This window comes from Neovison vison, chromosome 12 (assembly GCF_020171115.1).
Source record: "Neovison vison isolate M4711 chromosome 12, ASM_NN_V1, whole genome shotgun sequence".
In the NCBI taxonomy this organism is placed as follows: domain Eukaryota; kingdom Metazoa; phylum Chordata; class Mammalia; order Carnivora; family Mustelidae; genus Neogale; species Neogale vison.
The window spans coordinates 42,329,231-42,401,319 of record NC_058102.1 but is presented as its reverse complement, the minus strand read 5'-3'; the positions used below and the strand labels follow the sequence as shown (position 1 = coordinate 42,401,319).

The window sequence follows — 72,089 nt, the reverse complement described above, 5'->3', positions numbered from 1 at the left end:
CTTCTCTCTCTGACCTTCTCCTCCCCCATGTTCTCTCTCACTATCTCTCTCTCAAATAAATAAATAAAATCTTAAAAAAATAAAATAAAATAAAATAAAATACAGTATTGGAAGGGAATTTACAGTTATGTAGACCAATTTCCTAGGCTTAGAAAAGGGTCCTTGTGAGCCATTGATCTATAGCGGAAGAGCGTTATGCACCAGGCAGACCCCCTTGGCCCCTCTTCCACCAGAGCACTCTGCTTTTTCTTATTTGTTTTGTACACTGGGATTTGCAAAATATTTCTTTTGATAACAGGTTGTTGATGCTGAGACTTCATTTTGTGGGTGAGGAACTGGAAGCCCAGGGACGTGGGGTGACTTGCTCAAGGTCACAGCAGTTGTTAGGTACAGAGCTCAGGACAGAAATCAAGTCCGAATTTCCGGTCCACAGTTCTTTGTTCTATCACCTGGCCACGTTCCACTTCTCCTTATCCAAGCTGCGAGACTTCCTTTGGATAGATGCTCACTCACGAGCCTCTATAAATACTGTCCAAATGTTTGACGTCGATTGAGAGATGAAAACTGTGGTTTCTCATTTGAACAACTGCTACAATAGGACCGGGGTTCTGGCTCTGAGTTCTTACCCTGTCTTTCATGAGCTGGTGGACTTAATCTTTCTCTCCTGCAGCTTCCTCACTGTGAAATAGAGACAAGGACGCTCAACAACTGAGCTACTTGTTCAGCTTTTTGTAAGCAGGCAGTTAATTAACATAGGACGTTGTTGATTTTTGGTTTATTGCTTTGATTGAACAAAAACCATTTAAAATTCATGAATTGTAAAGGTCTCCATTAAAACGTGTCGTCTCTTCGCACTTGAAGGAAAAACTGGAGATAATAATCAAAACAATCACCATTTATATGGTACATAGCTTGAGTTCATTAAAGTATGATCAAAGGATCCGTGTTCTGTCTGAAAACCATGCAGGCAGAAGCACAACGAGAACTGCTAGGAATGAGCCTCAAGAAATCACTGAACCGTTCAGAATCTAACAAAGCCTGGAGTACGAAAGGAGGGCTGGAGAAGGATCACCGGGGCTGTCTTAAATGGTAAACAACACAAGCACCAAGAATTTCAGTTGGTCTTGAAATTCTCTGCTTCCCATTTAGGAGCTGCTTCTAAATGTGGCAGCTCTCCCACTGCCTAATTAAAATGCCTTCGCGGAATGGCTTCAAATCTGAAAAGGATGAATAGTTGCCAAATGGGCCCCTTTCTTTGCTGGGCCTGTAGATAATTTGTCTCCAGCTAACAAGAACTGGCACTAAAAGCCAAAAGTGGGGCATCAAAAGGCTTTAGACACTGGGTGAGGACTGCTCTGTGTTACTCAAATGCGGAACGATCACTATGGTGTGAGATCAGATTATTCTAACCATAAATTGGGCAGAGCTACATTACAAAGTAGACAGAATGGTATCCAGATGAACACTACTCTAGTGTGTGCAATGGGTCCTAGTTTCTTTCACTATTATGTAAAATATCCAGATTATGTCAGCTTATGTCTCCATTTGTAGATCAAGAGTGAGAAACGACCATGGGGTAATGGATTGGTACTGGGAGATCTGTGTTTGGGTTCTGGCCTATTATTGAGAATCTTTGCTGGATTAAATGTTGGGCCTCTGCTTCCTCATCTGTGAAATGAATGGTGAAGTATGACGTGAGTTTGGGATTTCTAAACTTTTCCAGGTCTAACAGATTCTTTATGTTATGGGTATAGATAAGGACCAACAACTTTCTTTCTTTCTTTAGGTTATTTAAATTGTCCTATATATCAAATCCCAATGGATTTTAAAATTATATGGATTCTGGGGCACCTGGCTAGCTCAATCAGTACAGCATGCAACTCTTGATCTTGGGGTTGTAAATTTAAGCCCTGCGTTGGGTGTAGAGATTACTTGAAAATAAAACCTTAAAAAAAAATTATATTGATTCTGTGGTCTTTTACCCTTCAATTAACATTCAATCACTTCCTGGGCTAGTGATTTAGTACAGACAAAACTGTTGCAAGAAAAAAGAGATCTGACTACCGTGGTTTAAAAACACAAAGGTTGGGGCGCCTGGCTGGCTCAGTGGGTTAAGCCTCTGCCTTCGGCTCAGGTCATGATCCCGGGGTCCTGGGATCGAGCCCCACATCAGAGAGCCTGCTTCCCTTCCTCTCTCTCTGCCTGCCTCTCTGCCTGCTTGTCATCTCTCTCTGTCAAATAAATAAAAAAAATCTTAAACAACAACAACAACAACAACAAACTCCGCAGAGGTTACTTCTATGACATAAAAGAACTTGGGAGGCAGGAAATCTATAGCAGGTACTGTGACTTTATGAAGAAACTTTATGAAGTTCTGTTGTGTGGGACTGTTAACCTCAAGGTTACCTCCTAATTCATTATGACTGCTAGGATGCCAACCATTACATCTATGTTCTGGGAGTAAGAGGAAATAGACAAATCACGGCTCATCTTCTGAACTAGGAAATGTTGTCCTTTGGCTGGGCACTTTGGCACCCCAAATGAAACTGGGGTCCTGTTACTAAGAAGTGAGAGGACCAACCAGCAGTTTCTGTCATAGGCAGTTATCTCAGCTGGATTCCTTGGGTAAAGATCATTTTCTCAGGCCAGCACTACTTTCTCCCAAATACTGGGTCTGGTGGGTGAGGGCTAGTGGAGAAACAAACCTCTCTGTATTCCAACACCTTAAAATTAGGAGGAAAACCTGGGCAGGAAGGCATGATCCTGACCAAGGACGTGGGGAACCATTTTCACAGGTGAAAGTCAGCAAAATTATTCTATTGCAGATGCTACCTGGGGAAATGGGTATTTTTGAATGATTATAATAAAAGTATTTTCCAGTTTTGTCTAGGAAATAACCAATTAACATCTACTCAAAAAAAACAACTGTTTAACTCTGTTCTTGCTGTAAGTAAGTTCCACAGTGACAGCGACTAGAAGGGAAACATACAAATCTTTTCCTTTATTTTTAAAATAATGGCTCATCCTCAAGCTTGGATTAGGTAAAATAGTCACTCAGGCAAAAGGACCTCACTTCCTGAAGCTGTATTTTTTATCTTTGGGGCTTAGAACCCACAGCCTACATTTTTCACTATGATTTTATTTATTTTATTTTGTATTAATAATCTTAGTTTATCGCACTAGCCAAAATGCTGAAAAGGTGTGTGGGTTTAAAAAATTATGAACAGGGCGCCTGGGTGGATCAGTGGGTTAAAGCCTCTGCCTTTGGCTCAGGTGGGATCAAGCCCTGCATCAGGCTCTCTGCTTGGCAGGGAGCCCTTCCCCGCTCTCTCTGCCTGCCTCTGCCTACTTGTGATTTCTGTCTGTCAAATAAATAAATAAAATATTTTCAAAAAAATTATGAACAAAACCCAGTCAAAACCTAGGCAGTGTGATAGCTGCAGTCAGTTAAAGATAGTACTTCAGCTCAAACATTTAGGCTCTGAGGTTCGTATTTGCCATGGATCACTGCTCCCCACCTGTGATGGTTAATTTTATGTGCCAACAGGGCTAGGCCAAAGTACTCAAATATTTAGTTAAAGAGATTTCAACATGATGCATGTCTTTTGGGGGATGAAATTAATAGTAAAACCAGTAAACTTCCAATAAAGCAGATAACTCTTCATAATGTGGATGGGCCTCAGCCAATCAGTTGAAGGCCTTAAGAGAAAAAGATCAAGGTGGCCCAGGAAAGAGAGAATTTTGCCTCCAGATTCAAAGCTGCAACATCAACTCTGCCCCAGTCTTCAGCCTGCAACCCTACCAGCATTCTTTGCAGATTTCAGACCTGTCAACCTCCTCAAGTGGGTGAGCCAATTTCGTAAAATTCCTCTATCTCAACAGATATAGATATATATAGATTTCTGTCTCTCTCAATGTGTGTGTGTGCGTGTGTACACACACATCCTATTGTTTCTTTCTCCCTGGAGAACACGAACACACCATACCACCTTTTGGCTCATGGATATTTGCAAACGAGCCCATTTTCGCTGCTTCTCATTTCTGTGATGCATTTATTCAAAGCTAACTGATAAAGGCAGTGTGATCCAGAGGGGTAAGAAGTATGAATTCTGATATGACATTGGACTGGAATCATAGTAGCAAAGTTATATTCCCCAAGTAAACCTTTTACCTCTCTTAGCCTTAGTGTTCTTATCTGTAAAGTGGGTCATGATGCTGGTTTGAGGATTAAATGATGATAGTAAAGACAAGGACTGAAAATACCTACTTTGTCAGAGCACATACTGTGTGCCACGCGAACATGGATTCTCATTTCCTTTCCACACAGCCTTAGGAGAGGGACATGAGGAAACTGAGGTCCACAGAGGTTAAGGAGCCCATCCAAGTTCACACGGCCAGCAAGTGGTAATCCCAGAATCATAACCAGCCCCGTGCTGCCCCCGTAGCACATCTGAGCACTCCGAGTCTACACCTGGCACAGAGCAACTGAGCAAGATTAATTCCCTTCCATTTTCTTTTCCAAGGCCTTTTGTCTGATCACTCAGCCACTTCTGCTCCTGCCGGAACCAGTGAAAGCAACAGAGTGTTGTGCCTTTCAATTTGTAGCACTCTGTGCAGTAAGGAATGTGCCCCAGGGTGTTTCATTCTGTGGCTTCCTCTCCAAGAACAAAATCTGAAGGCAGAGACTGCCTGTTGCACCACAGTACCTTGAGGTCACCTTTGTATTCACAGCCGCCAGTGGTCAGTTAGGGGAAGCAGTCACCAGCTGGACATGGCCACTGCCTATACTGCTAAATTCATACCCTCCCCCCAGCCAATCACAAGCTATGCATTTGAATGCACACCTCCTTGCCTCTGCTTTTCTGGTGTAATTTAAAAGTGAGAAGAAAGAGTGGATATCCTCTGAATCTTCCCTCCTGGCTTGGTGTTGCCCAGAGAGCAAACTGCCTTCAACAAACTGCCTTTACTTACTTCGTTATGTTGCTGTGGGACCATGGGAAGTGGCAGAAGAAACTCTCTCTCTCTGTCCCTTCTCTTTGGAAATCGATAAAAAATGTCTGTTCCATTAGCATGAAGAGCATTTATGCATTTTTAAGTGTTTCTTTGGCAAACTGGGGAGCTGCTCTGCAACAGGCCACAGACGTTGTGTCTGCAGCTATTCATAATAATAATAATAATAGGCATCCTATAATATCAATATACCCAAATGTAATATCATCTCCTTGAAAACTCATTTCATGTGAGGATGCTGATGTTGGTACCAAGTTATTCTATAATTCTAGGGAAAGAGATTTTGAGAATCCTCTGTACTTGGCATAACACCTGTTATATTCATGCTTGGATTTTCATCAACTTAAATAATTTAAAGTTCAAGAATATTCTATAAAGACTGGTTTCATTTCAGCTGATTACTTCAGGGCTTCCAGTATAAATGCTAAGGCAGAAACACTTATTTTTGTTAGTGAGCTATAAATATGCTATTAAAAAAAATTTTTTTTAGAAAACAATTTTAAAAATTTAGGACTTCTATTATATATTTCCATAGGTCTGATGCAAGGAACCATGCTTGGCATCTGTTACAACTATATCTACAAACACAATATATGGAATGACTACAAAGTCACAAGTGTTGGGGGGCTTCAATTCGTTTCCAGTTTCCTGTCCCTTCATTCTTCCCCAATGATGCCAAACTCGTTCTGGTCCATAAACATGTCTTTGTTTTCCATGCCTTACCCGTGTTAACTCCTTCGTCTACCATGACCCTCCTGTCCTTTATCCCCCTTCTCCCACTATGCTTCACAAACTCCTTCTCCTTCCTGACCCCCAGATCAAACGTCATCAGGAAGCCTTTCCTGATTTTCCCATACTCCTTCCTTGGAGGTTAATATCTATTTATTTCTTGTAACTCTCCAACTTCCAAATACAGTTATATTTATAGTTATATCTATATTTCCAAATATAGTTAACTCTAAACTGTCTTACCCAACAGTCCTGGAAGGCACACAGAGGGTTTGAATGAAATCCACACTTCTTGCAATAAGGAAGAAGAGATGACTTATTTCTTGCAACAAGGAAGAGCTCACTATCAGCAGTTTGATCCAATGCTTTAAGGGTCTTCTCGGTTCTGTTTCTCCTTCAGTGGCAAAACGAATACAGACTCCTTAAAAAGGATCTGGAAAGGGCTGGAAGACAGGGGTGAAAAAAATTACCCTTGATCCAAATATCCAGTGATAACCTTTACTGATGTTTAGTGTACATCTTATTTTGTTTTGAGTGTGTATGTCTGTATACGTTTTGTTTTTCTCCATTCCTGAGCTCAAAGGACAACCACTTATCCCCATCAAAGTCATTGGCCCTTGCCTTTTCTTAGTAAAGTTTTATTGTAGTGTAGCATATATACAGGAAAGTTCATACATGAATCAAGTGTACAGCTTGATGAGTTGGAGGTTTGGTGGGGGGCGTTGTTTGTTTCTTTGTTTTGTTTTTGTTCGTTTGTTTTGCCCCAGCATGGGGCTCAAACTCACAACCCAAGATCAAGCATTGCTCCCTCTTCCAACTGAGCCAGCTAGGTACCCAAGCTTGTTGAGTTTTTACAAAATAAACACATCCATGCAACCAGCACCTGAGACAAAAAACAGTATCTTATCAATGCCCTAGAAGCTGCTTCTAGTTAATACTCTTCCCCCAAAGGCAACCATTATGTATATTTCTCACACTAGATTATGTCTTGCCTGTTTTGGAAGTTTATGTAAATGTAATCATCCAGTATGTGCTTTTTTGTGTACTGGGCTTCTTTCAGTCAGTAGTAAACTTATGAGATTCACCCATGTTGCTCCAGGTAGTTGTAAAGAGCTCATTCTCAGGTACCATTAAATTTTATGAATAAGCCATAATTTGTTAATCCATTGTACTATTGATAAGCATTTGGGTTATTTCCAGCTTTTGGCTATTACAGATGGTGTTGCTGTGAATATTATTGAGCATGTTTTTGGTGCATATATGTATGCATTTTTGTTGGGTTTTTACCTACGAGCAGAATTGCTAAGTTATAGGGTATGTGTATGTTCAACCTTTGGTACATTCTGCCAAATTACTCTTCCAGGTTTAATCACAGGTGCCAGTTTATTGATGATCACCAAACTTGGAATTAGTATGTTGAACAGACTCTACAGAAATAGTCATGGCCTAGCTTAGACTCATGAAGAATTTAAAGACTTTCATTATTTTTACTGTATATACAAGTATAGCATTTTCACATATTCTGACATCTTACTTTAAACAAAACAAATTGAACTTTCCAAGAGAAGAAATCAGCCAGTATCATTACAATCTTAAAAAGATAGGTGGTATATAACCCAAGAGCTTTTTATTATACTCTCATACCATTTGATTCTTGTATGTTGATGTTATCTCTTCTTTCTATATCTACAGGTGAAGTCTAAAGGGGTAAAATGTTAGGTAGCAATACTGGGGGCCTTGAAACCCCATGCCCTACTCAGAAGAGTGTGAAAAACATCCTTAATGAGCTTAGGATCTCTGTTCTTTGGCTCATCTTAGAACACCGACCTACTTTGAAATTATGTCAAATGATATACCAATGAAAATAAAGTTTACTGTAAAGAATAGAAAATAATAATAATTACAATTCTAAAGCCATCTCAGTCTTCTAGAAATGAACTTTTGTTCCAGGCCTACTCTGCTCAAATTGACTTAGACTGGTTATAGACTTACAGCAATTTTAAGTGGTTATGGGCTTCCCTATGATTTGTTCTCTAAAACAAATAGGGTATTCAACTAATCTATACCCTAAAACACTAAATGTCTCCTTCCCTGTTAAAATAAAATTCTGACAAATTAAAATTGTAGATTTTTGTAATGATCAATCTGATTTTAGGTTGAGGAAGAAATGGAGAATATCTAATGGAGTAGATCATGTTGGTGGGTTAATTTTTCATGTATAAATGGGCCCAGTATACACAGATTAACTCACTTCTCTCATGGAAAGTGCTCTAGGGCCTTTGCTTTTAGAACCCAAGTCCTACAATAACATTTGGACTGTCTCAGTCAATGGATATACCATACCAGCATAGACTCAACCATGGGAAGTAAGAGTAATTCTTATTTGCTTAAACTGGGATTAAAACTCAATTCTTTAATAAATAAAATGTCGGATAGGGGCCCCTGGGTGGCTCAGTGTAAAAGCCTCTGCTTTCGGCTCAGGTCATGATCCCAGGCTCCTGGGATTGAGCCCCGCATCGGACTCTCTGCTTAGCAGGGAGCCTGCTTCCCCGTCTCTCCCTGCCAGCCTCTCTGCCTACTTGTGATCTCTGTCTGTCAAATAAATAAAATCTTTTAAAAATAAATAAATAAATAAAATATAGGACTAACCCAACCAATTATTTTCAGTATGAGACAGGGCTCGGCCTCCTGGAAAGATTTCTAGATTGTATTGAATACATTTTTCTGTGCCAGAAACTATAGATCTATGGATCTGATGAATCAGATCTATTTCTAAAAGGCAAGGAGATAAATCCAATAGTAAAAATAGCTAACTTTTATTACCCACCTCTCATATATGCCAGACACTGGTATATATACACATCAGCTGCTTTGTATAAATATATTGTACAGTCCTTAGAAGAACCCTTAAGGGGTAGACCTTATCCCCATTTTAAAGTTGAGGAAATTCAATTGGTTCTGCAGTTCCAGATCACTGGTGTTGGAATGGGGCTAGGTGATGAGCTGGTCAAAGGAGGATTTTCAAAGGAATGTTCTTAAAAATCACCAGACAGTGAGAACCTGAGGGTCTACATCATGAGTGCTTCTCTTCTTGAACCTGAGGGGGAAGGGATTTAGACTCTCCGTCATGGAGTGGAGCAGATCACACTGAGAAAAAGAGAATAGAAGCCTACAAAGGAATCCAATGTTAGATTTGAGGAGAGAGGATGGGGTGTGATTGTATGGTCAGCATGTCCTTCAGGGATCCTGCTCCCTCAGAGTGCCAGCTAACTCTCCCCTGGAGTGATGGACAAAAGATCCTGCTAACTCAGCCTAAATCCCTGGTGCAAGGACTTTTCTTAGAATGCTGAAGAGACCCATGTCCTAGGAACAGATAGTGAGGGGGGTTTTCTATTACCTCCTAGAAATCCATTCCTCTCAATGGATCCACTCAGTGACCAGGTACAGGATTTAAAATTTAAACTAATTCTGAAGAAATGAGTTTTCTTCCCATAGTTAAAACTCTGTTTGTGAGACTGCCCTCAGCTCAGACTCTCTAGCTTCTACTAGCCCTCAGGACAAGGAAGAAAGTTGAGACTAGTCAGAACCGAGGAAGATACTCCTCTCATTCTGGCAAGAAGGAAAGGGAAACATCCCTGGTAGAATGATGAATGCAAGATTGTTTAAGGTGATACCAAAGCACTGGCTGTGGATTCTCCACTTTGGAACATCCTACCAGCATTTTCTGTGAACACCTTACCAGGATCAGACCTGGAGAGCGTCCACCTCTAGAATCCCCTCCAGGGTTGAAACTTCTTCTGGGGGTGGAGCTGGCATAGCTCCCCCTAAATTCCACACCTAAGGACTAGATAGCTGGTGAGGGATTAATAAACAACACTGTTTCTCTATATCCAACATTCCAGCTACCAAATGAGGCTTATTCCCCTAATAGAATTAACTGAATTCTCCAAATCTTCTGTAATAGGGTTCTGGGGAGAACCATCCGTAACAAAGCTGAGGCTAATACAGGGAAAACTGGTAGGGAAGAGACAGCTCTCCTCCCATGTTCATAAAGCAAACTCTCTCTGCTGTTTCTATTCTTCTGACTTCCACTTTTTTAGCTGCTGTAAATACAAGTGGGAAAGTGGAAATGGGATAAAGGGCACTGAGGGAAGCAGTGGGTTGAAGGAGAGAGGAAGGAAAGAAGAAGGAAGTGAGAACAAATGGAGTAAAGTTCCAAAAAGAAAGATAGATTCCATGGTCAAATGATGCTTTAATCTATTAAAAATAAGCAAATTAACAAATTAAAAATAGATTATGAGAGAAATAACACCTATTTAAAAATTATATTTGAAATGGGATATAGAAAAAACTGAAAGCAGTGAGACAAACAGGAGTTAAGACTAGAGCCAAATATCCCAAATTAAGATTAACTAATAAAAATACAATAAAATAAATATTTATAATTTTCGAAAAGACTGAGGGCGAGTGAAATAGAGATGAAAGCTTTGGAATGGAAAGCTATAAAATTAAGACGGGGCTAAAGCCCAAATCATAAAAAGAAAGAAAAGTAAGGTAAATGTAATTTAAGAAGTAGAAGAAAGTAAAAAGAAAATGGGAGGGAGGATACTCATAAAAGCAAAAACTCAAAACAACAATAACCTGACAGACCAGGCCAGTCAAGGGAGAGTAGAAATGAGGAAGTTCCTTGGACAGCCAAGCTTTCCTCATAGAAAAATTCTTTTAAAGCCCATCCCTGGTGGAAGTATTTTTAGTTTGATCACATACTCATCTTCACCTATGCCTATCTCCATTCATTCATTCCACAAGCATCTTTTGTGCTACGACCTGGGAATTCAATGGTGCAAGTCAGAGAAGAACTTTTGCCCCCATGAAGTTTACAGTCTAGTGGCAGCAGATTATGGTGGGAGAGAACATGGATGTTAACCAAATGATTACACAGACAAATCAATAATTAGGATTATGAAGAAAAAGCCCAGGGTGCTATGGGGAATATATGAGCTGGTGACTGATTGTTGGGGTGGGGGATATGGAGTGGATATATAGGTAGGTAGACATCAGGGAAGTTTTTCCAAATATGTCCGCCAACATATTTGTCCTGAGATCCAAGGTTGTATTAGGAACTAACTGAGGCAGATTAGGGTGTAGGCGGACAATACAAGTCAAGGTCCTGAAACAGGAAGGCTTTGGTGCTTTTGAGGAACTAAAAGGAGGCTGTGGTTGGAGGAGACAGGGAGAAGTGGTAAATGCTCTTGGAGAGAATGCTGGGGACCATATTAAGAATTTCTTTCTTTATCCTAGGAGCAATAGGGGACCATTTATTTGTTTCCTTCCTGGAACTGAAAAGAACAAATAAGTGCTTCATCCATTTGTGTGTTGACTCCCCTACACACACACAGCCTGCCTCGGGTGGGGAGCACTCTTTCTTTGGGATAAGACCATATCTGTCTTATACATCATTGCATTCCCAGCACTTCCCCAGTGGAGAATCAGTAAACATTTTGGATAAATTTAATAGCAAATTATTTTGGTAGGGGCACGACCAAAGTCCAGGTGTTCTCCAAAGTCTGTGCTGCTTCTAGGATGCCAGATTACTACCCTAATAATAGGTTGCTTTGAGGTCTGTCTGCTCATGAATATGGTAGATGTTAGATGTTTCCCTCAGTGCTTTTGCTATCCTTAAATAACTCAGCTTCTAAAGCAGTGCTTATTTTTGAAAGTCTGGAAATTGCTCAGGAGTACTGCTATCTTCCATGATGGTAGGTGGATGTCATGTGAGCTATTAAGGACAAACTGCGCAAGAGGAAGGAATTTATGATTACATATCCATGTGCCCTGGACTTCTTTTCTGAAAAAGCTAACACACACACAGTGGCCAGTTGCTTTCCCACCAACAATCTTCACAGGTCTCAGAGAAATCTTAGTAACACTTGGTTTCTTAGTAGGTTTTTCCCCCAAGCCATGACACATCTAGGCTATTTGACACTTGAAGCAGATGAGTTTTTAAGACCCTCTTGTATAAGACAAAGTTATTTTTAGTAATAGGCATGTAATAATCAGGAATGTTAATTCTTTTCTTGATTTTTTCTTAGGTTTAAAACAATAATTGAAAAAGAAGAGTAAGTTTCAGGTGTTGTTGTTGTTGTTTTTAAACCCACTCTAAATTCAGTAAAGTATTTCATGCTTGAAGTAAAATTTGCACTTACTAAACAAAAATATCACACTTTGCATTTTATGCCCATTATCACTTTTTAAAATTTAGATACAAATAACAAACTCAGAGTGGTCACAGAGAACGTCAGAATTAAAGTGAGACAACTTCTGTTTGTTTGTTTTTGAAGTCACCGTGCTGATTATTTCTTTTAAGTCTACTCGCTTAAATGATGAAATACGTAGTACCAAAGGGGATAGAGACATAAAAATGCACCTGAAGTGAGTTCAAATGATTCTGAACAATTCAAAATGTATTCTCACAAGAGTCTGTGGCTGAATCACAGAAAAGAGTCTGTGAATGAATCCATGGGGATAGAGGGGACAGGTGGGGCACGGGGATAGAAAGGCAGCCACTGAGTAAGCTATATAGTTCTCCAAATTAACTATATAGATAGTTCTCCAAATTAACCCCCATTTAATATACAAGGCTTATTTTTTTTTAAAGATTTTATTTATTTATTTGACAGAGAGAGAGATCGCAAGTAGGCAGAGAGTCAGGCAGAGAGAGAAGCAGGCTCCCTGCTGAGCAAAGAGCCGGATGCGGGGCTCGATTCCAGGACATTGAGATCATGACCTGAGCCGAAGGCAGTGGCTTAATCCACTGAGCCACCCAGGTGCCCCTAATATACAAGGCTTATTAAAGGCAAGAGCAAGATATGCTACTTCGAAGCTTACATATACTTACTTAAACCCCATAGTAACCACAGCAATTGTTTAAAGCTTAAACCAACAAAATGTCTTTTGTGGGGAAGAACATTTTATCACTGACATTGCTTAGAATAGCCAGCACATGATAACAAAAAGCAGACCAATCTTTTGAACTGATCATTCAAGGTATTATTTTTATTAAATCCTTTACAGAAAATGTACTCTTTTGCTGCCTGCACCTAAGGAGGCTGCCCCAGCTCCTGCTCTAGGTAAGCCACAACTCTAACTGTAAAACAATTAAAGAAACAAGAAACGCCATAAAAAATGTTACATGTTATTTAAGAAATGGGGGGGGGTCCCCACCTTCCCCTCCAGGCTTTAAGGATAACTTCTAGAAATTTCTTTTCTAAATAACACTTTGGGGAAATAATGAAAAAAAAACTCCAGTAACCCTCTAATTGGGAAAATTAGGTTGTTGCCTGTTTTCCATATTTAAAAAATATGTCACTTTGGCAAACATTTTAGTGTGTTTCTTCCCTCATTGCTGAAAAACCACTCCTAAGTGTGGAATTGCTGGGGTGACCAGCAATTTTAAAGCTTTAGAGCTTTTCCTACTTTTGCTACATATCAGACAAACTGGCTTGTAAATATGAAAAAAAAAGCACCATGATTTCCTACCTCCACTGAGGCTACTGTAGAAAATACATCTGAAAGATACAGAGGATCCTCGGACTCCGTAATGAACAAGGAAGCTCTGCCGTCAGCAGGGAGGAGGCAGGAGAGGCAGAAGCCGGACTCCTGAAGTGACCCCCTCAACCCCTGACCTCCACTGTGCACATGTCCATCTCAGGATACTGTGCCCCCTGGCTCCCAAAGGCTTAGGCTGTCTTTCCTGCTTCTCTTTCCCACAAGGCCCTGACTGGACATTATATTCCTCCAAAAAGCAATCTTAAATTTCTACAGTGAGAAAAGGCAAATTTTGACTGAAGTCAGGTTTGAATCGTGAGGCACCTGGAAGGAGTTTAATCGATGTTGTGTATCACACTTCAGGACCTGCGCCACATGAGGACAACGGGTGTGGGGCAGGGGGTGGGGGGATCAGAGAACACTGAGACACACAGAGGGACAGGAGACTGTCAGGATCCCTAATATATTTATTTCAAAACTGTCCAGCGTACAAGTATTCTCTATCTTCATATTCTTGCTTTACCAAGTGACTGTTGACTTATGGGATCTCAGACTCAAACTAGCACATCGGTTTCACGTTATTAGGGATTAAACAGTGCTTTAATGGATAAACTGGGTACTTCAGCATTTTATATGTATTTATATATAATATGTGTATTTTGTATTTATATGCCTATATTTAAGATATGGTTTACATGGAAAAATATTAATTCTACATACCCAATTTAGTAATAAATGAATAACTAGGTAACCAACTAAATGTCAAAATCCATGTAAAGGGCTTGGAAGAGTACCTAACACATAAGTATTGATCAAATGTTAGTTATATGCTTAGCTGTCCTCTTGGTATTATTATGAGTCTCTTTACAAAGGGCTTGGGCACTGGGAAGTCATTCCTTGGGGCCAGCAAAACTACACTGGTAGATTAAAGTTCCCCAGTATTGTCATCCTGAATAAGTGTGAGATTCTTGTGAGCATGGATGCTGGGTGGCCAACTAGCAAAGAGGCCACATCAGGGCCTGTACCACTGGGAAGGACTTACACACTTTCTTCCTCTGGAGACAGGCCAAGCTGCTTTAAATCAAGCTCTACTTCTCACCTGTGCTGTGTGTGTGGGTAGCTCACTTCACTTTTCTAAGCTTCCGGTTTCCTCATATGCAAATAGAGACCAGAATAGTCCTTACCTCCTGGAGTTGTTGTGATAAGTAAGTGAGACATAAAGCAGCTAACCTGGCACCTGGCTAGTAGCAAGGACCCAGAAAATATAGGTAATTATTATGCGTTCAGACTGGATGACCTTTGAAGGGTTTTGTTTTTTGCCCAGATTAAAGAACTTATCCATTCCACAATTTAACAGAAAGAAACACTCTGGAAACTAAAGTCAGTACATAGTGAGGCGCGATTATCCAAGAAGGTCACTTTCAAATGTATTCCAGTAAAACTTTGTATCTGTACATGCAGGGACAAGTCTTTCACCAGCTGTCTCCATAGCTGTCACTTACTTCCCCCCCTTTTTGTACAACTGTGCTCTTTCATCAACCTTAGTGCCCACTAAAAGAAACAGCTGCCAAGTACCATTGTTGTTTCACATGGTACTTGACAGCATTGTGGGCTTCATTGTTCCACCTGCTGTCAAGCCAAAGAATTCTCAGAATTCTCCCTTTGTTTTGTTCCAGCTTTGGTATTAGAAATATGAGATGAAGTAGTGAAGATTCAGGGCAAAGTCGGTTTTCTACTCAGTAAAGTTGAGTTTGCAGGTGAATGAGAGATGTGGGGGAGATGCCTGGCAAAGGGGCTCCAGGAAATGTATCTCTGTCTTGGTGGGAAACACTCCTGCCTCCACACTAAGCTCTCACTGACCCCTCCAGCCCCCACCCTGACCTCTAGGACCTCAGCAAGGAAGTACTTGCAGAGTTCAGTAACTCTGCCAAAGGTCAACCACTTCCGGGGTTTGTGGGGACTTTAGTCCCACTTCTAGCAATGTCCTGGTATTATTATTCTGACCTTAGATCTCTCCTGATCTTACAGCTCTTCTTCCAGGACCGAAATCTGCCTTTTTCTGACCAGTGTTCCATTCCCCCACGCTGGGATTGGGATCCTACTCCCCACTGCCAGCCCCAGGACCTGGCTAATTCATGCCAAATTTTTCTAATGGCAACCAGCGGCTTGCCACTGACTCTGCCAAGACTCTGAACCGGTATTGCAGACCAGTTGGGTTTACTGTCTAACACCTGTCTCTTCATTACATTCAGCAGAACTATGATTGGCCAGACTGGCTGAATACTTATCTTAGTTTGGTTCAACATCAAACCCTGGACCAGGCGGGGAGTCTTTGTAGGTCCTGGTCCCTCTATAATTTTCCTGTCAGTGACTACTAAGTTTCAATTTTAGCGTGGGCCCCTACCCCAACCTGTCACTTGCTGTATGACTCTGGATAAATATTGTAACTGAGAGGCCCCAAACCCAGTTACCTATAGGGACCAACCAGGTGGGTAAGATAGATCTAAGTGGCTGGCTATGGGACTCAGCAAACTAGACTGTCATCATCACCCAGGCCTGAGTGGTTATTGTCATGCCAGACTATGGGACTTTTCTGTTGTGTAACAGGGAAGAAAAAGGAAGAAATGGGCATGGGAAACCAGCCGATTCTTTCAGCTCCCTGCGTCAATCCTCACCCCTCACCCCTCATTAACTCCAGCCATTTAATGGCTTCTCTGGAAGAAGCCATATGGGTGATTTGGGTGAGATCCTGTCACACTGTATCATGGTTTCTCCTCTCTGTTACTCTCCCTAAAGCTCCTCAATGCCTCAGTAAGATTTCCAAAAATACAGAGGAGTCAAGATGGCGGAGAAGTGGCAGGCTGAGACTACTTCGGCTAGCAGGAGATCAGCTAGATAGCTTATCTAAAGAGTGCAAACACCTGCAGATCCATCGGCGGGTCTAGGAGAGGAAGAACAGCAATCTAGAAACCGAGAGACGACCACTTTCTGAAGGGTGGGGCTGGCGGAGGGGTGAATCCAAGGCGGGGGGGGGGGGGGGGCAAGCGGCAGAGCAGCGGAGCACAGAATCAGGACTTTTGAAGGTCTGTTCCGCTGAGGGGCATCACTCCAGAGGCTAAACCGGGGCGAAGCCCACGCGGGTTCAGCGTGGCCTCGGGTCCCACAGGGTCATGGAAGGATCGCGGGTGTCTGAGTGTTGCGGAGCTTGTGGGTATTGGAGCGAGGGGGCCGGCTGCAGAGACAGAGGCAACAGTAAGCTCGCAGTTCGGGTTTACTTTGAACCAGTCGCAGGCTTGGTGGGCTCGGAGGGCAGTCGGAGGTCAGGCAAACGGGAGTTACTGGGTGCTGTTCTCTGAGAGCGCACTGAAGGGTGGGGCCCCGGGCTCTCAGCTCCTCCGCCCGGAGACCGCGAGGCCGCCATTTGTATTCCCGTCCTCCAGAACTCTACGGAGAGCACTCGGAGAGCGGGGGCTCCTGAAGGCAGGCCCCAGCGGATTGCTGGGGCAGGCCCCTGGTAGGGGCGGTGCAGTTCCGCCTGGGGCAGGGACACTTGAGGGTCGCTGCACCGGGCCCCTCCCACAGAGGGTGGGCAAGAAGTCCAGCCAAGACCAAGTTCACCTACCAAGGAGTGCGGTTTCAATACCAAGGAGAGCAGCAGAATTCCAGAGGAGGAGAAAGCAAAGCACGGAACTCATGGCTTTCTCCCTGTGATTTTTTAGTCTTGCAGTTAAAGTAATTTTTTTCTTTTTCATTTTTTTTCTCTACTTTTGCTAAATTTTTAAATTTTTTAAAATTTTTTAAATTTTTAAAATTTTTTTTAACTTTTACCCTTTTCATTTTTAACGTTTTTCAACTAGTTTATCTAATATATATATTTTTTCTTTTTCATACTTTTCTTTCTTCGTTTTCTTTTTTAATTCCCCCCCTTTTTTTTCCCCTTTCTTTTTTTTGAACCTCTTTTTATCCCCTTTCTCTCCCCTCACGATTTGGGATCTCTTCTGATTTGGTTAAAGCATATTTTCCTGGGGTTGTTGCCACCCTTTTAGTATTTTACTTGCTCCTTCATATACTCTTATCTGGACAAAATGACAAGGCGGAAAAATTCACCACAAAAAAAAAAGAACAAGAGGCAGTACCAAAGGCTAGGGACCTAATCAATACAGACATTGGTAATATGTCAGATCTAGAATTCAGAATGACAATTCTCAAGGTTCTAGCCGGGCTTGAAAAAGGCATGGAAGATATTAGAGAAACCCTCTCAGGAGATATAAAAGCCCTTTCTGGAGAAATAAAAGAACTAAAATGTAACCAAGTTGAAATCAAAAAAGCTATTAATGAGGTGCAATAAAAAATGGAGGCTCTCACTGCTAGGATAAATGAGGCAGAAGAAAGAATTAGCGATATAGAAGACCGAATGACAGAGAATAAAGAAGCTGAGCAAAAGAGGGACAAACAGCTACTGGACCATGAGGGGAGAATTCGAGAGATAAGTGACACCATAAGATGAAACAACATTAGAATAATTGGGATTCCAGAAGAAGAAGAAAGAGAGAGGGGAGCAGAAGGTATACTGGAGAGAATTATTGGGGAGAATTTCCCCAATATGGCAAAGGGAAGGAGCATCAAAATTCAGGAGGTTCAGAGAACGCCCCTCAAAATCAATAAGAATAGGCCCACACCACGTCACCTAATAGTAAAATTTACAAGTCTTAGTGACAAAGAGAAAATCCTGAAAGCAGCCCGGGAAAAGAAGTCTGTAACATACAATGGTAAAAATATTAGATTGGCAGCTGACTTATCCACAGAGACCTGGCAGGCCAGAAAGAGCTGGCATGATATTTTCAGAGCACTAAACGAGAAAAACATGCAGCCAAGAATACTATATCCAGCTAGGCTATCATTGAAAATAGAAGGAGAGATTAAAAGCTTCCAGGACAAACAAAAACTGAAAGAATTTGCAAACACCAAACCAGCTCTACAGGAAATATTGAAAGGGGTCCTCTAAGCAAAGAGAGAGCCTACAAGCGGTAGATCAGAAAGGAACAGAAACAATACACAGTAACAGTCACCTTACAGGCAATACAATGGCACTAAATTCATATCTCTCAATAGTTACCCTGAACGTTAATGGGCTAAATGCCCCAATCAAAAGACACAGGGTATCAGAATGGATAAAAAACCAAAACCCATCTATATGTTGCCTCCAAGAAACTCATTTTAAGCCCGAAGACACCTCCAGATTTAAAGTGAGGGGGTGGAAAAGAATTTACCATGCTAATAATGGACATCAGAAGAAAGCAGGAGTGGCAATCCTTATATCAGATCAATTAGATTTTAAGCCAAAGACTATAATAAGAGATGAGGAAGGACACTATATCATACTCAAAGGGTCTGTCCAACAAGAAGATCTAACAATTTTAAATATCTATGCCCCCAATGTGGGAGCAGCCAACTATATAAACCAATTAATAACAAAATCAAAGAAACACATCAACAATAATACAATAATAGTAGGGGACTTTAACACTCCCCTCACTGAAATGGACAGATCATCCAAGCAAAAGATCAACGAGGAAATAAGGGCCTTAAACGACACACTGGACCAGATGGACATCACAGATATATTCAGAACATTTCATCCCAAAGCAACAGAATATACATTCTTCTCTAGTGCACATGCAATATTCTCCAGAATAGATCACATCCTCGGTCCTAAATCAGGACTCAACCGGTATCAAAAGATTGGGATCATTCCGTGCATATTTTCAGACCACAATGCTCTGAAGCTAGAACTCAACCACAAGAGGAAGTTTGGAAAGAACCCAAATACATGGAGACTAAACAGCATCCTTCTAAAGAATGAATGGGTCAACCTGGAAATTAAAGAAGAATTGAAAAAAATCATGGAAACAAATGATAATGAAAACACAATGGTTCAAAGGCTGTGGGACACAACAAAGGCAGTCCTGAGAGGAAAATATATAGCGGTACAAGCCTTTCTCAAGAAACAAGAAAGGTCTCAGGTACACAACCTAACCCTACACCTAAAGGAGCTGGAGAAAGAACAAGAAAGAAACCCTAAGCCCAACAGGAGAAGAGACATCATAAAGATCAGAGCAGAAATCAATGAAATAGAAACCAAAAAAACAATAGAACAAATCAACGAAACTAGGAGCTGGTTCTTTGAAAGAATTAATAAAATTGATAAACCCCTGGCCAGACTTATCAAAAAGAAATGAGAAAGGACCCAAATAAATAAAATCATGAATGAAAGAGGAGAGATCACAACTAACACCAAAGAAAAACAAACTATTTTAAGAACATACTATGAGCAACTCTACGCCAACAAATTTGACAATTTGGAAGAAATGGATGCATTCCTAGAAACATATAAACTACCACAACTGAACCAGGAAGAAATAGAAAGCTTGAACAGACCTATAATCAATAAGGAGATTGAAACAGTCATTAAAAATCTCCAAACAAACAAAAGCTCAGGGCCAGACGGCTTCCCGGGGGAATTCTACCAAACATTTAAAGAAGAACTAATTCCTATTCTCCTGAAACTGTTCCAAAAAATAGAAATGGAAGGAAAACTTCCAAACTCATTTTATGAGGCCAACATCACCTTGATCCCGAAACCAGACAAGGATCCCATCAAAAAAGAGAGCTATAGACCAGTATCCTTGACGAACACAGATGCGAAAATTCTCACCAAAATACTAGCCAATAGGATTCAACAGTACATTAAAAGGATTATTCACCACGACCAAGTGGGATTTATCCCAGGGCTTCAAGGTTGGTTCAACATCCGCAAATCAGTCAATGTGATACAGCACATGAATAAAAGAAAGAACAAGAACCATATGATACTCTCAGTAGATGCTGAAAAACATTTGACAAAGTACAGCATCCCTTCCTGATCAAAACCCTTCAAAGTGTAGGGATAGAGGGCACATACCTCAATATCATCAAAGCCATCTATGAAAAACCCACCGCAAATATCATTCTCAATGGAGAAGAACTGAAAGCTTTTCTACTAAGGTCAGGAACACGGCAGGGATGTCCATTATCACCACTGCTATTCAACATAGTACTAGAAGTCCTAGCCTCAGCAATCAGACAACAAAAGGAAATTAAAGGCATCCAAATCAGCAAAGAAGAAGTCAAACTATCACTCTTCGCAGATGATATGATACTATATGTGGAAAACCCAAAAAGACTCCACTCCAAAACTGCTAGAACTTGTACAGGAATTCAGTAAAGTGTCAGGATATAAAATCAGTGCACAGAAATCAGTTGCATTTCTCTACACCAACAACAAGACAGAAGAAAGAGAAATTAAGGAGTCAATCCCATTTACAATTGCACCCCAAACCATAAGATACCTAGGAATAAACCTAACCAAAGAGGCTAAGAATCTATACTCAGAAAACTATAAAGTACTCATGAAAGAAATTGAGGAAGACACAAAGAAATGGAAAAATGTTCCATGCTCCTGGATTGGAAGAATAAATATTGTGAAAATGTCTACGCTACCTAAAGCAATCTACACATTTAATGCAATTCCTATCAAAGTACCATCCATCTTTTTCAAAGAAATGAAACAAATAATCCTAAAATTTATATGGAACCATAAAAGACCTCGAATAGCCAAAGGAATATTGAAAAAGAAAGCCAAAGTTGGTAGCATCACCATTCCGGACTTCAAGCTCTATTACAAAGCTGTCATCATCAAGACAGCATGGTATTGGCACAAAAACAGACACATAGATCAATGGAACAGAATAGAGAGCCCAGAAATAGACCCTCAACTCTATGGTCAACTAATCTTCGACAAAGCAGGAAAGAATGTCCACTGGAAAAAAGACAGCCTCTTCAATAAATGGTGTTGGGAAAATTGGACAGCCACATGCAGAAAAATGAAATTGGACCATTTCCTTACACCACACATGAAAATAGACTCAAAATGGATGAAGGACCTCAATGTGAGAAAGGAATCCATCAAAATCCTTGAGGAGAACACAGGCAGCAACCTCTTCGACCTCAGCCGCAGCAACATCTTCCTAGGAACATCGCCAAAGGCAAGGGAAGCAAGGGCAAAAATGAACTATTGGGATTTCATCAAGATCAAAAGCTTTTGCACAGCAAAGGAAACAGTTAACAAAATCAAAAGACAACTGACAGAATGGGAGAAGATATTTGCAAACGATATATCAGATAAAGGACTAGTGTCCAAAATCTATAAAGAACTTAGCAAACTCAACACCCAAAGAACAAATAATCCAATCAAGAAATGGGCAGAGGACATAAACAGACATTTCTGCAAAGAAGACATCCAGATGGCCAACAGACACATAAAAAAGTGCTCCATATCACTCGGCATCAGGGAAATACAAATCAAAACCACAATGAGATATCATCTCACACCAGTCAGAATGGCTAAAATCAACAAGTCAGGAAATGACAGATGCTGGCGAGGTTGCGGAGAAAGGGGAACCCTCCTACACTGTTGGTGGGAATGCAAGCTGGTGCAACCACTCTGGAAAACAGCATGGAGGTTCCTCAAAATGTTGAAAATAGAACTGCCCTATGACCCAGCAATTGCACTACTGGGTATTTACCCTAAAGATACAAACATAGTGATCCAAAGGGGCACGTGCACCGGAATGTTTATAGCAGCAATGTCCACAATAGCCAAATTATGGAAAGAACCTAGATGTCCATCAACAGATGAATGGATAAAAAAGATTTGGTATATATACACAATGGAATACTATGCAGCCATCTAAAGAAATGAAATCTTGCATTTGCGACAACATGGATGGAACTGGAACGTATCATGCTCAGCGAAATAAGTCAAGCGGAGAAAGACAACTATCATATGATCTCCCTGATATGAGGAAGTGGTGAATGGGGGCTTAAGTGGGTAGGAGAAGAATAAATGAAACAAGATGGGATTGGGAGGGACACAAACCATAAGTGACTCTTAATCTCACAAAACAAACTGAGGGTTGCTGGGGGGAGGGGGGTTGGGAGAAGTGGGGTGGGGTTGTGGACATTGGGGAGGGTGTGTGCTTTGGTGAGTGCTGTGAAGTGTGTGGACCTGGCGATTCACAGACCTGTACCCCTGGGGATAGAAATATATGTTTATAAAAAATAAAAAAATTTATAAAAAAAGATTTCCAAAAATACAGTTCTAGCCTTATAGTCATGGATACTCTAAAAGTTGTTCTCTGTGCCTTGTTAGTCCAGTTTACTTAATATGCTTACTAATATGGGTTTGGCCTAGTTACTGTGTTTGATTTCAAGGACAGAGAGGGCTCCCTTTTCTCACCAGCCGTATCACAAGTAGAGAGAGAAAGAATATGTGGAGCACAACAAATACATCATGGCTACCAGGGAAGCTGCCAAACGTGGTTTTGAATTCACTCACCATTCTGGGCTCTGTAGAAAGAAGGAGGTGAGCTCTGTGGTCACTGGTATCAAACAGCTGAACACTCCTCAGAGTCAGAGAAAGAAGAGAACTCTTCTGGCCTTTCTTTCAACTAAGAAGCAAGATGATAGATATCAGATACCAAAGTGAATGAGACAGACACTCCCTTTCCCAATTAGTCCATTTAAGACTGCTCCAGGAGATCAAGATAAGATTAAGGAGGAACATATCTTGAGCCTTAGGGAATAGGATGGGTGTAGCGAAAGTTGTTAAGGCCCTTCCAAATTTCCTTGACCAGTCGGCCCACCCCGCTTCCCCACCCATAATAACATCCAGCTGCCTCCTTCTCCTGAGAATTGCCCTTAGCCAGATAGCACCTGCTACCTGAGCGCCCCCACCGTAAGCATCTTAGCAAACCTTGGACCAACTATCAAGAGAGTATAAACTGAACTCCTTGCCTCAAGGTGGGAGTATCTTTGTGATGTACTTTGAGCTGTAGGGTTTCCCCTGTGGGGTCAGATTGAAACTAGTCTCCAGCTGGGATTACATTCTTGCTTACCTTCTCCCTTCCCCAAGCTTTATCCTGTTTTTGCCACTCCTTTTCTAATGAGAACATTTTTTCAATAAATCACTTAAATAAGAATCCTCATTTTAGGCTCTGCTTCTAGAGAGATTGACCTAAGATAGTGAAGAGTACCTCCTAGACAGTGGGTGGGTCTTAAAGATGGAGGCTCCAAGGCAACTTCTTGGACAGCTTTGAAGTGCTCCCTGTGATCGAGAGACAAAGAGAACTGGTCCCTCACTCAGGCCTGAGGAAGGCCACATGGCCTGGGAATGGTATCTGACTCTTACCCGGGACTCTAAAGGCAGGTGCCTCAATGGTGGAGCCAGGGGGGTCCTGCTGCATGGAGATGGCCTGACCCTAGATCACGGGCTGATAAGGACCACCGTGGGGCAGGGAGAGGAACAATGTGGGAGTCTTCTTGGTCCAATAGAGCTGTAGGGAGGGGCACAGAGACCTCAACTAAAAAAGCCTCCTCTTGAAGAAAAGTGTCATAGGTGAAGAAAATGTCTTTACCTCAGAGTGAAGAAAGTGGCATAAGTGGCCACCAAGAATGGAGATCGATCATCCCAGATCAAGGGAGCTGCAAGAGCAATAAGAAACATCTGAAGGACCCACAGAATTCCCACAGGAGAAACGAATCAACTGCTACCACCTGCCAACCCCCTCAAGGGTTTCATCTTTAACCACTGCCAGGTTCATCCAAGTGAAGGCCCTACTTTGACCCAGTCAGAGAGAAATCACAGGCAGCACAGGTGAACTGGGAGAAAGGCAAGAAAAGAAGGACCACACACTATGCCCCACCACAATCTTGGGAAGCACACTATGGCTGGAGAAAGCGTGATGGTTTAACCCCGACTTCAAGTTTGGATTTTTGATTAGTATATGTGACTGAATATATTAAGGTTCTGAAATGAGACTGACTTACAATGAAACACCAAGAGTGATGCAAAAAGGACTTTATTCATGGACAAGAGAAATTGATCTCCACTGAATTTAGTTTAAAGTGATGGTGGGAGACAAAAATAATGTTTGGATCACATTGCATGGGTCAGCCTTGTGCGACATATGGTTACATAAGCAAGGAGCAGAAGTGGCTTCCCACTGCTTCCCGAAGAGAAGCCCCAGGCTGATTCAGTCAGCTGCATCCTCAGTCAGGCTCCCAGGATAAAAATATCTATTGGATAAGAATCTGAAACATCAGGTTCTGAAACTTTTGACTGGCCAAGTGCCAGGTGACTCAGAGCTGTGCAGTGGAACTAAATGAGTCACATCATCCCTCTCTATGCTCTGGAGGAATCTCTTATCTTTAAAATGGTGGCAACCTCGTTCCATGGCGCTGGTTGGGAATTTGTGTGTTCCTCCTGTCATTACGTTGTTGAGCATCCGCCAGGTGCTGAAGACTGAAGAACGGTGAAACAAGGACCTCAGCAGCAATGATACAATTTGCTGTGTGCTCTCCTTTGAGTGCTGAGGAGGGAATGATTTTAACAGGGGTGATGATAAGAATGAGGTTCATCAGGGACTACTTACTTAAGTGAGTGGATCACAAATTTGCTGAAACATTGGCATCACTTGGTATACTTTAATACCACCATGCTCCATCCTTGGGAGGTTTTGATTTACGGGTCTGGGCTGCTATCTGGGCAGTGGGATTTAAAAAGCAAGCAAACAACAAACAAATAAAAACTCCCCAGGTAATTCTAATATGCAGCCAGAATTGTGATCTACTTTAGATAAGCATGACAAAACTCGGTGTCCCAATAAACCCATCACAAGTTGAAAATATTTTAAGTCAAAAATGCATTTAATACACTTAACCTATTGAACATCATAGATTAGCCTAGCTTACCTTAAATGTGCTCAGAACACTTACATTAGCCTGCATTGGGCAAAATCATCTGGGTGGCTCAGTCTGTCAAGCATCTGCCTTTGGCTCAGGTCATGATCCCAAGGTCCTGGGATCGAGTCCCACATCAGGCTCCTTGCTCAGGAGCGGGGAGCCTGTTCCTCCCTCTGCATGCTGCTCGCCCTGCTTGTGCTCTTGCTCTCTCTCTGGCAAACAAATAAATAAAATCTTTTAAAAAATCATCTCACATAAAGCCATTTTAATAATAAACTGTGGAGTATCTCATGTAATTTACTGAATAATGTACTGAAAGTGAAAAAACCATGGCTGTATATGGACAGAATTGGGAATTGTTGACCCTGGTGATTACCAGCTGACTGGGAGTTCTGGCTCGCTGCCTCCACCCAGCAGCATGAGATAGAATCAAGAGTGTTGATGGCTTAGGCAAAGATCAAAATTCAAAATTCAAAGCATGGTTTCCACTGAATGCATATTGCTTTTGTACCACCGTAAAGTTGAAAAATCATTAAGCTGAACCATTAGAAGTAGAGAACCATCTGTATAAGGGCACAAAGACGGTAAGTGTATTAAGATTGTATTTTTCACAGTTTATTAGAAATTTTCATTTTATGAAATGAAAGCCAATAATAAACATTTCAATGTATGCATGAACTTTTTGCAATCTTTTGTATTTCTCTTAAGATATCCAACTGATTAATTTAAAAAACACTAGCGTTGGGGTACCTGGGTGGCTCGGTCAGTTGGGTGTCTGCTTTCAGCTCAGGTTGTGATCTCAGGGTCCTGGGATAGAGCCACAAGTCAGGCTCCCTGCTGGGCGCAGAGCCTGCTTCTCCTGCTTCCCCTGCTTGTACTCTCTCTCTCTGTCAAGTAATTAAATAAAATATTAAAAAATAAATTTAAAAAATTTTTGAAAAGACTAGCATATGTTATATCTACCCAGGAATAATTTCCTTTTCAATTATCATCAGATTACCACTTCCACTTCTTTGTAAAATCTATTTTTGCCAAGTAATCCTGGTTTCAAACTATTCTATAAAAACAAATTTCTTATATTAAAGTACTGAGTATAATAATAATATCTATAACATCTATAAATAAATAATAAGTAATCTCTTTATCTTTATAGGGGACTTCAGTATCTATGATTCAATAGCAAAGATTATCTGAAAAAAATCAACGTACAAGATGCCAAAACATTCAGATTAATTCCTTAGGCAGCTACTTTTGGGTGTTAGTATGGGAAAGAAAAGATGAAAAAAAACTCCAAAAAGATTTTATACACGTGCACAATGTTTTCGTTTTCAAAACTTATATTAGAGCTACAGATACATGTGCACAAACACACACATATGCACTGCAGTCACATGTAGGCAGGATTTTTGCCTATTCCATCAGTGAAATTTATTTTATTTTTTAAAAGATTTATTTATTTATTTATTTATTTTGAGAGAGAGGGAGGGAGGGAAGGAGGGGAGGGGCAGAGGGAGAGACAGGGAGGCAATTTCTAGCAGACTCCAGCTGATCTCCGCCCCTGACTTGGGACTTGATCTCACAACTCTGAGATCTAACCTGAGTCAAAACCAAGAGCTGAAACTGACTGTGCCACCCAGGTGCCCCTGCCCCCTCCGTGAAATTTAGAAGTGTGGGTGAGAAAAAAAGCATGAATTTTTTTTCTCTCTTTATATCATTATGCAGTTCTCAACATCAACTTTTCTCCCTGTTTTTTTAAGTACTCTTTTCCTATTTTTTTTTTTTTGGGTTATTCAGCCTTTCCTTCTATTAATCAAACTGTATTCTCAGTTATAATAGGCCTGTCCACCCACTTGGTTCACTCATTCATTCCCTAACTCACCATTTGTGATATGACAATTAATTCTATTGTAGTCAACTGTCACACCCCAGATAATGGCTTCAGCACTTTGAAAAGAAAGGACATGTCGATTTCTCTATTGATAGAGTGAGCAGCTTGCTTCACAGCCCCACTTTCTGAGAGCAAAGTTTAATCATCAATGGAGCAACTTCTTAGTGAGTAATATAACTTCAAACCAGTGTCTCTGGGCAGTCCCTCCTCACACCCTCCTACCTCCTCCTCCCACCCACCCCCAGCCCCTTTCACCAAGTGGCTGGGAACCTGCCATAAACCAAAGGAACAGACTTAGCTGCATTCAGAGGTTGGAGAATCTGAGTCATAAACTGTTCCTCTGTTTTCGAGAAGGGTTTACTTTCTTTATTCTTTCCTCTCTTCTATTTTGCCTTCTCCTTCTGACCCCTATCGTTTTGCTCTTCTCTCTGTACTTTTTCTTTTCTTCCTTCCTCCTTCACCCTTCTCCTGTGCCAACCTATGTCTACAGCCAGGGGGCCTTGGGCATGGTTGATTGTCACCAGTAGGCCTGAGGCTGGCCACGAGCCCTCCATTCTCCCAGCTCAGAGCAATGGAGGTCTGCGACAATTAAAGAGGTAAATCCTGACTGCCCCAGGGGTGCCGGGTGGGAGCTGTATTCTGTGCAACGGGACCACAAAGGATGCATGCAGCAGATTTCCATTTCAGTAGTTTGTAAGCCAGTCCCAAAAGGAAATATCCCAAAGCACTTGGGGCATTGGTAATAAAGGAGGGAGACTACTTTGACATGGACAACACGAATTCAGATGTGTATCAGAGCAAAAATAATGTTTGGAGGATCCCTATCATTTCCTTTTCCCCCATGTGCCACAGAGAATCTGACTTGATTGGCTTCCTGACCCTCCCTTGAGGTGGTTCCTGGACTTTGCTGATGAAGAACAGAAAGAGATGGGGAGAGAAGAGAAGAGAGGAGTTTTCCTGTAGTTTGCTAAAATGAAGTCCTAAAAACTGCTGAAGGCGATCATATTAGCAGGTGGCACCTTTTGCAAGTGCCTAAGTCATGAAGGAACCCTCAGAAATGGAATTAAGGCTTTATAAAAGAGCTTATGGATATTTTGAGGTAGGATATTTTGATGGAATTTTCCCTTTTTTGGTAACTGTGCCTGGTAACTATGCCCATTGGTTAGTTAGGGCCTATGGAGAGTACCTTATAAGAGAGACCCGAATAGAGATCCCTAACCCATACCCCCATGTGAGCACACAAAGAGAAGGCACCAACTGTGAACCCCGGAGAGCAACTTCACCTGAGCAAAACTGATCCTGGATATGCCAGCCTCCAGCACTGGGAGAAATAAATTCCTGTTGTTTATAAGCCACCCACTCTGTGGTGTTTTCTTATAGCAGCCTGACCAAAGCCAGAAGTCCTCAAATCCACCCCTTCCCTGCCACACACACCCTGTTTCAGTGACTGGGAGGAAAATAAGACTCATCATACAATCTTACCCAAGGCTCAGATTTAGTACAGTAAAAGGATACAAAGCAAAATCAGTGAAGAGAAAAGATACATGGCATAAATGTGAAGAAAACCAGGTGCAAGCTTCCAAAAGTCCTCAGTCACACAGGATGTGCTTAATTCCCCCAGAACTGAATTGTGAGGACACAGACGACGTGTGAGGGAAGCTCAGGCCTCAGGGTCTTTCTGGGGGCCTGGTCATGTGGGCACTCTCTGCCTGGCCTGTGCCGGAATTTCAGACTCCCAAAAGAAAAACAGAGGTTCAGCATAAACCTCATTGTTTTATGAACAGTTTAGGCACAATGAACCGTGCTTCCCATTTTGGGAACAGTGGGAACCCTACCAAATACCAGACAAGTTCCCAGACACCAGGCAAGAGCCAACACTGCAGTCAGGCCTTAACGATGACGGCAGTCTCAGGCTTCCTAGAACTCTCTTCTATGCAGTGCATATGTTTTTACGGCCTCCCCCTTTATCAGGAAAGAAAAGGATGCTTAGAAAAGCCAACTACTTAACTTGTAAGCAGTGGAATTGAAATACAAACTCAGATCTCTGATTCCCAAGCCTGAGCATTAGTCTGTGAATCACAGTATGCTGGAACTGTACAAAAGAAATTTGGAAGGGAACATTATAGTTCCAGCAGAATAGGTGGTACTGAAAAAGTTCAGGACATGCCTCCCCAAATATGCTGCTTTGGCATATCTGTTACTCTGAATTAAAGGCACTTGGAAACAGCAGAACCAAGAAGGGCACTCTGACTTTTCCTTTTTTTCCCCCTGAAAGCTTGAGATAGAATTCCCACAAGAAAGGTGCCTTCCTTGTGCCAGGAGGAAGAAACATTCTTAATCACCGGAGAAGGGGGTCTAGGCTGTTAAAATAAGTTCCTTCAGTTACTTTTCCACAATTGCTATTCTTTGTTCAATCTAGTATGTCAGGGCTTAGGCCTCCTCACTTCTTTGGGTATATATTTTTTCCACGAGGGCTTTCATGCACATGCTTTTCTCCTGTTAAATCTACCTTTCTCTCTCTCTCTGTCCCTCTCTTTTTTTAAGATTTGACTATTTAAGAGAGAGAGAGTGCAAGCATGGTGGGGGAAGGCAGAGGGAGAAAGAGAAGCAGGCTCCCCACTGAGCAGGGCTCGATCCCAGGATCCTGAGATCATGACCTGAGCCGAAGGCAGACACTTAACCGACTGAGCTTCTCAGTGCCTCTCTTGTTAAATCTGTGTTATGTCAGTCCCTGTCTTAAAAGCATAGAGGAAGGAAGAGCCCAGATGTCCAATGACAGATGATTGGAGATATATATATATATATATATCTCGCCACATACACATATATACACAATGGAATACTACCCAGTCATCAAAAATATGAAATTTTGCCATTTGCATTGATGTGGATGGAACTAGAGGGTATTATGCTAAGCAAAATAAGTCAATTAGAGGAAGAAAATCATCATATGATTTCACTCATATGTGTAATATAAGAAACAAAACAGAAGACCATAGAGGAAGAGAAGAAAAAAATAAAACAAGACAAAATCAGAGAGGAGGACAAACCATAAGAGATTCTTAATCATAGGAAATAAACTAAGGGTTGCAGAAGGGTGGGGGAATGGGATAACTAGAGGGCACTTGATGTAATGAGCACTGGGTATTATATAAGACTGATGAATCACTGACTTCTACCTTGGAAAATAATAATAAATTATATGTTAATTAATTGAATTTAAATTTTAAAAAAAGTTTCCCTCTAACCCAGTACTCTACTTCTGAAGATGTTTCCAAAGGAAATAAATTGATTTTTGTGTAAGGGGGAAAAAAAAGGGAAGTTAAACAGAGGTGCCTGGGTGATGTAGTTGGTTAGGCATCTGACTCTTGGTTTTGGCTAGGGTTGTGATCTTGGGGTCATGAGATCAAGCCCCATATCAAGCCCAGCACTGAGCTCTGGCTTAGCTTGAAATCTGCTTGAGATTCTCCCTCCTTCTTCCTCTTCCTCTGCCCCTCTCCACTGCATGCTCCCCCTCTCTCTTTCAAATAAATAAATAAATCTTAAAAAAAAAAAAAGGTAGAGGAAAAATTTTACCTTCCCTGTGGTACATTCTGAAAAAGAAGTGCTTTTTTCTTTTAAAAAAAATTGCTATTATGGATCCTTTTAAAAAATTGAGTGTTATTAACACAGAATGTTAATAACACAGAATTAACACAGAATGTTATATTAGCATCAGGTGTACAACTTAGTGATTTGACAACTTTATATGTTATGCTATGCCACCACAAGTGGAGCTACCATCTGTCTCATTACATCACTTTTATAATATCATTCACTGTATTCTTCATGCTGTGCCTTTTATTCCCATGACTTATTCATTTATGGACCTTTTTTTTTAGAGGGGACCTGAGCCAAAGGCAGATGCTTAACCGACTGAGCCACCCAGGTGCCCCGGGAGAGAGAGAATCATAAGCATGCTCCACAACCAGGGAGGAGCCCCACTGGGGGCTCGATCTCACAACCCTGAGATCATGACATGAGCCGAAGTCAGGAGTCTTAACCTGACCAACCTTCAGTCGGTTAAGTCAGATGCTTAACCAACTGAACCACCCAGGTGTCCCTGTTGGGTCTCTTTTTAACTAGGCTTAGGCACTTGGAAAATGCGTCATATTTAATGAGCGCAGGAAACTTTGTAATGAGTGAGGAATGAATAAAGAAACCAGTGTGACATGGGTGTGAATCCTTAGAAAATATCCTAAAATTACAAAGAGGTCATGGAACTTTGATTTGTCCCCTCTCCTAGAGGCAACAGAGAGTTCACACAGGAAAACCAAACCTATTCTAGGTACATCAAGCAGAAAGACCTCAACAAAGGGAATTTCTAGTTTGACACCTATTGTAACTGTCTCATCTCTTATGCCCTGGGGCTCCACTGACACATCCTCAAGGTAACCTCATAGCCGTTCTTGGGAGAAGAATCCTCCTGATTTCCTAACTCACTCTCTCTAGCCTGGTTTTAGTGCCAATCAGGGACAATCCCTATAAGAAAACTGTCACTTCTACTCAGACTTTTCCCCCAAAGTGTGCTAACTTGACTGTGGCTCCCCCCTCCCCCTGCCCCCGCTTGTACATTCAGTTTAGAACGGTACATACTGAAAGAAAAAGGGAAAAGAATTCTAGCAGAAATATGAGCCCTGCACCTCCCCTCCCCAGTTCTGTCGAAATATTAATCTGGAATCTGGTGAAGAAAATGAAACAAAGGACGAAATGAGACAGGGTGCAGCAACACCTCCTTGTTCCCAAGTCGTGATGAAAAAATAAAGCTGACAAAAGACACTTTAGCAGACTTGAAAGGACCTCATTGAATTCACTCCACGCTGCCATCTAACAGCTTCACAAGATGCTGCTTTTCTTGTCAGAGTCAACCACGGAGGTTGCAGAAACCCATTTTCCTGGCCCTGAGCTTCTCCTCCTCCTCCTCCTCATCTACCTTTTGTTCACTTGGCTGCTTTTAGGGCCATAGTGGCTTAAATTCCCCATAGTCTACACGTAGATCAACAGACAGAGTCAGAGTTTTCTGTGGAATTAATAAATTTCATAAAATACAAAAAACTATGTCAAAATTAAATATGTATGCAATCGCTGTTTCCTGAGGCCATATTCCAGAGTCGGTGGGCAACATTCCCAGCCATCTCCAAGCTCCTCAAGCCGCCTTCTTTTTCCCCAAAGTGATTAACACTTTTTTATGGGTGGTGGTGCAGTAAGTTGAATTGTGTCCCCCCAGAAGTTATGTCCAAATCCCAACCCTCGGTACCTGCAAATGTGTGACTTTATCTGGAAAAATGGTCTCTGTGGATGTAATTAGTGAAATTATAAACTTTGAGATTGGACCATTGTGGATTTAGGATGGGCCCTAAATTCAATGTTGTGTCCCTATAAGAGATAGAAATGAAGAAGACAGAAGACAATGTGAAGAGAAGGCAGAAACTGAAACTATGAGTCTACAAGCAAAAGAATGGCAAGGATACTGGCCACCCCCATGGAACTGATTCTCCTTCAGAACTTCAAAACTTCTGAAGTCTCCTTCAGACTTCAGAATCAGTCTTCTAGACACCTTGGCTTTGAATGCGTGGCCTCCTGAATTCTGAGAGAATAAAGTTCTATTGTTTAAGCCACCCAGATTATAATAATTTGTTATGGCAACCCTAAGAAATTAATACACATTGGTATTTCTCGTTGCTAGCACTTACTTTCTATACCCAGTCCTGCTGTTATAGTTTCATCATTACAGAGCTTGGCATTTTTGTAACATAAAGGGCGAAATACTAAATATTTTAGGCTCTATGTGCCACACAGTCTGTGCCATAACTACTCTACCCCACTCTCACAAACAAGGGCAGCCACAGACAATACGTAAATAAATGGAGATGACAGCGTTCCAATAAAACTTTATTCACAAGAATAGGTGGTGGGCCAGGTTTGGCCTCCAGGTCAGTTTGCTGAGCCCTGGGTGAGGATGTTCACCTGTGATCCTGGTGCCCCATCTCTCGGCATCTTCCTAGAATCTTCTTTATACCGTTTCTCCCTGAAGCACTAGGAGGTCTTCATGCAAGAAGGCTTGGCATGGCTTATTTGGGTTTTTCAAATTCTCTGATAGAGATTTGCTTTTAGTTCTCACTCTCAGCCACTGGTTCTTTTAAAATAATCACCTGGCCTAATTTATCTCCTGTTTCTCAGAGTTAAGATATTGCTGTCATGAAATACATTTTCCTCTTCTTCTTACACCCTGCAGCCCCATTTGTATAGTGCGTTTCACAAACTAATGATGAAGGCGCTGTGACTGTCATTTGACAGTGTTGAGTCGTCAGCGGCTGGGGACTGTGCTTCAGAGTGTGTGTGGGTGGCTTCAAACACTTGGGGGCAAGCAGCCCGACAGCTCTGTACTGCTGAGTGGAGGAAATAACAAGAAAAGAGAGAAGAGGCTGTTTACTGTAAGTAACTTTTATTTTAAGATCAAGGCCAATAGGAGGGGAGTTGGGAGGGGAGCATCAAAACAATAATGAATATTTGGAGGCAGGGAATATAAGCGGGGGGGGGGAGGAGGCAAAACAATCAAAATGGGATTTTATACTAGAAAATCAAAATCAGTTTGTAGAGAACAGTGGAGCTTTAAAATGCAAGTGTCAAGGTGAGAGAAGGTTTACTTGGATTCAGAAAGAAATATTTGGGGTTGAAAAGGAAAAGGAAGCCAGAAACCTTCTCAAAAATCTGAGACAAATAGTCAGGCTCTGATCTAGACAATTTGTCCTCTCTTCCTTTGTCCAGATTCGTCCCTAGTTAGTTTCCTATGGCTGCTGTACCGAATTACCACAAACTTGCTGATTTAAAACAACAGAAATTTATTTTCTCCCAATTCTAGAGGACAGAATTCTGAAACAAATATCACAGGCATCACCAGGGCTGTGGTCCCTCTGGATGCTCTAGGGGAGAAGCTGTTCTTTGCCTCTTTGAGCTCTGGTCACTGGAGTCTTCCTTAATTTATGGTCCCATCCCTGCAACCACTGGTTCCGTGGTCACGTGGCCTCCCCCTTTCCTCTCTGCCTGCCCCTCTTCTGTCTGTGTCAAAACTCCCTCTGCCTTCCCCTCTTGGGAAGACAGGTGATGGCCTTTGTGGCCCTCCCAGATAATCCAATATAATACCCCATCTCAAAACCTTTCATTTAATCACAAATGCAAATATCCTTTTTTTGGCCATATAAATACGGTAACGTTCATAGTTTCCAGGGACTAGGATCTGGATATCTTTGAGGGAGGCATTTTCAGCCTACTAGAACTCCCAAACTTTATACCCAACCACAGTGAAAAGCAGTATATAGCTCATAGGTTCAGTTTCCTCCAAGGGCAGTCTGGCAAGAATCTTGAGCAAAGCGAGGGAGTGGGAGAAGAAGGTTGGCTCAGTTTGTCAAATATTTCTTTCAACAATATAACATTTCAGCCCCTCTTCATAGACAGGCTCCCCACATATCCACATGGCTGCCTTCTCTTTAATCAGTCTTGGCAGTAGGGAGTGATTATGGAAAGGAACTAAAAACTGTAAAGGAGGGTGGTCATATTTTAAATAGGCAGAAACCCAGGAAAATTTTCTACAATGAACATTTTTCTAAGAAAAAAAAATTTCTAAATACGGACACAGGAGAACCTGGACCCTAGGGATGGGGCCCATTGTACTGATACACACCCACCCACTTCCTCTTAATTTCAACATGCCTATAAAATCATACAAAACCAGGAAGCATTTTAAACTGCTTTCCACCTGAATATCCTGCCACATGCATTTCAGACTCATTACGCGTAAGACAGGACACAATACCTCCACCACCAACATGTTCTTCTTCCTTATTCATTGTTACAGCCTGAAAGCAGCTGTGTTAATTGGCCATCCATGAGCTTCAGAACTGGAAACCCCATGAACTGTGTGCAGACATTTTTGTATATGCACATTGATGCCTTTTCCAGGGAGAAATCAATAGCCTTCATCGGATTCTCCACAGAATTCTTGACTTCAAAAGGTGAAGAAAGGCCTGCCCTGACAGGGCACTCAGTCAGATCTACAGAAATATTGCTGCATCGCCTTGTGCATTTGCAATAGAGAATGCCCACTGCTTTGCTTTTGCATGCATTTGTCAAATTTGCGTGCATTGTCATCATACATTTGTAGGATAGCTGGCTGGGAGTCACAGTAAAACAAATTTTGGCACCATTCCCCTTCCCTTCCCTACAAGTCCAAGACCAATCTTCTCTCTGAAGAAATGGATTTTGCTCTTAAGAACAAGGAAGCAGGAGACCATAATGAATACTTTTTCTGTGTCTAAGGATTATTTTGACATGCCAACACATACCAAACAGACTTTCACATTCTTGGAAGGCTTGCCTCCACTTCTTCCAATGTTACCTAATTCACCCTCAGGTCTCAGTTTAAGTATTTCTTTCCCCAATCAACACTCCTGGGAAAAGATCATAGACTCAAATTTTGAAATATGGCTCTTGTTGCTTACTGAGTATCTATATGAGGGGAAGGAAATTGACCACGAGCTAGGAACTGGAGGCTGTCCCTCTGGTCTTAACTCTTGAAGCAACTCAGGATTTCCCTCTAACCCCATCCTCTTCTGGAATCACATTGGTATCTTCAGGAAAGGTAGGGCTGGTGCTCAGCAGCACACAGACTTCAATACGCCACTGTATCAGAAAAGAGAGTCGAGTGGCCATTTTGAAAACAAGGAGTTTTCTTTTAGAAAACTAAGAAGACCAAAAAGACTATGTCATTGAAAACAGTCATGATGAAGGTTCAAGGAAATATAACATTAAGAATTATTTTCATTGATTTTACCATTTAAAAATATGGTAAGATCTACTGATTCTAGACAGGCAGTTTTCCCTTCACAATATGTTCTTGTATCAGCCCATATAGTTTGTCTGTGGCATGATCACAATTTCATCTGTATAATTTTATGTTTAATGACTTTCCTTTGGACTTGTCCATAGCTCTACAAGAGCAGAAGCTGCCCATCTTGTTAGTGCTTAACAGTGCCATTTTGGGTAGATACCAAAAAATATTTGATATGCAAACAGATGGATTAATGAATTAACACAGATTATGATTGTTCCTCTTCCCCTAAGAGAACTGTCCTTTGGCCACAGAAGTTACTTGTCTCATTGGAAAGGCTTCTCGAAGTGGGGTGGTTTGGCCTGTCTCTGCTTGGAGCAGGGTTTCTCAACCACAACACGGTTGCCATTCTGGGCACGCTGGTTCTTTGCTGGGGAGGGCAGTCCTGTGCTGTAGCCTGTTTAACCCAACTCGGGCCTCCACCGGCTCCATGCCACAAACACCGCCCTCCTTCAGTTGTGACAACCAAAATTATCTCCAGACTTTGCCAAACTGGAAAACAAGCTCAAAGAATGAAGGGAATTGCAGGAGGTCTTTCTGAATCTGGGACAAGAGTCCACTGGCAGGTAGAAGAAGAGGAAAATGAAGCTGTGATTGAATGCCCCAAAAGCTATCCATCTGAGGCTCTCCCTACAGAGGAAGGTTTGTTTTGTTTTGTTTTGTTTTGTTTCCATTTACTATAATAAATCTGTACCGCCCCAAATCCTTGTTTTTTGATCCTATCTTTGATGTTTTTTATTATCCTATACTTTGATGTTTTTTTATTATTTCTTAATTGCTTGCTGAAAATATCTCTTGAATAATTCCAACTTTATTTCTGTTGAACTAAGAAGAGGAATTTAAATTCTTTGGTGTGTAATTCAGCAGGACAGTTACCTCAGGCTGAGACAGATGGGAACCTAGAAAAGATTACAGAATTGGGGCAGCTGGGATGCGGCTCCCAACACACCTGGGCTGCTCTGCTCAGCATGATCGGTGACAGCTTCTGACAGCTTCCTTCAGACAAGCAGCAAACTCATGGAAAGGTGACTGGAGCGAGCAGGAGTCAAGTTCTTTAGAGGGTAGGTGCTAGAAATTTGCTTAGTAATCTCAGTTTCCTGTTTTCTCAGTTCTGTATCTTTCTACACAAAGCATGAAAGACAGGGGGATCTTAGAAGGGATAATGGTTTCTGCTGAAATGGCAGGTAATACTTTCGCTGTAAAAATTAATGCAGCTGTTTCTGGATCCTGGGGCACTGCAGAATTCATTTCGGTAGGAAACCTGCTCATTGTTAAGGAATGTACAAAGAATGAAGTTGCAAATGGAACACAAACTAAAACTGAAATGTACAGAGACCACATACTTTCCATTTTCTGTAACACACCTAGTCCTCAGGAGTCCCATCTCAATGGGTAGCAGCCAGTTTGGGCGGGGTGCGGTGGGGTGGTAGGAAGAACACATGAACTTTTCTAATGAATGCCCCACTTCCTTTAAAATACTCTGTGTTGATAAAACATTCTATTGACTGAAAGTTAAACTTCCTGTGGGAGCTGGATTTCTCCTTTCCCTTCCCTTCCTCAACGTGGCACCTGGGTGTAGAGGAAGGTTGCATCTTGCTGACACCAGGGAGACAGGGCTAGGGCTGGCCTGGTGCCTGTCCTTCTGGTGTCTCTACTGCAGGCCACCTGGTCCTTTCCTCAGGTATATACAGGCTGGTGCCCACTAAGGGAGGCTGGGTCTGGTCTCCTTCAGAGTATCCTGAAAGTGGGAGCTGCTAAAGTCTGCAACTGAGGAACTCATCTTGGACTGTTCTCTGAGTTTGGTTAGGGTCACCCTGGGTACTCAGCCCTAGCTCCCCTCCCCCTCCACTTGCTGGTTGTTGTGCACCCACTGGAAGTCCAGCCACTAACACCAGATATTTCCCATCCCACCTCGAGTTTCCAGCAACAGGGCTTCTTGGCCTCACCCCCGCATAAGTGATATCTTTTTTTTTTTTATAAGATTTTATTTATTTATTTGACAGACAGAGGTCACAAGTAGGCAGAGGCAGGCAGAGAGAGATAGGAGGAAGCAGGCTTCCCTGTCGAGCAGAGAGCCCCATGCGGGGCTCGATTCCAGGACCCTGAGATCATGACCCGAGCCGAAGGCAGAGGCTTTAACCCACTGAGCCACGCAGGCGCCCCGCATAAGTGATATCTTGTAGCCAGTTTCTCAACTTGAATCTCCTCTGTTTTCAGCAGCCCCTCAGAGGATTTGAGAACTTCTAGATTCCTCAAATGCCATACAGACCCTAAGGAGTCAGGAGCTCTACCTCAGATGTCTCTTTGCACATCTCCCTCTCTTTTTTGATTATCGACTCCATGCTTGGCACTGCTAAGCAATAACAAAACAGCTTCTGCAGAGTTTATGGACAAGTGCAAAAGAAACATAATGTTATACAAATGTATTACTTTATTGTAATTGTGATAATGACATAAACAAGGAAAAACAAAGGTCCCTATGCTGTCTGCCCTCCTCTTATTAATCTGATGACCTCCCTCCTTCCTTAGAGAAGATAGGAACGACACAAGGTTCTCCCAGCCTCACTACCTGTTCTGTGACCTGTGTCTCCCTTCTCCTTCCCATAATTCCTCAGGGCAGGAGGTGGGCTGTCCACACATTCACTTCCCAATCCCTCTATACTCTTGTAGCAGGGACTAGTCTTACTGAGTTCTCTTTCTCTGGAATATTACTTCCATTTTAGCTCACCAGATTTTGTTCTTGATATGTTAATGATGGCTCAGGAAATTTTGAAAACCATCTCATCTCTTGAAAAAGACTGTCTTTTAAGACAGCTATTTAGGGGGCGCCTGGGTGGCTCAGTGGGTTAAAGCCTCCGCCTTTGGCTCAGGCCATGATCTCAGGGTCCTGGGATTGAGCCCCGCATCAGGCTCTCTGCTCAGCAGGGAGCCTGCTTCCTCCTCTCTCTCTCTGCCTGCTTCTCTGCCTACTTGTGATCTGTCTGTCAAATAAATAAATAAAATCTTAAAAAAAAAAAAAAAAAAGACAGCTATTTAGTCTCCCAACTGCTCTGGAAGTCCAAAGTGCGGTATGGATTTTCGGCCGTCTTTGCATTCCTACTGCTACAATCCTAATCCTCCCCAAAGCCAGCAGTCAGCTCTGGCAGAACAGTGAATTGGCCATGCACAAAAATTATAAAAGATAAAAGTGTAAGTCATTAGGGGCACCTGGGTGGTTCAGTGAGTTAAAGCCTCTGCCTTCGGCTCGGGTCGTGATCCCAGGGTCCTGGGATCGAGCCCCACATCAGGCTCTCTGCTCGGCGGGGAGCCTGCTTCCCCCTCTGCCTTTCCGCCTGCTTCCCCTTTTGCCTTTCCACCTGCTTGTGATCTCTGTCTGTCAAATAAATAAATAAGTAATCATTTTTTTAAAAAGTGTAAGTCATTAATAAGAAAAAAAGCATAAGATATGTCCTTGTTACTTCCACTTCACACACTGACGGAGCATTTTAGGTGTGGGAGACAAAGCCCAGGGCCAGTCCCGTGGAGTGGGGAGGTTGAGATAAGGCTCAGCATGATAAAGTCAAAGTGTTTCTCACTAGGCTAAGGAGGTTTTTCTATCTTACCTGGATAGAAATAAAAAGTAGAACTTGCGTAAGAAAGGAAACTGGAGAAGGAAAAACTAGAGAGTTAGGGCTCTCCTCAAAAACTTGGCAGGAAAGCAGGCCTGAGGGAGAGGGATGGCTACCAGTAAGACACTCCCTGTGGGGGTGGAGGCTGCAGACAGTAGTAATAGGGGTATCTGATGTCTGATTTCCTCTCCATCTGCTCCCATTGTCGCCCTTGTCATATCACTACCTTGGAGAATGGAAGTGCAGTTATGGTCCTATTCCAGAAAGAAATAAATCAGAAAGAAATGGATGTTTGGTGAAAAAAATGACCAGAAGCAACTGAGAAGAATCTGGGAGCAGGAATTGGGGGTGAGAGCTGACAGGCTACAACTAGGACAGATATCTTCCCTAACTCCATTCCCAAATCTGAGCACTTCCAGCTCTATGTGAAGGAGATCGAATTTTCTCTCTCTCTCTCTTTTTTTTTTTTTAAGATTTTATTTATTGAGAGAGTGTGAGCACAAGCACAGGGGAGAGGGGGATCCAGGCTCCCCACTGAGCCAGGAGCCTGTCACAGGACTTGATCCCAGGACTCTGGGACCATGATCCCACCGAAGGCAGATACTTGACCGACTGAACCACACAGGTGACCCACAGATCAAGTTTTCCAATGGTCAATGCTAATATGGTAGATTAAAAGTGGCCACCAATTGTTGGTTACTTCCTATACAGAGAAGTGGTATTTATTTTCTACCATTTTGCATTTGGTTTGGCCTTGTCATTGCTTGAATCAAGAGAATGTGGTGATAGCTATGCTCTGCAGATTCTGAACCTAAGTCTTTAAAAGCCCGGCAGTTTATGCTTTTCAAAACTTTGTGTCACTACACAGCTATCCTAGATAAGGAAAATCCTCCTAGGAACCTTACCTCAGTTAGAACCACTTTATCTGACAAAAGTTAGATTAACACAAGAAAAGCAAACAGAAGTTTATTAACATACGCAACACATACACACACACAAAATCATTCAGCAATGAGTCACCCAAAGAGGTGATTAGAACTTTGGCTTATATAGTATCTTAGCAGAGGAACAATAAATTTTTAGAGAAATGACAAGACAAGGGAAAGAGTTTTTGTTTCTAGGACAGCAGGCTGGGGGAGGTAAATTATATGGGAGAAATGTTAGATAAGGGCTAGCTAGAGCAAGATTTGCTCTGGTGTGGTCCATGGCCTGATAAGGGTCTAGACTTGTCTCTGGTGATTAACTTCTGTCCTTCCTGGTAGAGAGGGGAGGGGGGACACCTTTATAAATTTATGTCCTGTTTTTGGACAAATAGGGGGTAAGAAGAGAGTTTGTCTTGCATCTACTCTTCTCAGTTGCCTTTAGCTCAAAATAATTCTTACACCGAAGTGGCATATTTTGGGGTGGCATATTCATCTACTCTTCACTAGGTCTAGAAAGATCACATAGCGAAACCACATGAAAAGCTCAGATAGAGACTGACAAGCCCTGGGATGATATGGAGAAAGAGGGAGACCCAGCCAAGCTCAGCCTTCCAGCCCTCCTTTCCAAGATGCCAGACATGTGAGTAAGCCATTGGATACTGTAGCCATGGCCATGACCTGATTTTACCAACATGAAAAACCTCCAGAAAAGACAAGCAGAAGAACCTCTTAGCTGATCCCAGTCAATTCATAGAAGCATGAGATAGTATTTGCTTTAAGCCTCTAAGTTTTGGGGGTGATTTGTTATGCAGCAATCGATAAGTGGAACAGTAGGGTAGAGCCAAGGTGGCAGCAGGGAAAGAGAGTATGGTGTATTGTGCATTGGCTTTTACATGCCTCCAACCAGAAGTGACAGGTAAAATTTCCATTCTTATTTCATTAGCAAAAGCAAGTCCTATAGCCATGCTGAACTTCAGGGACTTTATGTCCAGGAAAAAAGTCCAGAGTGAAATCTACCACCCCACCTCTAGCAGCAAGGGAAGCTGGGGAAGCCAAGCAGGTTTGTAACGATTTGTTGTATGGATTCATTACCTAGGGCTGGGCACACTGCAGCCCTGAACACAATCAAGATACTGTTGTCGGGGGCGGTGAAGGCAGGAATACATACTGCATTTGCTCCAAGAGGGGAGTGGTAAGTGACAGAGAGATTGCAAAGGCTGCCACCAGCTTTTGCACCCTGCCCTGACACTGGCCCTACCCACTAAACTTGAGTTCTCGCCATCCTCACACTTTCAATCCATATATTTGGAATTTGAATTTGGAACAAGAAAGGGAGAGAGAGAAGGGAAAGAGGAAGTAAAGGAGGGATGGAGAAAAGAGGCAACAGTTATGTAGTTGGGTGTGAAATGAAAGACAGACCTTGAGTGCTCCTGACTCTAACTTCAGCACTTTTTCCACCACTTAGGGGGAGAAAATGATTAATGTTTGCACAAAAATGTCAAACAGAAAGACAAAAGGAAAGGGAACATTTCAAAGAAGTGTGAAGTGTGTGGCAGTCTGGGTGGTCTGGTTGAAAAAGGGAAAAACAATTTTTCTCAAGTTGTGCTTTGGGAAACTCTTGGAAGAATGGAACATTCTGATCTACGGCTTGACGCCTTGAGTGCTGCTCTCTCTATCCATAGCCCTAATGTAGATAATTGTTTTTTTCTCCCCTTTCTTCTAAGTACCCAGCTCAGCTCATAGTTTCTTCCTTGTTGGTCAAAATTAAAACCAAAATAGCAACTATTATTTTCATTTCTATATTAAGTGAAAAATAAAATCCTAAGGAAATGTTTAACCATCTTCAAAAGACTTTTCATATATTGTCCTCAAGAGAACTTTATTTACCATCCTCATTTTACTTGTTAAAGAACTGGGGCTAAGAGAGGTTAATTTATCCAAATTTACCTAACACATCTGAAACTAGATAGTCACCTTCATCATCCCTTAAGTTAACCACCAAAATACTCAGACTTTCAAGAAGTTATTTGGTGCATTGTTCTTAATAGAACCTGGGATCTAGAAACTGTCTAGATAGCTTGGTCAGCATTTATTGTCTCATTCAGGAATGCAATTTCTAGTTCCTCCTTCTGATGGAACTGTCTTTAGTATCCTCCCACATCTATATCATTTTTGCTTTCTCTCTACTTTTATTGTCATCCAAAAGTTCCCCGCTGTACTCCTACCTAGCAGATATGGGTTTCCATATATGTGGATATCTCAAGTCATGTCCATTTGTGGCCAATTCTGTTTATGCCGATTCTACTCACTTGATTTATGATGCCTATTAGGTATATTTTCTGCCTTATATTGAAGCCTCAAGTTCACCTAGTTTTTGCCCCTGCTTTGCTGTCTCTCCCACTCTAGCTAGACCCTTCAAATAAATCACATTATCCACAAAGCCTGCCTTGGGCTTCAGTAAAACTTTGAAGGAATTCCTCATCATTTTGCCCTGATTATCAGATCAATGACTCTTATATTTCCTGGTTCTCTTGGGCCCTGAACCTAGCTCCTGTTTTCTGCCTAGTCCTGTTGGTTAGTGGCATGAAGTTGCTCTTCCAATTTTGTCTATGCCCATCCTGAAAAATGCCTTATTGAAGCATGCGATAATAATGAGAACTGCCATTGGGTATGGGTCTACCACGTGTCTACCTCTAAGCTAAATATTTTATGTATTATTGCATTTACTCCTGTAGGGGAGGAAAAATAATTTACCCTCTACTCTTCTAAGTTCTCTGCTGGGAACTCTGTAACAAAAAACAGATTAATAGAAAAAACAGATTAATAGTCTGTAGAAATACAGACAGAAATTTATTAACATGTATACTTCATATATGAATGGGAGACAGTAACTCTCAGAGGTAGTTTAGAGTTTGGGCTTAAATATTATTTTCAGCTAAAGACAAAAGAGAGAAGGATATGGGGGAAGTCAGTTATGGGGAGATGAGCAGAAAAAGCATGGTAAACAAGAATAAGTTTTGCTATGCAGACTTAAGTCCTGTGCCTTCTCCATTGATGGGTTGAATTTCTTCTGATTTAGTCATTCTTCTCCCCCTGGGGCAGAGAGGGAGACCCCCTTAAAAATGGAGATTTCCTTATAAATGTAAAGTTCCCGGACGCCTGGGTGGCTCAGTGGGTTAGGCCGCTGCCTTCAGCTCAGGTCATGATCTCAGGATCCTGGGATCGAGTCCCGCGTCGGGCTCTCTGCTCAGCAGGGAGCCTGCTTCCTCCTCTCTCTCACTGCCTGCCTCTCTGCCTGCTTGTGATCTCTCTCTGTCAAATAAATAAATAAAATCTTTTAAAAAAAAATAAAGTTCCCTTACAAAAGGGTAACTTCTAATCTGTTTTCAGAACTTCTTCTTTGTCTTCTCTTTCTCAAAATAATTCTTACGCCAAAGATTTGGGGTGGCACATCTTACCACCCTTCACTCCTCACGACAAACCAGCCAGGTACTTCTATTCCCTTCATTTTTCCAGGAAGAAGAAACAGAAGCAGCATTAGTGCTGGGAAACATTCCTCATATTTTAAGTAAACCTCTTGTCTGGACACCTGGCACTGTGCTGCATTCTCTACATATACTACTTCATCTGGTCTTCCCAACAGTCCTGCAAACTGTCTAGGTATTCTCATCTTTACTTTTTTGGGGGACAGGGGGAAAGGGGACACTTTCCCCTTGGAAGAGGCTCGAGGAGGCTAGGTGACTTCTGAAGCAGGTCAAGGTTTAAACTTCAGTCTCCTTTCTAGCCACACTGGCCTGCTTGCCAGACCCGTTTTAGGACCTTTGTCTTCATTGTTGCCCCTGCCTCAATGCTCTTCCCCCATATCCACATGCCTCCCTTCCTCACTTCCTCCACATTATTGGTTCAAATGTCGCCTATCAGGGAGGATTTCCCTCCCCCTTGTATGAGACCTATACCTTCATTCGTGGCTGTCCCTCACCTCTTCCCCACTTTATTTTTCCCCATAGCACTTATCACTCTCTGACACCACACATTTTAGTTACTAGAATGCAAGTTCCAAGACAGGATTTTTGTCAATTCACTTACACAAGTATGTGTACAGTTTTTGAGAAGTATTTGTTGAAAGAATGGATGGATAAATAAATATCTAATTCCAAAGCCTATTCTGTTTCACCATGGTATTCTCAGATCTTTTGTGTCAGTCATATCTTCCTTTTGCTTCTAGGCTACTTTCTCATGCTAAGGAATTTTTTAAAATAAATACCTACATTCAGTATTATCAAGGAAAAGAAGAAACAAGTCCAGGCTATCCTGGGCCTGGAAACCACACTAGCAGCAGTTTTGAGCTTTATCAAAGAACACTTATTATCTGCCTTCTTGTTTGTGATGCTCTGCTAGGTATTATGCAGAAAATATTAAACCAGAGTATTTATCTCTGGCTCCATCTCCCCCTCTAGTTGGCTGGTTACTGGGAGAGGCAGCACAGGTGCCTATGAACAAATGGAATACACATAGCATGCAGCACCCAGGCCTGAATGATAGGTGTTGGGAGCCAATGTTTACAGGTCAGTCAGTCAGAGAGCAAATCCATGGGAGTTCCATTATTAGACAGGATGGGGTTTCCAGGAATCAACCAAAGAGAACTTTTCTATCCAAAATCTGTTTGATTTGGGAAGCTACTGCTGAGAAGCCATTTATCTTCTACACAGTGAGCTTCCTTACAAGTTCATGGTTTGGTTGCTGGAACCAAACATTTGACTGAAGAAGCCACAATAACAATAATGCTGGAAGAAGAAATTGCAGCATCCCCTGTCCTTGGGAAGAACCCATTTTTCATGGTGCCATGCAGATCTTGGGCCTAATGCCAACTCTTTTTTAAAACTAATTTACTGGGATGCCTGGGTTGGGCATCTGCCTTCAGCTCAGGTAATGGTCTCAGGGTTCTGGGATCAAGCCCTGCATTGGGCTCCCTGCTCAGTGGGGAGTCTGCTTCTCCCTCTGCCTCTGCCCCTCCACATGCTCAAGTTCTCTCTCTGCCTCTCTCTGAAATAAATAAAAATCTTTTTTAAAAAAGGATATAGGTATATATTCACAGATGCCAGTCTGTTAACTGGCGGGGCTAAATGACTTTCTGTAAGTGAATAAACCATAAACAAAGCCATCTCCAAGAAAGCCTCCAACAGTCCCCCCTCCTGAGATCTATACCCTTGTGTATTTCCCTCCCCCATCATGCTAGAGTTGGTCTGTTTGACCGTTAGCATACAGCAGAACTAGTGACATGTCTTCCTAGATTAGGCTATAAAAATAAAAGGTGAGGGGTGCCTGGGTGGCTCAGTGGATTAAAGCCTCTGCCTTCGGCTCAGGTCATGATCCCAGGGTCCTGGGATGGAGCCCCGAATCGGGATCTCTGCTCGGCAGGGAGCCTGCCTCCCCACTTCTCTCTGCCTGCCTCTCTGCCTACTTGTGATTTCTGTCTGCCAAATAAATAAATAAATAAATCTTTAAAAAAATAATAAAATAAAATAAAAGGTGAGGAATTGAAACCTTCTGCCAACAGCCATGTGAACACATCTGCGAGTGGATTCTACTCAAAGCTTCATTCAAGCTTTCAGAAGACAGCCATCCCTGCTGACAGATTGCCTGCAACCTCATGAACCAGAACCCCTTGGCTCAGCTGCTCCTGGACTCTGCACTGTTGTTGTTTAAAGCTGGTAAGTCTGGGATACCTGGGTGGCTCAGTGGGTGAAGCCTCTGCCTTCAGCCCAGGTCATGACTTCAGGATCCTGGGATCTAGGCCTGCATCTGGCTCTCTGCTCAGCAGGGAGCCTGCTTCCCCCTCTCTCTCTGCCTGCCTCTCTGCCTACTTGTGATATCCCTCTCTGTGTCAAATAGATAAAATAAAATCTTTAAAAAAAAAGTTGTTAAGTTTTAGGGTAATTTGTTATGTAGCAATAGATCACTAAGACATTTTTTCATCCCAAAGTCCTCCCCTCTCCTAGGGCATATGAGCAATGTCTCTTTCACCATTCCTAGACATTTTGCACTTTGTTTGGCAACATATATTTCATAAGAAAAGACACAATTTAGTACCAGCATTTTCTTAGCTACCTGGTTTTAAAATCAGCTTCACTCAAGCCAGAACTTTAAAAAGGGAGAAAAATGACCTTAGTGGCTGTAGTAGGGGTCCCACTATGATTTCCAGCTCTAGTATTTCAAGACTACATGTTACTGTTACCAAAATTTCCCTTCTTTCATGGCTTTCCATCATGCTTACCTACTTCCTATGAATCTTCCTCTGAATCCACTGATTGCTTTAAAGGAATCACATTCATAGGGTTTGGTTTTCTTTCAATACTTTTTTAATTCATACATTTGCTCTTCAGCTCATGATAAAATGTTCTTTGAAGATCTTTGAAGAACGTTTTTAGGTCTAAGAATTTAAAAACATTGGGGCGCCTGGGTGGCTCAGTGGGTTAAGCCACTGCCTTCGGCTCAGGTCATGATCTCAGGGTCCTGGGATCGAGTCCCGCATCGGGCTCTCTGCTCAGCAGGGAGCCTGCTTCCTCCTCCTCTCTCTCTCTGCCTGCCTCTCTGCCTATTTGTGATCTCTCTCTGTCAAATAAATAATAAAATCTTTTAAAAAAAATTAAAAAAAAGAATTTAAAAACATTAAAGATTTTTTATTTATTTATTTGAGAGAGAGAGACAGTGAGAGAGAGCACGAGCGAGGAGAAGGTGAGAGAGCGAAGCAGACTCCCCATGGAGCTGGGAGCCTGATGCGGGACTCGATCCCGGGACTCCAGGATCACGCCCTGAGCCGAAGGCAGTCGTCCAACCAACTGAGCCACCCAGGCGTCCCAAGAATTTAAAAACATTAAGTGGGGTGCCTGGGGCTCAGCTGGTTAAGTGTCCAAATCTTGATTTCAGCTCAGGTGATGACCTCAGGGTCATGAGAGGGAGGCCCACATCGGACTCTGTGCTGGGTGTGGAACCCACTTAAGATTCCCTCTCTCCCTCTCCTGCTGCCCCCCTCCCGCTGTGTGCTCTCTCTCTCAATAAATAAGTAAATAAGTAAAAGTAAGTTAAAACATGGAATTCAACTGCTTCGGCCATTCAGTGTTTCGACCTAAGAGGCAATGTATATGAAGGTCTCAGAACAGTTCCTAGCATATGCGTTCAGTAAAATTATTATTTATATAGAAGTGCATATTGACTCCCTATTATATAGATAAGGAGATGCTTAATGTGCTTAATACATAGAGACCAAAGTAGGGAAGAATTATCCGCTAACAGCTTGGACGCTACAGTGGATGTCAAATTCAGAATAGCTCTTATAATTCTAGTCAAGAACGCTCCCATAGCATGGTTTCTATGATTTCTCCAACATCTGTCATATAGAGCTGTTAACAAAGCTAGTCTCTCAAATGCTTCCTGATAGGTCATTGTATAATGATCCAGCATAAAATGACTCAAAAACTTCTGTGGATGGTTAATATCCATAGATATTATTAAAGGAAGGAAGGAAGAATTGATCATTTTCCAAAGCTTTAATTGTCCTTAGTTCTGACCCACAAATAATTGTGCAAACTTACTTTGAGTATAACTTTGCAGATCAGGTAAAATGTATACATGGTTTTATGTGTCAATAATTAACACATTACTGTGCCTTTGGGTAAACACATTTCTTAGATTTAAGCTAGCAAATTACTGCCTCACACCTCTAGGAAACCATGTATACATTTTACCCGATCTGCAAAGGTATAGGCCATTATAATATCCTCAAAATGAGTTTGCACAATTACTTGTGGGTCAGAACTAAGTCAATTAAAGCTTTGGAAAATGCTTCTTCCCTCCTTCTATCTTTCCTTCCTTCCTTCCTTTGATGAATTTACTTTGAAGACCAAAATTTATTTTCCCTTTTCCCCATCTTTATTGAGGTATAAGTGACAAATAAAATTGTACATATTTACGGTACATTATTTGAGGTTTTGACATAATACACATTGTGAAATAATTGTCACAATCAAGCTAATTAACATGAAAAAAATGATGTTTCCGGGCGCCTGGGTGGCTCAGTGGGTTGAGCCGCTGCGTTCGGCTCAGGTCATGGTCCCAGGGTCCTGGGATCGAGTCCCGCATCGGGCTCTCTGCTCAGCAGGGAGCCTGCTTCCTCCTCTCTCTCTCTCTCTGCCTGCCTCTCTGCCTACTTGTGATCTCTGTCTGTCAAATAAATAAATAAAATCTTTTAAAAAAAAAAGATGTTTCCAAATTTAAAAAATTTGAATTGCAACTGATTCCCTCATGATTTTACAAAGGAAATGAAGACAAACTATAAAAAAAAAAAAATTAAACGACAGAATATTAGCACAAGAGAAAGCAGTTCCTGGGTGTTGTCTAGACAGGCATTCAGAAAGCAGGGACAGTATTACTTGTTCTTTTTCTTTTAACCACTTATCGAGAGAAAGAATATCAATTTTCACGTCATAAATAAGTCACTGAAGATGATTACATTCTCCCTTCCTTCCCCAGAGAAAAAGGAAACTGAAAAGTTCAACATAAAACGTACATTATTATACTTGGGCAGACCTATAAGAGCAAAAGTTTTTTATAACCTCACTACAATAAAACTACTAACACCTCTTGCTTACTAACACCATATTAATCAGTTATGATCTTGAAGTTATATGGTCCCTTATACCCCAAACACATGTAACTAATTTGACCCAATACTAATTACCTTGTTCTGTATAGCAATGACCCATAAACTTATCAGCCTAACACAGCGACCACTTACTTACTACCTCACAATTCTCTGGGTTAGCAATCTGATTTGGGCTCAGAGGAGCCATTCTTCTGATCTTAGCTGGACTAACCCACCAGGGTGTGGTCAGCGGCTGGTTGGCTAAGGAGCTCTAGTTCTATGGGAGGGCTCATCTAAGATGACCTCCGCTGGGACAGGTCATCTCTGCCCCACATAGGCCTTTGTCCTTGAGGCAATTTCCTGGCCTCTCCGGCGCTCTCTGCTGGCTCACTCACATCAACATACAAATACGCTGTTACTTCTCTCACACCCAGAAAGTCCGCTTTCATCTTTAGTTAACATCTTATCTCTGTTAGTCTTACAGCAAAACTCTTGAAAAAATGTCTGTACTCACTGTCTTCAATTCCATTCTTCCCATTTTTGCTTAAAACCTACTCCAAAAGGTTTTAGCCCACACCATTCTGCCCAAGTGGCTCTTGTCAAGTTCACTGATAACCTTTATGTTGCTCAGTTCAACGATCCATTCCCATTCCTTACATGACCCGCCTGCACTTGACATGTGCACCACCTAGTCTTCTCAAAACACTTCCTTCACCTGGCTTCTGGGCAGCACGCCCACGTGCCTGTCCTCCTCCCTCACTAGCTCCCCCTTCTTGGTCTTCTTGGCTGGCTCCTTCTTATCTTCCTGATCTCTCAATGTCAGAGTTCCGCCAAGCTCAGTCCTTGGATTTTTCTCTTCTCTTCCTTGATTTTACTCAGTTCCCTGGTGATCTCATCCAGTCTCCTGGTTTTAAGTACCATCCATATTCTGATAATCCAAATTGATATCCCATCCTCTACCCCAAGTCCAGACATAAACAGCCAGCTGCCTACAAGGTATCTCCACTTGGATGTTAGATTTTTCTATTTCTGCTGCAACAAACTGGGGAGTTTAAAACATGTAATTAATGGGGCACCTAGGTGGCTCAATCAGTTGGGTGTCTGCCTTTGACTCAGGTCGTGATCTCGGAGTCCTGGAATCGAGTCCCGTATCAGGTTCCCTGTTCGGCAGGGACTCTGCTTCTCCCCCTCCTTCAACCCCTCCCCCCAGTCATGCATACACTCTCTCAAATAAATAAAATCTTAATAATAATTTAAAAAGGCCATGAATTTATTATCTTACTGTTGTGGAGGTCAGAAATCCAAAATGGGTCTCACTGGGTAAAGTCAAGTTGTCAGCAGGGCTGCATTCCTTCTAAAGGCTCTAGGGGAGAATTCATTTTCTTAGTTTCCAGTTTTTAGAGACTGCTGGCATTTCTTTGCTTGTGGCCCCTTCGATGCTCAAAGCCAGCAATGGCTGTCAAGTCTTTCTCACTTACATTACTCTGACACTGACTTCTTAGTCTCTCTCTCCCACATTTAAAGGCTTATAATTATATTACATACACCTAGATAGTGCAGGATATCCTCCCTATTGTAATAGGTAGGCTAATTAGCAACTTTAATTCTACTACTTTAATTCCCCCTTGCCGTGTAACCAAACTTATTCACAGGTTCCAGGGATTAGGAACTGGATGGCCCCTTTTGGGGGGTCATTACCATGACTTCCACAAATGCCTTATAGTCATGTCAAACCTAGCACATCCAAATTGACCTCCTGATCTTACCAAGCATGCTCCTCTCTAGGTCTTCCTCAATTTCAGTCTGTGCCAACCTCATCTTTCCAGTTGATTAGAGCACCAGGTTTAGAGTCAACTTTTCCTTCTCTTCTCTTTCTAGGTCATATCCAGTCTATGAGCAAATCCCGTGGACTCCACCTGCAGAATATACTTAGCATCTGATGATTCTCGAAACCTCCTTTGCAAACACATGGGTTCATTCCCCTCCAGTACTCTCCCGGGTTGCTGGTAATGGTCTCTAGATCTCCCAGAGTATCCTAATAGCCTCCCAACCCATCTCTGTGGGTTTCTACCCTGGCCTACCAGCACCTGTCTCCTGTCTGCCCCCACATAGTCTATTCTCAATATAACAGCCAGATGATACTTTTTTTTAAAAAGATTTTTATTTATTTAACACAGAGAGAGCGTGAGAGAGAGAGCACAAACAGGGGGAGCAGCAGGCAGAGGGAGAAGCAGGCTCCTGGTTGAGCAGGGAGCAAGATGTGGGACTCAATCCCAGGACCCTGGGATCATGACTTGAGCTGAAGGCAGACACTTAACCGACTGAGCCACCCAGGTGCCCCATCCATATGACATTTTTACAACAGAAGTTAGAAATCAGGCAACCATAAAAGCTAATGACAGCAATGCCCACATGATCTGGTCATTCCTCCTACTTCTCCAGCTTCTTCTGTTCTTCCCTGACATACTTGCTTCACTCCACTCACCAGGGCCTCCCTGCTTTGTCTCTAATAGTCCAGGCACCTCCTCAGGGCTTTTGTATTTGGCACTTTATTGTTTGAAAGGTTTACTATATGGGTCTCTTCATCTCCCTTAATCTTTGCTCCAAGTCACATTTTCAGTGAGGCTTTCCTTATTCATTATCTTTTATTTTTAATTTTTCCCCTTTTTCTTTTATTGACATTTAGTTGACACACAATGTTATATTAGTTTCAGGAGTACAAGGTAGTGAAGTGACAAATCTGCTTGTTATGCTATGCTCACTACAAGTGTGGCTACCGTCTCTCACCATACTACACTATCATAATACCATTGCTATAGTCCCTCTGCATACCTTTTATCACTGTGACTTATTCATTTCAGAACCCGGAGCCTATACTTCCCGCTCCCCTTCACCCACTTTGTTTAAACCCCCCAACCCCTTCCCCTTTGGCAACCATCAGTTCATCCTCTGTATTTTTGAGTCTGTTTCTGCTTTTTGTTTTTTCGTTTTTGCAGATTCCACATATAAGTGAAATCCCTATGATACATGCCTTTTTCTGTCTGACTTATTTTACTTAGCATAATACCCTCTAGGCTTATCCATGTTGCTGCAAATGGCAAGAGCACATCCTTTTTTATGGCCAAATAATATTCCTGTGTGTGTGTGTGTGTGTGTGTGTGTGTGTGTATACACACACACCACATCTTCTTTACCCATTCATCTATTAATGGACACTTGTGTTGATTCCATATCTTGGCTATTGTAAATAATACTGCAATAAACATACAGGTGCATATATCTTCTCAGATTAGTGTTTTAGTTTTCTTGGGGTAAATGCTCAGTAGTGGTATTATGGATCATATGTTATTTCTCTTCTATTTGATGAACCTCATTCTGTTTTCCACAGTGGCTGCACCAATATACATTTTCAATAACAGAGTGCAAGTTTCTTTTTCTCCACCCCTCACCAATACTTGCTATTACATATTATTTGGAGTTTAGCCATTCCGACAGGTGTAAGGTGATATCTTGTTGAGGGTTCAATTTGCATTTCCCTGACAGTGAGTAATGTTGAGCCCCTTCTCACATCAGCCTTTAAACCGCATGCACATGCACAGAAACCTTTCCTTCTTTGATGCTTTACTTTTTCCAGTAGCATTTATCACATTCTAACTTGCCATATAATTTAACTTTTTATACTTTATTTTTGTCTCTTACCACTAAATAGTAAATTCCATGAAGGCAGGGATGCCTTCAATTATTCCTAGTTCTTTATCCTAGTTCCTAGTTCCTCGTTCAGTATCAGGTACATAGCAGACACTCAGTAAATATTAGACAATAAATGATCTGTATCAGTTTTTTCATCAGTAAAATGGGAATAAAAAGAATAGTAACTACACCATAGAGTTGGGAGAATTTAGTAAGTTAGTATACATAAAGTGTTATCAGAGAGCCTGGCACAGAGAAAGCACTGAAGAGGTGTTTGGCTTGTAATCTCCCTACCATTTATACCAATTCTCTTGTTATTCAATGAGCACCAAGCAACGCCTCTCAAGAGGGAACAAGAGTAAGATGTTGAGAATATACTGTGTCCTAGCAATGAAGATATATGTAAATACTTGCTATTTTATATAATTTAACAAGCCCTCAACAAGTAAGGATGTTGCAGTGATTGCTACTGAATCTCTCAGTGTATTTTGAGGACAGAATGTTCATCATCCTTATTTTTCTATTGGAAGCAAACATGGTCATATTAACTACTTTGTTAATATGGACAAAGTAGGGGTGCCTGGCTGGTTCAGTGGGTTAAAGCCTCTGCCTTCAGCTCAGGTCATGATCTCAGGTTCCTGGGATCGAGCCCCGCATCAGGCTCTTTGCTTGGCAGGGAGCCTGCTTCCCTTCCTCTCTCTCTGCCTGCCTCTATGCCTACTTGTGATCTCTGTCCATCAAATAAATAAATAAAATCTTAGGAAAAAAAAAAACCCAACAAAGTAACCTGACCCTTAGTCTCTTACCTGTTCAAAACTGACCACAAAGGGCAGGCAGATGAGCTAAATCCTCACGACTGCTGTAGTTCCACATTCCTTTGTCATTTGTTGGATTTAGGCGATGACCTTCACGTCTAGAACCGGCACCAGTCTTTCCCAGTTTGAATATTGGCACAAACCACAGACCATATTAATCTTATTTCAAAATGTCAAAGTTCCAATATTCAGAGCATATGGAGCTGTGCAAATATCCTTCGAGAATACATTAAAAACTCAAAGTATTATCATTGGTTTTATTCCTTCATCCCCTCACAGCATATACCAAACTGAATCCCAAAGATTCCAGCAAAGTTATTTCCATTTACATACCAGTGAGGTCAAAGGGGGAAAGAGGGGGACTATTATCTGGAAACAGAAACTCAATGGAGAGCCAAACCTCAAACATACACATCTATGAAAATTAAAGTCTCTCCTGACAAAGTAGGTCAAATATCACTGATGTGGGGCTGTTGGATGGTCAGTCTTACTCACTCCCTGGTAAATACAAAGCACCAAAAAAAAATCAACTTTATAATAAATAGGATCATAGCTGGCTGCTTGTCTCTGATTAAATATAACTTTTGCTATTTAATTCAATTACTTCAGACAGAATTCTATGACATTTGACTCTGAATAAAACATTTTAACACCAAGTTTGAAACAGCAGTGTGTGGTTGTACATATCATTCATTGTACCAAGATATCTAGCTAAGGGGGCAAGGCAGGCCGAAAGATTTTTGGTTTTGTTTATTTTTAATTCCAAAGCTTGACTGTGAATATTGGGGATAATACCTGGAAGACTCAGAGCATAGAGTACATGTCATAAGCCACAGAGCTGGAAAGAATAGGTGATAATATTATAGAGGATGGTAGTGAGTTATATACTACCAATGCCTAGATAATTCATAAGACCCTTCCAGAAATTTGGATCAGGCCTGAAGACAAGGGGAGAAAGGGAGAAGAAGGTGCAAGAGAAAACCCTTGAATGTGGCAATTTATCTAAAGAAAATGAATTTTCCAAAAATGACTAAGTTATAGTGACTTGGCAAGATTATATTTTCTGCAATCTACTCAACAGAAATTGGGGGCTTGAAATCCAAACTCCATTTTTAAACAGTTTTTTAAGATTTTATTTATTTGAGAGAGAGAGAGAGAGCCCATGGGGAAAGGTAGTGGGGGTGGGTATTAGTGCTGAGGGAGAGGAAGAAGTAGACTCCCGGAAAAGCAGGGATCCCTATGGGTGGGGCTCAGTCCCAGGTCCCTGGTATCAAGATATGAACTGAAGTCAGATGCTTAATCAACTGAGCCACCCAGGAGCCCCTTAAGCAGGTTTTTTTTGTGTTTTTGTTTTTGTTTTTGTTTTTAAAGCCGAGAATGTGTAAACCTGAATAACAAGGGCTGGAACTATAAAATTCATACCCAGCATACTAGCTTTTATTGAGTTTCCAGGGTACTACGGGCACTAGGCTCAGAGCCTTATACACATTATCACATTTAGTCAATCCAGGGGAAAAAGTGATCTGAGAGCCTGGCTGGGTATTTTCTATTTGCTGCTCCAGAGCCTTATCTACTTTGCTCTGTGCCAAGAGAGGCTCACTGATAGGAACCACCAGCTCCTTATCCTTGCCGCTTCTTACAGGGAGGACTGGTGGAGAGGGGGGATCTGGGTACTTACTCCACTGGCTCTCTTTCTGTCATATTCCCTTGGATTGTCTTCATTCTTTCCATCAGGCAGCCCTTTCCATCGCTACTGTTATGGACTGAATGTTTGTGTCCCCCTCCCTCAAATTAATATATTAAAACCCTAATCTCCAAAGTGATATTAGGAAGTAGGGCTTTTGTGGGGTTTTTGTTTGTTTGTTTGTTTGTTTTTTAAAGATTTTATTTATTTATCGGACAGAGAGAGACCCAGCAAGAGAGGGAATGCAAGCTGGGGGAGTGTGAGAGGGAGAAGCAGGCTTCCTGCTGAGCAGGGAGCCCAATGTGGGGCCCAACTGCAGGACCCTGAGATCTCAACCTGAGCGGAAGGCAGACACTCAACTACTGAGCCACCCAAGAGCCCTGGAAGTAGGGCCTTTGGATGGCAATTAGGTCTAGACGAAATCATATAGGCAACCCCCTATGACAAGATTAGCTTTCTTCTAGGAAGAGGAAAAGAGACCAGAGCTTGCTCTTTCTCTGCCGTGTGATGGGAAGGCAGTTGTGTGCAAGCCTGGGAACCAGCTCTCACCAGGAACCGAATCTGCCGAGGTCTGGAGCTAGGGCTTCCCATGCTCCAGCTATGAGAAACAAACGTCTGTTGTTCAAGCTACCCAGGCTGTTGCATTTTGTTGCAGCAGCCCAGCACCCTAAGACAGCTACCCTCTCAGAATTCCAGGACCACTTGCTTCCATGGCCTCTTCAGGCACAGGGGAGATAGGGGCTCCCCATACCACCCGTCTCAAAGCCCTGTGCTATTCCTTTCCTGTGCTATTCCTTTCTGACTTCCGTAAAGCCCGCCCACGAGTTATAGGCACCTTCCACTGACCGGGTCAGAGTGCCCTCTCTTTCCTGCTAGGTCACTAATACATGCGCAGTTCCTAAGCAGAGATGGGGTGACCATTTCTCAACAGGAATTTTGCCATCTATGGGGCTACGTGGCTCTTCATGCTTCTTCCAACTCAGAGAGTCTGTTTAACAGTTACACTAACAAAGACAGTCTTTGTGTTTTTATCCAATTATATATGACACAGCAACATTTTCCCAGAAAAAAAGTTTACATTCCGTTTAGCAAGCTTATTTTGTCTATCCTCCCGGAAGCTGTTGTGTGAACTGACGACCCTCCCTCCCCCCACGTACCCCCTGAACATGATTTAAAAGAAAAAGGAATGGAGAAAAAGCAAATGACAGCCCAGCATCAGGGCCGGTGGGTAGCCATGGACTGGGCGTCCCCGGACAGTCGGCGGCTTCTCTGCCTTAGAAGGCTGGTTCTCTAGAGGTGGGATTCTGATCCCCAGAATGTTGCTCACCGGATGAAGAAGGCCTCCTGTCCTCACAGGGATCAAAGCTTCAGTTGGATCGCCATGCTTCTGAAAGCCGCAACATTATTTGTCAGTGCCTGCTGTGTGCTCCCTGTGTGCTCAGCTCCTCTGGAGAGACCAAATCTGCAAATACTACGGTAAGACAGAGTGAGGAAAAAAATAATGAAGGAAACGCTCCAGTGAACCTCAAGTCATTTCACTTTACTATCCCATCTCCTTTTGTCACATAACGGGGAATGATTGCCAAATTGTTGTTCACATTTTTCTAATTACTGCTAACAATCTCTCACACTTGTCTAAGACTTTATAATTCATGGAGCATCACATATTCTCACAAGGATCTCGTGTGTGTGAGTGCATGCACACACACACACACAACTGTGAAAATAAATAGGGCAGGTATTCTCTTTTATTTTTATTGTTGGTGTTCTTTTTTTTTTTTTTTTAAGATTTTTATTTATTTATTTGACAGACGGAGATCACATGTAGGCAGAGAGGCAGGCAGAGAGAGAGGAGGAAGCAGGCTCCCTGCTGAGCAGAGAGCCCGATGCGGGGCTCGATCCCAGGACCCTGAGATCATGACCTGAGCTGAAGGCAGAGGCTTTAACCCACTGAGCCACTCAGGCGCCCTGTTCTGTTTCTTTTTAAGTTCTCACATTATCTTATCTCTTCCCATTCCAACCCTTCAGTGTTTTTGTGATATATTATAAATAGGCCTTTTCTTGATCTTCATAATAGTAATCTTACTAGTAATACTATGTGTTCTATATTATTTGTTCGATATTCATTTGTTGACTATCTTCTGTAAACAGTGAAGTGTTATGGGGAATATGAGACCATATCTGTCCAGTAGAACTTTCTGCAGTGATGAAAATATTCTAAACGAGTTGTCGAAAACTGACCTCTGTGTTATGGAGCCAAAATATAAAATGAAGAGAGAATGTGGGATAAAGAAGAAAAATAATTTGATTGCTGTGCCAGCAGGAGAGGCTGCGGCCGATTAAGGCCCTCACAGACTGAAAGCCCGCCTGAAGGAAGGGGCTGGAAGGTTTTAGGAGGAAATACAGGATCGAGCCAGTTTTGACAGGAATAGTATACCGGCTGCCAGCTTTGTTCATCATGTTTTTAGGGTGGTAGTAGACTCCTGAAACAAAAGGTTAAGAAGGGAAGAGGGGAGGCTTGCAAAAGAAAGGAAAAAGTTTACTTTAAAATCGAGCTTGGCTGAAGCATTAGTACATCCATTTTGATTTTTGTTCAACTTTATGCTTTTAAGCATTTTCAAAGGTACTGTGTCCATTATGATAGCAACTAATTGCATGTGGCCATTGAGCATTTGAAATATGGCTAATACAACTGAGGAATCGAATGTTGAATTTTTTTGGAGAGGTTGTGCTAGACTATCATATTTACAAAAACAGCACAAAAGTGGATTCAACCGTCGATGCTCATGCACACTTCGTTCACGTCATCAACAACAGATATCCTAATGCTATAGAATGAAATTAGAATACTAGCTTCAACGGCAGCGGCTAAGCCCTAGAGTCACACAAGTTACACCAGAATGGGCAAATACTGCCCAAGTAAAATTCTATTGTTAAAGGGGGAACAGGTCTAAGGCCATTCAAGTTCAAGCACAGAGATACAAATTTTTCAGAGCCCCATCTATTTTTGGTTGAAGAATGTGACCTTCCTTCTTACTTGTGGTCTTAAACTTCCGTTTTACAAAATCCAAAAGGAAAGTACAGAAGAAATCAATACAATAGGGGTTATGTTAAATAATTGTGATATACATAGCTATAATTAAAATGAATTTAAAAAGCCAAAACATTACAATTGTAAAACTTGCTTGTTACTTGTTAAATCAGTCCTATACTGGGAGTTAGGTAATAGATACAATTATTTTCAAGAAGATTATGTTAATTTATCTTAATTTAATGTTAATTTTTTAAAGGATTATTTATTTATTTGAGAGAGAAAGAAACAGAGAGCACGAGCAGGGGGAACAGGCAGAGGGAGAAACAGGCTCCCCGCTGAGCAGGGAGCCTGATGCAGGACTTAATCCCAGGACCCCAGAATCATAACCCAAGCCAAAGGCAGATGTTTAACTGACTGAGTCACCCAGGCACCCCTAATGTTAACTTTTAAAAAAATCAAAATGTTTGACTTCAATAGTTGTTATCTTTGGCAATGCATCTCTAGAACCAGGATAGCTACTTCTCTCTTGCAGGAATTTAGAATCCAAAGGGATTGAGGTAGACGTGGGGGGCCAGCAGGAGGCATGGCTTGAGAACAATTACAAACCTGTATAAAATTCAAAATTATACCAAATATATCTAAATACTGAGATCATCTAATGAAGCTATCTGTGTGGGATGAGGTTTATGGAAGGAAAGCATTCAGAGAAAATGGGATTTCAGGAACTGCTATGACGGAGGAAGGAAGGAAGAGTAGAGGCAAGTAAAATGAAAAGACCATTTGGAGGAGTGAAAGAGATGGATCCCGAAGAACAGGAGATGGGAGAGGGCAGGGAAGAGATTCACACCCAAACTGCTGACAGACTTTGAAGCAAATCTGAAGTGAATGTGGATATTGACCCTGATTAGGGAAGGCTGACACAATATACCAGTCCAAGGATACCTTTCTGGCATAAGGAGTACTTCAAGAAGCAGCAGACACTGGAGAAGCGCTGAAACAGAATAGAGGTTACCCCCTTTCTTTTTTTTAAGATTTTATTTATTTATTTGACAGAGAGAGAGAGAGAGAGAGAGAGAGCGCAGAAGCAGGGGGAGTGGCAGGCAGAGGGAGAGGGAGAAGCCAGATATGGGACTCAATCCCAGGACTTTGGGATCATGACCCAACCGAAGGCAGTGGCCCAAGCAACTGAGCCACACAGGTGTCTCTGAAGTTACCCTTTTTTTAAGAGAAGTTCATATTTATTAGGAAATTTCAATTTGTAAGGGTGTCTCCCTCTCTGTACCAGGAAGAGAAGGATGACTTAGTCACAAGAAACTCAACAATGCAGTCATGACCTAAATCATCATGGCAAATCTTATTCTTGTTTACCAAACCTGTCCTGCTTATCTCCCTATAACTGACTTCCCCCACACCCTTCTTTCATCCTTAGCTAAAGATGGTTTTCAAGCCTGAATTCCACAGCACCTCTGAGAGGTAGTTCCTCAGTTTTCAGAGTACATCATACATTAGATATATGTTACCAACTTCTGTTTGTATTTCTCTTTTTAATCTTTTTTATTTTTCATTTTTTTTAAGATTTTTATTTATTTATTTGGCACAGAGAGAGAGAGAGATCACAGGAGGCCGAGAGGCAGGCAGAGAGAGAGGGGGAAGCAGGCTCCCTGCTGAGCAGAGAGCCCAATGCAGGGCTTGATCCCAGAACCCTGAGACCATGACCTGAGCCGAAGGCAGAGGCTTAACCCACTGAGCCACCCAGGCACCCTCTCTTTTATTTTTATTTATTTTTAGATTTTATTTATCTATTTGAGAGAGAGTTAGCTAGAGAGAGAGACCACAAGCCGGGAGAGGGGCAGAGGGAGAGGGAGAAGCAGACTCCCTGCTGAGCAGGGAGCCCCATCCTCAGGCTCAACCTTAGGACCCTGGAATCATGACCGGAGCTGAAGATGCTTAGCCAATTTAGAACCACCCAGGCACCCCTAATCTGTCTTTTTTAAAGGGCTCCAGCTGAGAACTTAGAAGGGTAAAGAGACCTACATTAGTAACATTGGAAACCATTATTGGATAGTGTGGACAATGCAAGAGAAAAACAAGTGGAGAAGAAGAAAGAAAACTAGAGAGAAGTAAAACAAAACATAATCCTAAAAGTGTCGGAGTGCTGTGACCTGACACATCTTTTGTTATTTCATTTATTTCCTAAAAATGGTTTCAAATATTAACAGAAGATTAGTTAACCATTTGCTGGTTTCTGAATTTGTGTAGCAGAGGAAATTTTTATTCTACCCTTCTAGGTTCTGTGGCTGGTCTAATAATTAAAATGACATAGGACAGATTAACAGAAGAAAAACAAATTTAATTATGTACATGTACAGGAGACCCAAAAAGGAGCCAGTCAATTGAGGTTTATATAACATCCTGAGCTAAGGAAAGAAAAGGAGCCTGGGGCTTCAAAATGAAGAGGCAGTTTATAGGTAGGGGAGAGGAGGATATATTTGGCAAACACAGTTTTTGTAGATCAGTTTCCTAAGTAAAAACGGCTTATCTGGGGGCACCTGGGTGGCTCAGTGGGTTAAGCCGCTGCCTTCAGCTCAGGTCATGATCTCGGGATCCTGGGATCGAGTCCCACATCGGGCTCTCTGCTCAGCAGGGAGCCTGCTTCCTCCTCTCTCTCTCTCTGCCTGCTTCTCTGCCTACTTGTGATCTCTCTCTGTCAAATAAATAAATAAAATCTTTAAAAAAAAAAAAAACAAAAAAAAAACGGCTTATCTCTGGTAGTAGCTCTCTTCCTAATATAGGCCCCCTTTCTAATGTAAATTTCCTTTCCAATTGGAGATTTCCCCCACAAATGGAGAAATCTATATTTCTTTTAGGCATTTAAGGGGAAGATTAAAAGCTTTTTCTGAGCCTTCTGGGTCTTGACTGCCTTCAGCTCAAAGAAATCCTCATGCAGGAGTGGCATTTTTCTTTTTTTGGAGGGGAGGGAGGAGATGGTCTTGTTCTGAACCCCTTTGTCTGCATTATATTGGGAAATATATATACGGTCTTTTATTATTAAACATAAACCCCAGCTCTTTGGCCAATCATACTGTATTTAATCTAATGAATTTCCACTTAACCTCTCTTTTCCTTCAACCCTATAAACACACACACACTTCATACTCCTGCCCAACACCATATTCAGAACAGGACTTCTCAAACTATCTGAGGAGAAGAACCAGGTTTTCTTTTCCTAATCCATCATGAACTCAAACTTTCATAAAATACAACAAAAAAAGAAAAAAAAAATAGAAAAATTGAATAAAAAGACATACATAATATAAACGAAGTTTTCTGCTCTTAGATTCAATATATATAAATGTACCCTGACATTGTTGCTTTAAAAGTTTCTAAATGCTTACCCTCAATTTATTACTTATTTCCTTATGGATTGTGTTATAAAATGATTTAAAAAGACAAATTAGATGATAAACTTCATGAAGTGGACGGCTTCCATTCAGAGACCTGTAAAATGGGGAGGAAGGTGAAAACTTCTACAGGACAAAGAATAAAGAACAAGGAAGGGAGAAATAGAAAATATCAGATTGGCCGGGGCTACATCCTTGGACTTGCTTGGGGTGAGAAGGAAGAAGGAAATAAGCATAGACTTCAGAGCTGGCATGGCAACTGGGGACTAGCTGACTGGGGTAATCCATTTGTGGTGAAGCTGAGCATTTCCAAGGACATGAAAGTTATCTGAGTTTCAGTTTGCTGATGTGGCACCCAGGGAAGGAACAGTTCCATCTTCAAACTAGAGATTTATTTCAAAAACTGGTGACAAATAATTTGCTACTTGGCACCTGACCATGCATCATACTTTCAATAGCATTGACTTAGATGCATGATGATTTATCTATGTAGAATGTTGTGTAATAAAGAGAAATTTATTATTTCTAACATATACACAACATACTGCATAGGCAATATTATTTCTGATCTTCAACTATTTATGCCTTTTTAAAAAAAGATTTAATTAATTAATTATTTGAGACAGAGTGAGAAACAGAGCATGAGGTAGGAGAGGGGCAGAGGAAAAACCAGACTCCCACACTGAGCAGGGAGCCAGATGTGGGGTTTGATCCCAGGACCATGAGATCATGACCTGTACTGAAAGCACACAGTTAACCAAGTGAGCTGCTCAGGTGTCCCTATTTATGCCTTTAAAATAAAGCAAATCATTTAAAGTTCATAATCTTTAAGGAATCAAGTTTTTTTCTGAGAAGTTCTTTTTAGTTCTTTGTGTATTGTCTTGCACTCATAAATATTTTAAAAAGTGTCAGTTTTCCAATGGATTCTTATGTTCAAATAAAAATGTTGGATACCCCAAATTAGTATCTATTGGTATTGATTTCTAATATCCAATGTTTGTCTGTTTAATGTGTTTCTTGTTAAGAACATTTTTATTTGTGAATGAAATATTACAAGACAGCTGCTTATAACATTACAGTTTATTGCCACAAAAAAGAGTGAACTATCAGAAAATGACTGAGTTTTCATAAACATCAACGTCATACTGCTGTATGAGGAAATGGAAAAAATCTGGCCGAGAGAAGTGAGGGAATCAGTGTTTAGCACTGCAAAGTTTTGCAAATGTGCAAAGTGCAAATTTGTTTATTAAAAACAACTAGCTTATGGTTGCCTGGGTGGCTCAGTGGGTTAAAGCCTTGGCCTTCAGCTCAGGTCATGATCTCAGGGTCCTGGGATCGAGCCCCACATCGGGCTCTCTGCTCAGCGGGGAGCCTGCTTCCTCCTCTCTCTCTCTGCCTGCCTCTCTGCCTACTTGTGATCTTTGTCTGTCAAATAAATAAATAAAAATCTTTATTAAAAAAAAAAAACAACAACTAGCTTAAAGTTTTATTTACTTTAAAAATTCCTTCATCTAACACTGCCTTTATTCCTCCTAAATTTGAGGACAAATATAACATCATAACAGAAGCCTACAAGAAAAAGCAAACGCGGGGCGCCTGGGTGGCTCAGTGTGTTAAGCTGCTGCCTTCGGCTCAGGTCATGATCTCAGGGTCCTGGGATCGAGGGCCACATGGGGCTCTCTGCTCAGCGGGGAGCCTGCTTCCCTTCCTCTCTCTCTGCCTGCCTCTCTGCCTACTTGTGATCTCTCTCTGTCAAATAAATAAATAAAATCTTTAAAGAAAAAGCAAACGCATATCACTTAGGAATAACAGCCTCAGAAAAAACTGAAACTAAAGCTCAAAGGCTGTTGGCATTTAATTTCCCTTCACTCCCTTAAAATTTTGGAGACTTTGCATTCTATTTCCCAAAATATGTGGTTAATGCTTTAACATTTCCACCAATTATGCTGAGCAATCTAACTTGACCTCCATTTAAGAGAAAGGTTTTCTTGGTCTTTTTAAAGTTCATTTCTGGGCGCCTGGGTGGCTCAGTGGGTTAAGCTGCTGCCTTCGGCTCAGGTCATGATCTCAGGGTCCTGGGATCGAGGGCCACATCGGGCTCTCTGCTCAGCAGGGAGCCTGCTTCCTCCTCTCTCTCTGCCTGCCTCTCTGCCTGCTTGTGATCTCGCTCTGTCAAATAAATAAATAAAATCTTTAAAAAAAAAAAATAAAGTTCATTTCTATACAATATGAAAAACAAATGTTATGTGTGATCCTTGATTGGCTCCTAGATTGAAAAAAAAACCCCAAACAAAAAAACTTTTGACAGGGCATTATTAAGACAGTGGAGAAAGTTTGCATATAGACAATATATTAGATAATTTATTATATCAACATTAAATTTCTTTAGTGTGATATGGTATTATGGTTATATAGGAGAATGTCCTTGCTCTTAGAAAACACATGGTAAACTATTTAGAGGGAAAGTGTCATGATGTCTACAATACACTTTCATGTGGTTCAGCACTGGGGCACCTAAGTGGCTCAGCAGGTTAAGTCTCTGCCTTCGGCTCAGGTCATGATCTCAGGGTTCTGGGATCAAGCCCTGCATTGGGCTCTCTGCTTGGCAGGGAGCCTGCTTCCCCCTCTCTCTCTGCCTACCTCTCTGCCTACTTGTGATCTCTCTCTCTGTCAAATAAATAAATAAAATCTTTTAAAAAACTTGTTCAGCATTAAAAAAAAGGTACATGGAGATGGATGGATAGATGATAGATAGATAGATGGACAGACCGACAGACAGATAGATAGATAACAGATATAGCTAGCCAGTGTGGCAAAATGCTGATAACTGTATATTTAAGTAAGGCTGTTCCTAACCCTGCAGGGCCTGGGTCAAAAGCACAAATCGAGACTCACATACCCTGCCTAAATATTTAAAGTTACAAAGCAAACTCATAAAATAATAAAATACATTCTATCTTTAATTTTTTTATTTTTAATTTTTTTAAAGATTTTATTTCTTTATTTGCCAGACAGAGATCACAAGTAGGCATAGAGGCAGACAGAGAGAGGGGGAAGCAGGCTCCCTGCTGAGCAGAGAGCCCCATATGGGGCTCGATCCCAGGACCCTGAGATCATGACTTGAGCTGAAGGCAGAGGCTTTAATCCACTGAGCCACCTAGGCGCCCCTCTATCTTTAATTTTGACTAATACATCTTCATAATGATCTGGAAACCAAGTTTAAATTTAGAATTCACAAACTCCTGCAAGTTTTACATTAGAACATAGTAATTCAAGGAAAGCCAGCCCTGGTCTCCTGGCCTGCAGCCAATTCCATTTCTCTCCCCATCCCTAAGACCATTCCTATGGACCTCAGTTCATGCATTCAAGCACCATCTGTGGGGTAGCAGAATATGAAACCCTAAAACATACCCCTTTCACATAAGGATTATTTTGAGCTGAACGCAACTGAGAAGAAACAGGTATAAAAAAGCTCTGCTGGGTGCCTGCGGGGCTCAGTGGGTTAAGCCGCTGCCTTCTGCTTGGGCCCTGATCTCAGGGTCCTGGGATTGAGGCCCGCATCGGGCTCTCTGCTCAGCAGGGAGCCTGCTTCCTCCTCTCTCTGCCTGCCTCTCTGCCTACTTGTGATCTCATTCTCTCTGTCAAATAAATAAATAAATAAAAATTAAAAAAAAAAAAAAAAGCTCTCTGCTCTCTATTTGCCTAAAACCAGGACATAAATTTTCAAAGGTATCCCTCTTCTCCTCTCTAACAAGAGGACAAAACTTGATCATCAGATATGACTTTAGATCCTATCAGGCTGGAGATGGCACTGGGAAAATCTATATAACAAACTTTATTATCCAGCTTTTGTCTACCATTAGTTTCCTATATATCGGCCCCCCTATTATTTGCTGTACTTTGAGACTCAAAGTCTTTTTCCTTTGTCTTGTCACTTCTATAAAAATGTATTGTTTCCTTGCTAAGATACTATGTAAACTCATTTTTTAAAAAAGATTTTATTTATTTATTTGTCAGAGAAAGAGAGAAAGAAAGAGAACAAGTAGGGGGAGTGGCAGGCAGAGGGAGAAGCAGGCTCCCTGCTGAGGAGGGAGCCCATGTAGGACTCCATCCTAGGACCTTGGGATCATGACCTGGGCTGAAGGCAGATGTGTAACTGCCTGAGCCACCCAGGTGTCTGTGAGTTACTCATTTTTCCCTGGGTATCTCCCATGCATATATGAGGTATACATATTAATAAACTTCTGTTTGTTTTTCTCTTATTAATCTGTCTTTGGTTATAGAAGTCTAACCAAGAACTTAAAAAGGTAGAGGGAAATTACTTTTCCTACCCTACACACCCATATCACAGCTCCCCACTCCCACAAACAGCTGTTCCTTGGCCACCTTTTGGGTTAAAGGATATGCATAATAGACGCAGTCTTACCTCAGGGAAACAGACCCAAAAAGAGGAAAGCAGTAGGAATTCCAGAGTCTAGGATACCTACAGCATGGAATAAAAGTGAGGGGCTATGGTGGGAGCTGAACTCCAGATAGTCATGCCTTTTGGCTCAGAATACTTCTCATTCCTTGGCAAGGACCAAGGCTAGAGGAGAAAAGGAGCCCTCCAAAGGATGCGTAGTATTGGATATACGTGAAGAGATATGGATTTCCAGTGAAATTATTCTTTCATTTTTAACTTGAACATTTTGGCATATTTTTTTCCCACTTTCCAAAAATGCTTTAGAGATGATTTAGAAAAAAATATTTTATATCTTGTTCTTTTCACATATCATTCTAACAACTTCAGGGGGAGGAAAATTAATCTTCCCTCTACCCTAGAAGTTCTTAGCAAAGACCTCTGTAGTAAAAGAAGTTTATAAACATGTATACTTCATGTATATTTGGGAGATGCCCAGGGAAAAACGAGTAACTCAGGTGGTTCAGAGTTCAGGCTTAACTACCATCTTAATTGGAAAGGGAAGGGAGAACATAGGCCTCTTAGGGGAAAGTAAGTGATTTTTAGGGAAGATGAATGGGTTCTTAGAAAAAAATAGATGGGAGAGATGATAGAATACGATAAAGTTTGGGTGCTGTGTCAGTAATTCCTAGTTGGTAAAACTCCCAGGGAGGGGATAACTGAGTTCCTTTTGTTGTTCTGTGTTGGGGTAGATATGAGGAGTTCAGAGAAAGCTCCTCCTTGCATTTAATGTTCCAAATGCCTGCAACTCAAAATAATTAATATGCCAAAGCAGCATATTTTAAGGTGGCATGTCCAGAACTCCTACACTCATATTTTAAGATGACGCATTCTGCTACACTTAGCAGTAATCATTTACATGATTAAAAACTCTTTGCAAACATTATTTTTAATATCCATTATGTCTAATCTGTGGTATTGTGATTTATAATAAGAAATACATATTTGGTCTTCATCCTTGTTCCTGGCACAGAGCTCCTAAAACCTCTGGAATCACCTAGGTGTTGACAGCAGGACAAGGTGTCTTTTGTTATGTTAATGAAGTTGTGTTAACGAAGTGACTGGTGGTTCGCTGAGGGGGATGGGGGTTCCTTGTTGCCAGGGGAAACAGCCAGGTGTTTAGACAGCTGGATCTTCCAATCCGCCCCCTGATTTTTGAGGGGGAGAGGGGCTAGAAATTAAGATAAATCACCAATGGCCATTGATTTAATCAATCATGATTCTGTAATGAAGCTTCCATAAAAAACCAAAAGGACTAGATTTGGAGAGCTTTCTGGGTGGGTGACTGCATGGAAATTTAAGGACTGTGGTATGCTCAGAGAGCATGGAAGCTCTGAGCCCATTCCCACAGGTACTGTTTTGTTACATATCCTTTTATAATAAACTGGTAAATGTTTATTATACATAAACATTTTATATATATGTTTATTATACATAAACATATACTCACAGAACTGAGTTCTGTGAGATGTTCTAGCAAATTAATTGAATCTAAGCTGGGGGTTGTAGGAACCTCCCATCTATAGCCACCTGATCAGAAGCACACATAACAGACCTATACTGGCATTGACTTCCCAAGAGGGTGGAGGTGCAGTCTTACATAACTGAGTCCTTAACCTGTGGGATCTGATGCTATTTTTTTGATAAGTAATGTCAGAATTGAGTTGGATTGTAGGGTACCTGGTCAGTGTCTAGTGGGAATCTCTCATGGACAAAACTCAGGCACGTGGCCACATCTGATTTGTAGGGGAGCTGGAAAAGGCACTCTGAAAGCCCAGAAGGAGAAAGAAATAATGTGACTAAACCTATCCAAACTCTTCCGTCTAGTAACAGAGTTAAACATCTGCAGGTTGTGTAGCTGATTCACTGTTTCAGCCTGTCAGTGGACAAAAGCAAGAGGCCTCTAGGGTTTGGTTTGGGTTTTCATTTCCTGGAGGAGTCCATGAGCGTCTACTCTGCCAAATGTGGCATGGATCTCGTAGGATCACCCCACAGTCTCCTGCCTCCATGAATGCTTGAGGTTGGAAACCCTCCGGAGGAATTTGTCTTGCCAACAATCCCTTTCCCTCAAGTGGATTCCATGACAAAAGTTCTGTTAGCCCTTGTATTTGAGCCAGTTTGGTGGTGATATTCACTGTGTTCACTCTAATGTGTAGACTGTATCCACTCTAAATGAGGGGTCCTTGCATTTGTGGAAATTACTTCCCAATAGTATCTCTGCATTTTTAAAAATGGTGCATTTCTTATAAAGGAGGCCCAAGATACTTATTTTAGTTTAAATTCAAAGTGTTATTTTTACAGCTGGAGCAGAGAGTGACTGTGTGTTACTTACTACAATTTTGAGAAAATGTCAGACCTTAATGGATTTATATTTCAAACCTTCTGACTTTACTTTTTTTGCATTGATTTTAGGTACTGACTGAACTTATAATCAAGTTGAATGTCTGGCAGAGTTTGGGAATTCAGTTGCTGTCATACTAAATAAAGGCTTTAATCTGGAGAAGAGGAGATTAAAAAGATCATTTTAAGTTAAAGGATGGGGGTTCATTTAATGAAATCTCCAACTACTCAAAACTGGGTAAGTCCTAAGGAAGCCTTATTGGAAATGATTTTAGCGAGTAGGCCTACTAGTCAGGCTAGTTGCCAATGTTTGCCCATGAGCAAGAAGGTTTGAAAATTGACTTCAGATGGTTAGTCATTGATACATACACAGGAATCTGCCAAAGAATCTTTGAGGCACAGAGAAACACAAGGCTGCAGAGAACCTCAACCCAAATTCTCAAAATATTAGGGGAACACGATAGGACTAGTGAGGATACTACTTGTGTTCCTTAGAGGCAACATTAACTCTGAAATTTTTTTTTCCTGTCACTTTAGGAAAAAAGCAAAAATAAAAGAGATGCCAGAAATATGTAGCTGTAAATAAGCCACTACTATTGGCAAAATAATTAATCATTTACTCAACAAGCATTTATTAAGCACCGGCACTTAGTATTGGAGATAGGAAGATGAATGAAAGTTTTTGCCTTCAAAGAGCACATAACCTAAAGGAAAGGAAAATAATGGCAAAACAGGGCTGTAAGGGAGGCATGCGTAAGTCCTGGGGGGTGGGGATGGGATACAAAGAAGGAAGCAAGTTTGGAGAAGATGGTCAGGGAGAGATTTACTGAAAAGACTCTTGGGATGCATCTCAAAGGATAGGCGTTTGCCAGTATAAGCAGCATTTTACTAAAAGAGGAAAAGCATAGCAAAGATTGTCAGAGCAGAAAGGCATGCTCCAACTTTCACATTAAGTTGGTTACTAAAGCTGTTTTCATAGCAGAACTTTTTTTATTTCAAGGTTTTCTCTTTTGATTTGTTTTTCTTTACACTTTAGAGTGTGTCTGTGGAAATATCTAATGGAGAGCCAAAGCAATCTCACCATTGTGGAGTCCAAAGTACCCAGGATGACATCTTCTGAATCTCTTCCACTGACCTGGTTTCCCTAAAATATTTCCTGGCAGAACCATGTGAATGAGAGCATGACCATTAGAAAAAAGGCATTTTAAAACTCTGGTCTTTTTTCAAATTAAAAACATACAAGACCATTTTTATAGTCATATAGCTAACTTTTGATTATTCAGGATCATGGGGATAAAAGTTAGGGTGACCAAACCAGGATCAACAGGGAAAAGAGGAAAGGAACCAACTGTAAAATTCATTTGTAAAAATCAGAGTAAAATGAAAGAATTAAAACCAAGCCCATCAGTTTTTACAATAATTATGAATGGACTGAATTCGCACATTAAAGTCAGAAACTGCGTGAGCTTAAAAAGAATAAACTGCCCTAAATGCTGTTTCCAAGATACACCTGACCCACAGTGATAAAAAGGAAATGGGATAGTAAGTCATCTCAAAATCCATACTTGCTCATGATTTTAACTGCTTTCCTCCATCAGACTTCTTGCCTCAAACGAAGTTATAAAAGTCAAATTGGTAGTCTTAAGGACCCCTCATATTTACCGACAACATAATTCTCTGACAGAAGTAGAAGTAAAGAATTTATGTTAAAGCAAGTTGTATGTCAGGGTCCAGTCAGGAGACAGAAGTTGCAACAACAGACAAATTCATATGAGGAACCGGTTACACAAGTTGTTGGAGGGACCAAAGCGCAAAAGGAGACACAGCGAGGTGACACAGACAGCAAGTATAGGAAACAGCCACCACTCCCTCCGCTTGGGGAAGCAAAAGGAAAGTTGGGGCTGTCGGAATCTAGAAGTCAGTACCTAACTTGTAATACCTGAAACCTAGAGCCCCAAGGAGGCTTTTCTCCCAACACTGCTCATGTCATGTTATGTTAGGAAAGAGACAGATAGTAGGCATACCCCAGGAAAATTATCTCTTGTACCTTACCACAAGTTTATCCCTAATCCTGTTTCCTGGAGAAGAGGATACCCCATATGGGACTCCAGGTCTCCTTTTTCTAAGAAGGTAACTCTTAAGTCTTACAACGCTACAAGTTGGCCAAATAGCCTCCTTGGCACCATTACTTTAAGACCACATGAAAATTGTAAGGATGGTAAAGAGGATCATTTCAGTGATGAAACAAACAAACAGGCTAACTCAAGAAAGGAAAGATCTGCGCTTGGGCTTCTTCTATAGTCTACAGCAGAGCTGATCTTGATCATTTTAGAAATCAACAATTACAGCCTTCTAGGACATTGTATATCCTCCCTTGAGAAGACAGGAGTGGTTCCTGCACCATTTTCCCTGAATTCCAGATAACAGGAAACAGCTTTTATCAACCCAAATTAAGATGTCACTTTTATAGAAGGATAAAGATACAGAAGGATAAAAGCTTCTATTTGAAGTCTTTTTTGACCTCCTGGTCAAAAAAGCTTCACTAGAAATGGGGCTTTTCTAATTGCTAAAAGAGCACTGGAAAGATCATTCTTTCCAGTTTCCAGATGGTTTCCAGAACCATCAAAATATGACTACTGATGTGTACATCATCTCAGACAAGGTTTTAATTCATCATAGGCCCCTGAGAGCTGAGCTCTGTGCTAGGAAGTCATAATAAGATTACCTGGCTTTCTCTGTCTCTGTGCTATCAATCAACTGCTGTGGCTGATGAAGTTACGTAAAATAATCAGATAAGCCTCTGATGCAATGATGATAATGACAAAAAAGCAGTGAAATAAAATAGAGCCAACACAAATCAATCCCCTTGCATAAAAGTTAAAGTGAGTAACTTTGTGAACCTAAGACATTGTCACTCAACGTCAAGGTTTATCATTTATAACCCAACACCAGATTAAACCATTCTATAGGGGCACCTGGGTGGCTCAGTGGGTTAAAGCCTCTGCCTTCGGCTCATGTCATGGTGCCGGGGTTGTGGGATCGAGCCCTGAGTTGGGCTCTCTGCTCAGCGGGGAGCCTGCTTCCTCCTCTCTCTCTCTGCCTGCCTCTATGCCTGCTTGTGATCTCTGTCAAATAATTAAGTAAAATCTTTAAAAACAAAATAAAAAATAAACCATTCTATAAAGCAAATATTCCCAGATTCTCAGGTTTAAAGTTACCTTAAACATTATTAGTTACAGAGATAACAAACTGACCATAGGCCAAATGTACATATGTGTTATGTGGCCCATAGTGGGGTTTTCTCTCCCAGTGGAATTTGATAGCACATTTAAGAATTAGAAGCTTTTCTATAAAAAGGTGAATTCCTGGCTTTTCTTCCAACATAGAAAGATTTCTTAAAAGAGGATCCATGTTCCTGCATGAAAACTATCAGTGCTGAGTGACAATTGTGTTCTTTAGAGGAAGTTTACCCAGACCCCCATTGCTCCCTATTATATCTCCAATTTAGAGGCTGAGAGTCAACCACTGTTCATCATGTTGCTGCAACTGTTT

General features: G+C 41.5%; 2 long non-coding RNA genes across 3 annotated transcripts; both read left to right on the top strand.

Moving 5' to 3' along the window:
- Positions 1–33,420: 33,420 nt before the first annotated feature.
- LOC122892175 lies at positions 33,421–51,071 on the top strand. 2 transcript variants are annotated; one of them, XR_006381382.1, is made up of 4 exons: positions 33,425–33,489; positions 36,810–37,003; positions 46,031–46,184; positions 50,993–51,071. It is a non-coding gene; the product is annotated as an uncharacterized LOC122892175 (long non-coding RNA). The 2 variants fall into 2 exon arrangements; XR_006381381.1 differs by lacking the exon at positions 36,810–37,003 and having other exon boundaries at positions 33,421–33,489.
- A 5,673-nt stretch (positions 51,072–56,744) lies between these two features.
- LOC122892176 lies at positions 56,745–69,912 on the top strand. Its single transcript, XR_006381383.1, has 3 exons — positions 56,745–56,779; positions 68,610–68,775; positions 69,574–69,912. It is a non-coding gene; the product is annotated as an uncharacterized LOC122892176 (long non-coding RNA).
- The last annotated feature ends 2,177 nt before the right edge of the window (positions 69,913–72,089 follow it).